Here is a 72,089-nt window from a genome sequence, read left to right on the forward strand (position 1 = left end):
CAAATTGCTCAAGAACACAAACCCTAGATTACTCAAAATTTGAAGTTTAAGGCTTCTAATCATGTTAAATAGCATCAATCTAGGTTATACAAGCATAATACATAAGCAATTTAAGCATAATTACACTAAAAGGCATCAAAATTGAATTGGGGAAAAAATTGCTCAAGAACACCAATTTTCGGATTAAATGGTGTTTAGGTGTAGAAATTTACCGTTTTTCTTGAGTAATTCCTTGATAACATCCTTCTCAACATGATTTTGTGAAAGATTTGATGATTAATGGTGAAAAAATTCGGATTTTAGAGGTGATTTTTGGGTGTTTTTCGCAGTATATTTTGTGGAGTGTGTGCAATCTGATCTGCTCTGGCATTTTTATTTTTTTCAGTATTTTGGACCCTCCGCGAGTCGCGGTGTTTGTTTTTTTTTTTAAATAAACCTTAACTTATAAAACAAATATAAAATAAATTTAAAATTTTGTTTTCCTTTGTTTTAGGACGAGGTCGTTTCGGATCGATGTCCTAGTCCGTCCTTCGACAAAAGTTTAAAATTTGTCTTTTTGTAGCGATTGTTTTAAAAGCTAAGATTTTTGGGTTTTTTAATGTTTTTGGCATATTTTAATTCAATAAGATTAAAAATAATGATAATAAAAGTTCTTGTCCCTCCCTCGGGTAAAGCAATTTCGGTTCAAAGACCTAGTCTTCAACTTACGACGAATTTTACAATTCATATTTTTAACTTAGCGAAATAAAGTAAATTTTTTTTTGTTTTTAAATTCACACCACTTAAATTTAAAATGCATAAAATTAAAAATTCACACCAAACTTATATTATATTTTTGTTTTTATACATACAAACTTATATTAAAAAGATTAATTTTACAAATATTTACAATTTTAAATATATTTATTTAAAAAGTTTACAATAATTTTTTTTTAATACTAATTTATTAATTTTAAAAACATGGTAAAAATAAAATTAAAAATCTTTTTGGTCTTTTATCCCACTTTAATCAATCAAATATTATCAAAAATATGCGCCCCTCTTTCCGGTAAAGTAATTTCGGTTCCATGACCTAATTTAACTCATGACGAATTTTTGAAATATTTTGGGTTGATTGATTAAAGATATTTATACCTTAAGAATAAACGTTAAATTTCGCAGTGATGTAATAAATTTTTGAATGATATCAATAATTTCGGTCGCCAAACCTAATTTCATCAATACCAATTTAATACTTTATAGCGAACAAATTAGCGTTTATTATCAAAAGGTTAAAAATGAAAATAAAAAATAAAAACTGTACAGACTTACCTGTGAGATAGTATTCTTAGTGATATGATCTATCCCATTCATAAGATAGTCGGTTTAATTGATTTTCCATGGCTACATAGGCGTAACCTCGAGCATTCAGTGTTTTTTCTTCTAAACATATGAACGGTCCGTCTCTGCATAAAGTAACAAATTCGGTGTTTGAATAGGTTTGATTATTTGAACATTTACCTTCATGTGACCATTTTCCGCATTTGTGACATCTTTCTAGGTGTCGTGCTCTTCTTTTCGCTGCGGATTTTGATTTTCCTTTACCAAATTGTAACTTATTATCTTTGCATCTGGATTCTTTTCTTACTCCGTCCAATCTTTCTCTGATTACTGATACTATTTCACTCGGAAGTGTGTCATTATTACGTTTAGTGATCAAAGCGTGTAGCATTAGACCATGGTTTAGTTCACAGGAAGTCTTCATTTCGTAAAAACCTAAAAAAAAATAAAAATTCAGAATGGGGGGAGAATACTAGTTCTTTAGGGTCTGCTAGGGAAAGACCATTTGGGTTCCATTTTCGAGAACTACACGAAAACAGACAATCTAACTCGAACAGAAATACATATTATCCTTTAAAGACTTGATTCTCCCCACACTTAGTTAGCTGTGGTATCGAAATTGTGATTAACTTCGTTGTCGACTTCCATCGGACTATCTATGTAGTGTTTAACTCTGTGACCATTAACTTTAAATTCAATCCCATTTGAATTTATTAATTCTACTGTTCCGTATGGAAAAACTCTTTTGACTATGAATGGTCCAGACCATCTTGATTTCAATTTTTCAGGAAATAGCTTGAATCATGAATTGAAAAGAAGAACTCTGTCTCCTTCTTTAAATTCTTTTGAACTTCTGATTCTTTTATCATGCCATTTCTTCGTTCTTTCCTTATAGATTAACGAATTTTCGTATGCTTCATGTCTTAATTCTTCTAATTCGTTTAGTTGACTTAACCGTAGATGTCCAGCTTCATGTAAATCAAGATTACATGTCTTCAAAGCCCAAAATGCTTTGTGTTCAATTTCTACTGGAAGATGACATGCTTTTCCATAAACGAGTCTAAAAGGTGTGGTTCCAATTGGAGTTTTGTAGGCTGTTCTAAAAGCCTAGAGTGCATCCTCCAACTTAATGGACCGTTCCTTCGGATTTGATCCTACGGTTTTCTCTAGAATACGTTTTAAAGCTCGGTTGGTATTTTCAACTTGTCCACTTGTTTGTGGATGATATGCAGTGGAGATTTTATGAGTTACTCCATATCTTTTAAGAACTTTCTCAAGTTGATTATTACAGAAATGAGTTCCCCGATCACTTATTAAAGCTTTCGGTGTTCAAAACCTTGCAAAAAGACGTTTTAAAAAGTTGACTACAACTCGTGCATCGTTAGTTGGGAGAGCTTGTGCTTTCGCCCATTTAGATACATAATCAATTGCTACGAGAATATATAGATTATTATGAGATTTTGGAAATGGACCCATAAAGTCAATACCCCAAATGTCAAATACTTCACATACTTGAATGATATTTTGTGGCATTTCATCACGTTGACTTATTTTTCCGGCCCTTTGACAAGCATCACAGGATTTGCAAAGAAGGTATGCGTCTTTGTAAATTGTAGGCCAATAGAATCCAGCATCATAAACTTTTCTTGCTGTTAGTTGAGGCCCATAGTGCCCTCCTGTTGGTCCTGTGTGACAATGGTTTAAAATTTTACTAGCTTCATCTCCGAATACACATCGGCGTATTATTCCATCGGGACAACTTTTAAACAGATGTGGATCTTCCCAAAAATAGTGTTTTATATCACTGAAGAATTTCTTTCGTTTTTGGTACGAGATATGAACGAAATTTGTCAAAAGCAAAGACAATAGCAAGGAGTTCTTTTTCAGTAGTTATGTAATTTGTTTGTGCTCCTTGTAACGTCTTACTAGCATAATATATAGATTGAAATCGTTTTTCAATCCTTTGTCCTAAAACGGCTCCCAATGCAAAATCACTTGCATCGCACATTAATTCAAACGGTAGATTCCAATTTGATGTTATCATGATCGGCGCATTAGTGAGTTTCTCTTTAAGAATATTAAAAGATTTGATACATTCATCTGAAAAGATGAATGGAGCATCCTTTTCTAGGAGTTTATTCATAGGAGTGGCAATTTTAGAAAAATCTTTTATTAAACGTCGGTAAAAACCGGCATGCCCTAGAAAACTCCTAACTCCTCTAACATTGGTGGGATGTGGAAGTTTAGCAATTACATCTACTTTAGCTCTATCCACTTCAATTCCTTCCTTTGAAATTTTATGACCAAGAACGATGCCTTCTTTAACCATGAAATGACATTTCTCCCAATTAAGTACTAGATTTGATTGTTCGCATCTAATAAGCATTCGTTCCAGATTAACTAGACATGATTCAAATGTATCACCGAAAACTGAAAAGTCATCCATGAAAACTTCCATGCATTCTTCTATCATGTCGTGAAAAATCGCCATCATGCACCTTTGAAAGGTTGCAGGGGCGTTGCAAAGTCCAAATGGCATGCGTTTGTAAGCAAAAGTACCATAAGGGCACGTGAATGTGGTTTTTTCTTGGTCTTCGGGTGCTATTGGAATTTGAAAATATCCGGAAAATCCATCAAGAAAACAATAATAACTATTTTCGGCTAATCTTTCCAACATTTGATCAATGAAAGGTAAGGGAAAGTGATCTTTTCTGGTGGCGTCATTTAATTTTCTATAATCAATACATACACGCCATCCTGTTACAGTCCTAGTAGGAATAAGCTCATTTTTTTCATTTGTGATGACAGTCATGCCACCCTTCTTAGGCACGCATTGAACTGGGCTTACCCATGGACTATCAGAAATTGGATAAATTAAACCTGCATCTAGCAGTTTAATAATGTCTTTTTTAACAACAACTTGCATATTAGGATTTAGTCTTCGTTGGCGTTGCACATACGTTTTATGACCTTCTTCCATAAGGATTTTATGTGTGCAATACGAAGGACTTAATCCTTTAATATCATGAATCTTCCATGCAATAGCTGGTTTATGAGCTTTCAACACAGAAATGAGTTGTGATTTTTCATTTTCAGTAAAAGAAGACGATATTATTACAGGTAATTCAGATTCACCATGTAAATAAGCGTATTCCAAATGGTTTGGAAGTGGCTTTAACTCTAATGTTGGAGGTTATTCTATCGATGATTTATATCGATATCTGTCTTCTTCTTTTAGCATTTGAATTTCTTCTGTTGTTGGTTCATATCCATTAGCTATTAGTGTAGCTGACATTTCAACTTCATCAATTGGTTCAGTTCCTTCTCCTAAAGAACATTCTCCTGTTCCTTGTAATTCTGGAAATTCTTCTAATAATTCTGCATGTGAATCTATAGTTTGAATATAATAACATGTATCATCTGCAGATTGCGGTTGTTGCATTGCTCTATCAACTGAAAAGGTAACACTCTCGTCCTCTATACTTAGGGTCAGTTTCTTACCAAACACGTCTATCATTGCTTTAGCCGTGTTTAAGAATGTTCTTCCTAATATGAGAGGAACTTGAGAATCTTCTTCCATGTCCAGAACAACAAAATCTACTGGAAATACTAAAGTACCAACTTTAACTAGCATGTTTTCCATTATCCCTCTAGGATATTTTATTGATCGATCGGCTAGTTGTATACTTATTCTTGTTGGTTTCAATTCTCCAAGGTCTAGTTTAGTGTATAGTGAATACGGCATTAGATTTATACTAGCACCTAAATCTGCTAATGCTTCTATTGAACTAAGACTACCCAGAAAATATGGAATTGTGAAACTTCCTGGATCAGATAGTTTTTCTGGTATCTTATTCAACAGCACTGTTGAACAATTAGCATTCATAGTAACAGCCAAGAGTTCTTCCATTTTCTTTCTATTCGTGATTAGATCTTTCAAGAATTTAGCATATCTAGGCATTCCTGAAATCACATCAATGAAAGGAAGATTTACATTTATCTGTTTAAACATATCCAAGAATTTGGATTGCTCGGCTTCAAGTTTTTCTTTTTTCATTTTACTCGGGTAAGGAAGTGGTGGTTGGTATGGTTTAACATAAGGTTTAGCCTTAACTGTGTTATCTTCATTAACCTTTTCAACTACCGGTTCTTTTTCCTTATCTTGATTAGGTTGTGGTTCTTGTGGAGTAGGAATAGCTTCATCAGAAGTTACAGGTATTTCAGGTGGTTTAAGTGTTGTACCACTTCTTGTGGTAATGGCTTTAGCTGTTTCATTCCGGGGGTTAGTATTTGTATCACTAGGTAAACTTCTCGGTTTTCTTTCACCTATTAACCTTGCTAGGTTACTTACTTCTTGTTCCAAATTTTGAATAGAAGCTTGTTGATTTCTAAGTGCTTGAGCATTTTGTTCATTGGTTTGTTTTTGAGATGTGAAAAACTGCGTTTGAGTTTCAACTAGCTTTGTCATCATATCTTCTAAATTCGGCTTTTTATCATCGGGTTGTGGTGGTTTGTTTTGAAAATTAGGTCTTTGCTAATTGTAAGTATTATTGGAAACTTGTTGATTGCTAGGACCTTGTTGGTTGTTGTATGGAATATTTCGGTTATAATTCTGGTTTTGATTGTAAATCGGTCTTGGCGGTTGATAATTACTCTGATAATTATTTCCAGGCCTTTGGTTTAGATATGAAACATTCTCTCTTTGTTCCATTGTTAATTCAATACTGAGACAATCTTTTGTCAAATGTGGTCCTCCACACTGCTCACAACTAATTCGTATTGAGTGGATATCTTTAGTCATCTTTTCCATTCGTCTCTCGACAGCATCTATCTTTGCAGAAATGGAATCTAAGTCATGGCTAGAATCGGCTCTAGCTGTTTTAGATGATCTAACGATATCTTTTTCTTGGTGCCACTCATGTGAGTGGGAAGCAGTATTATCAATAATTTTGTAAGCATCAGTTTCGGTTTTCTTCATAATGGAACCACCAGCTGCTATATCGATGTCTTTCCTTGTAGTGATGTCGCATCCTTGGTAGAATATTTGTACTATTTGACATGTGTCTAAACCATGTTGCGGACATCCTCTCAATAACTTTCCAAATCTTGTCCACGCCTCATATAGAGTTTCATTTGGCTTCTGTGTGAACGTAACAATTTCTCCTTGAAGTCTTAAGGCTTTAGATGCCGGAAAGAATTGTTTAAGAAATTTTTCAACTAAAACATCCCATGTATCAATCGCCCCTTAAGGTAACGATTCCAACCAATCTTTGGCTTCTCCCTTTAAAGTCCAGGGAAGTAACATGAGATATATCTGTTCATCCTCCACTTCTCTTATTTTAAATAGTGTGCAGATCCTATTAAAGGTACGAAGATGTTCATTTGGATCTTCCTTCGGCGCACCACTAAATTGGCATTGATTAGTCACCATATGTAGAATTTGTCCTTTGATTTCATAATCTGGCGCATTAATGTCTGGATGAGTAATTGCGTGACCTTGGCCAGTGCGTTTAGCTCTCATTCGGTCTTCCATACTTAAAGGTTCTGTTACTTCCATAATTGAATTTGTTGAATCTGAATCACTAGAGGATTCTGATTTAATGGTTCGTTCCTCAACAATCTCTGTTTGAATGATTGGTGGTTCCAGAGGAAAATTTAATGGTTCAGGATCTATGAATTGTCCCTGAATATTCTCCGGATTCTCAATTGTGAGGTCGGGTTCAAAAAATGGATTATCGGAAATTTGACTTGGAGTACTTGGTCGACTGGATGACGATTCTAAAGGAAAATCAACGGCGGTAATATTTGCTAGATGTCTTGATCTAGTTACAGGTGGTGAACGTACAAAAGGTGGTGAACGTCTTGCTTGGTGCATTCACTGAATATCCTATTAGTTTTTAAAAGGAAAGAAAAATTATATAAGTTATCCAATTAATAGACTTTTCTGATTTTGCCCACGTTTCGAATAGCCAAAAGATGCAGCAGAGGGGCAGAATTCGTTTGGTCTCAATATAATTGAGGACTGTTTGGCTCCAATAACCCGGTCCACGTACAAATCCAACTATTACTACGAACCAGAAAATTTTGATGTCTATCAATTTAACCACTTAAAATAAATTTTCGTAATTTTAAGAAATTTAGATAAGAAGTAGAATAAAAATCTATGTCCTAAAACTAGAATTGCGAGAAATAAGAAAGAAAAAGAGCGCGTCGAAAAAGAAAAGGGTCGAAAAATAAAAGGCGTCGAAAAATAAGAAATAATAAAAAAAATGACTTATAGAACTTAAAAACACTCGACTAACCCAACCTTATTACTATCACTAACTTAAAATTATAATCGCAAATTGAGATTACTAATTGGAATGATAATTGATACATAGGTAAAAGGCGTCTAAATATATTAAAGCTTACAAGTAAAACTATATCCCAAATGGCAATATCTTAAAAAGGTACTAAAACTTAAAAAGATGTCACAAAATTCTAAAGCACCTAAATCTTAGTCTAAAGAAAAAGCACTTAAGGAATTTTACGGCAAAGTCTAAAAATCTAGAAGTAAAAATAACTATGGCAAAAACTATGTCTTAAAACTAAATATGAACGGAAAATACAAAAGTTACGCTAAAAACAAATAAAAAGGGACAAAATATAAAAATATACTAAAAGTTGTAAAAAGTATAATTTTTTATAAAAATATTATTTTTATATTATTTATTTTATAAAACTATTAATTTTATATTTTATTTAAACTAATTTAACTAAATAATACAAATAATAAAATAACTAAACTAATTAATATAATATAAATAACCTAATTAGGTTTAAAGTTAATAATAATAATAATAATTACCCCGTATTAATTGCGATTAGGGTTTCTGGTCACGTGTGTCAGGGCGGCTCCGCGAGTTGCGGTGCCCGAAGCTGAAAAACTCCGCGAGTCGCGGGGTTCGAAAATTCAGATTAGGTAGCTTCGTTTGACAGGTTTCGGTTTTTTTATTTATTTATATATATATTTTTTATTTTTCTATTTTTAATTTAATTAAAATATTTATATAATTTAAATAAAACTTATATTTTAAAAACTATAATAGAAATAAAAATATGTTACAATTTTATAAATAAAAATCTTAAAACTAGATTTATATATAAATTTTTTTTCGTTTTTTGATTTTATGTTTTAAATAAAAACAAAATATTTAAATAAAACTTATATTTTTATAAAATAAAAATAAAGAAACTTTATAAAACTTAAATATTTCACAAACTCTTAAAAATATTTATATTTTTGTTTTCTTTTTATGTTTTCGAACATTTAAAACGTATTTTTACAAAAACGTATTTTTTTTTATTATGTGTGGCGTTTCGCTTAAGCGATCCCCGGCAGCGGCGCCAAAAATGCTTGCTGTTATGCGAGATGTATATAAAATAGCTTATATTTTACAAGGAAATACTATTAAATACGATAAAATTTTACACAAGATATTTATTTATTTATAGAATGGATATACTTAAACCTTGCTACAACACTTATAGGCAGTGTACCTAATCGTACAGTAGTGTAGTTTTTAGTAAGTTCGGTTCGTTCCACAGGGAATCTTTTAACAAAGCTTAACGCTATATTAGTTTTATTTTATAAAAATACAAATATATATATAAGTAATATTATTATTATAAAGGGGGGTTTTTACCGTTTAATGACCGGTTTGTCGATTTTAAAACTTTAGTTGCAGTTAAAACAAAATGTAAAAATATTAAATAAATAAAAGACTTAATTTAAAGCGTGAAGTAAATAACGATAATGAAATTGCGATAAATAAAAGTGCGATAAAATAAACTTGCGATAATTAAAAAGTACGATAATTAAAAGTGCAATTAAATACAATAACAATAAAAGTGCGATAATTAGAAGTGCAATTAAATATAAAATAAAGGAAATTAAATATGAGATAAAAGAATTATGCTTATTTAAACTTCCGTAATCATGATGTTTGACGTGTTGATTTTAGTTATATGCCTATGGGTTAATTGTCCTTTGTCCTGGATTATTTAATATGTCCATCTGGTTTTTGTCCATAACAGTCCATCAGTCATAAATATAAACTGCGAGTGTCCTCGTCAAATTATCCTTATACCCGAAGTTAAATATTCCAACTAATTGGGGACTTAAACTGTAACAAGATTTTAATACTTTGTTTAATAATTACACCAGATTATCGACTGCGTGTAACCCAAGGTTTTAATACTTTGTTAACAATTATGCCAAGTGTCCTTGTACATAATTTCACCCCTGTTTTAATAATTCTAGTGACTATTAATCCATTCCCGTGTCCGGTTAAATGAACGATTATTCGTACATATAAATACCCCACCCATCGTATCCGATCGAGTGTATATGGTTATTTATAGGGACGTTCAATTGTAAATCTTTATATTAAAATTAACAAACTATCATTTAGTTAAACAACTATAAAGCCCATTAATAGCCCATAGTCTAATTTTCACAAGTGTCGTTCTTTTGTCCAAACCCCAATTATGGTACAAACCCCAATTACCCAATTTTAGTAATTAGCCCAACATCATGATTACTTCGGATTAAATAAGCATAATAATAACTTAGCTACGAAACATTAAATTAAAAAGGTTGAACATAACTTACAATGATTAAAAATAGCGTAGGGTTACACGGACAGAATTTCGACTTACACCCTTACAACATTCGCTAACATACCCTTATTATTAGAATTAGAATTAAAATTAAAATTAAAATTAAAATATAAATAAATATTACGTATAGATATATTGAGAGATAGAAAAAGATTATATGATATATTTTTCATCGAACTACGCTGGATTTTATAGAGAATTGAGTCCAGGGTGTCTCCGCAACTCGCGACATTTTTTGCCTTCAAACTCCGCGAGTCGCGGAGTTTGAAATTCCAGCTCACCCAGCTTTGGCTCTTTGTTTGTCGACGGATTATATAAATAAATATAATATATAAATAATTTTAGTAATTATTTAAATATTATATTATATTTATGTGCATAGTTGACTTGTAATTTTTAGTCCGTTGCGTCGAGCGTTGAGAGTTGACTCTGGTCCCGGTCCCGAATTTTCGAACGTCCTTGCGTACAATTTAATATCTTGTACTTTGCGTTTTGAATCTTGTACTCTTGTAATTTTGAGACGTTTCTCATCAATAATTGGAACCTCTTTGATTGTATTTTGTTCTTTTGAGCTTTTTGATCGTTTGCGTCTTCAATTCGTCGAATCTGTCTTTTGTCTTCACCTTTTATTATTTAAACGAATATCACTTGTAAATAGAACAATTGCAACTAAAAGCTTGTCTTTCTTGAGGAATAATGCTTTGAAATATATGTTCGTTTTTAGCATTATCACTATCCTTCTAGATAAACTTACTATTGATGACAAACTCCTCTTCATAGGAAAACTAGTTAAAACTGTGGATCGTAAAACCAAGCCTTAATACAACGTGAAACCCCGACTATCCAAATTCGTGGAAATGCCCAAGGACATATCTTCACTATCCATAGCATTGACAACATAAGGTCTCGAGTAAGAAACAACGACTATTGCTTCCAACTAAATTTCGGGACGAAATTTCTTTTAAGGTGTGGGTAATGTAACATCCCGCATTTTTCCGTTAAATTATTTTAACGCCCATATTTTTATTTTAATAATATCCTCAGTATCTCGATTCGTATCCTCCATTAGCTAACATTCTTAAAATATTTTCGTTATTGGATTATAACATCTCTCGTACTCTCGTGTAATTCAAAATAATTCGTTTGGTTAATTCACGCACCCGCACCCGAACTAGAGGGACTAAACTTGCAAAGAGGCCAAAGATTTGACTAGGTCAACTAGTCAAACCTTCAACCTCCTCCTCTCATTTTCTCTCTTTCTCTCTTTTCATACTTCCATTTTCCTCTCAAGAACTCAAACAAGATTCATCATCTAATTTCGGATATGGAGGCTAACATCAAAACAAATTACATATTTGTTTGGAATCCTCTCTTCATCCTCTTCGACTTGATACCAATTTCATCTCATTTGGGTAACTTTCAAAAATCACTAGATTTTGTGTTCTTGATGTTTTTGAATTATAAAAGTGTTAATTAGTGTCTATGGCTCGTGTATAACATGAATATATGTTTTGTTTGTTCGATTTGTTGTTTTGAGTAACTAGTTTGAACACTTGAAAATGGGTTTGCTTAATCTTTGATTTTGGAAGATTAAATGTTGTTAAATTGTTAAAGTTCATGTTTTAATTGCGTCACTAGTATCACTAGCTTCATTTTGATGTGTAGGTTGATTTGTAAAACTTCAAAAACATGATTAATGATTTTGTGATTCTTGATTAGGGTTTGATAGTTCTTGAGATGAACTTTTGATGCTTGAATGCCATGAGATGTTAATTGTAAGTGTATAATTGTAATGTATGTTTCATTACCTTCAAAACGGCATATCATATGTGTGAATTGGATTCCCGAGACTTAAAATGCATTTTGTGAGCTTGAAACTTTGAAAATGGACTTTAAATGATCACTTGACGAGAAATCGGTTATTGGAAATGATGTTTTTGTTTGATGAAACGTGTTTAGTTGTGTTCTTTGTCAAAAGAGCTTTCCAACGATATAAGATACGCCTTCTAAATGTTTACGGTTTGCATTTTGTGCTAAAACGAATTTTGGAGCAAGACTTGAACATTTGAAATTGACCAGGTACCAGCTCCCGTGTATTGTCGCGGCGCGACAATTGTGGGCCGCGGCGCAGCATAAGCCGTATCCAGGCTCTGACCTCTTTAGTCAAAATAAGAAAAATGTTTGGCACGCTATGGACCTCCGATTCACATGAGACTTGTTCTAACATGCTTATATATGAATAAAAACCTCAGAAAAATAGTTCGGGACCCGACCCAAACGTGTTGACTTTTTCATTGACTTTGACCCGACCCAAGTTTGACTTTTTGTCAAACTTGACCAAATGATTATGCAATCTTTCTAACATGATTCTTTACTTGTATCTTGCATGAAACTTGACAATTTGATTCACATGCTTCATAATCGAGTCGTAACGAGCCATAGGACTAATTGAACATCTTTGACCTATCGTGTTTACCGTTATTGATACAACCTATATGTTTAGGTCAAGACTAGCTTTGTCTTTGCACGCGTTTACTTGTTGAAATACTTTATTACTCTTGCACTCAAGGTGAGATCATAGTCCCACTTTTACTCTTTTGAACTTATATTTGGGATGAGAAAACATAAACGTTTCTTTTTAACTAAGTGAACACAAGTACAGGAAAACAAACATTCTACATACGAGTTTAGAACGAAATCCTCAATTCGATTATCATTAGTTACACTTGCAGGGTGTAAGTGTAGGCGTGAACTTATGTTGTATGGCCATATGGGTTTGACAAACCCTCATCTCGGACGGTTCACTATCGTCTATGGATGAAATATATTTTCGAGAAACAGTGTTGTTCTAGCACTATTAATGGGGTTCAACGGACGGAATGTTAAGCCTTGATAATTGGGTGCTCGTGAATATTAACTTTTAGAATGTATTACTATTTTATCAATGTTGCAAATCTTGTGGTTCGACTTACTTTTACTCACTTACTTACTTAAACCTATGATTTCACCAACGTTTTCGTTGACAGATTTCTATGTTTTTCTCAGGTCTTTGAACGCTATGTGAAACATGCTTCCGCTCATTATTTGATACTTGCATTGGATGTCGAGTATACATGCATTTCATGGAGCGTCTTTTGACTTTCTTTAAAACTGTGTCGCATAGGTTTCACATGTAACTATAACTTTGTAACGAAACTTTTGGATGAACAATTCTTGTAAACTTTGAAACAATCTTTATTTTTGAAAGGAATGCGACATATCTTTGGTCAAACGTCACGTTAAAGACCTATGACCACGCAACGGGACCTAAGTAGTCGACGCCGTCAATTGACGATTTGTCGGGGTCGCTACATTATCACCGATAGCATTTCTATCGAAAGTATTGCTATCAAAAGCATTGTATACGATAACGTTAGTATTGCAGACACTTTATATAATGTATGATAACATGAGTATCAGGTATTGAAAACATTAGTATCGTAAATGTTAGTATTGAATACAATTACAATACAACAATCAGTTGTTCTCATTCAATGTCGCGAAATTTCTTGAACATAGAGTGATACGTTTATGAGTCTGTCCGTTAAAATACGTATCGTAAATGTCAAAAAGGTGATATACTTTTAGTTTATTTGAATATCATATTTTGTATGTAGTATAGATATTTGATTGTTTATTTAAATTAAGTTATATACCTAATTTTATTTAAAGTTTATTCATTTATTTTCTGTACATTTCACACATACATTTGTGTTATGGAGTATAATTAATGCTCAAATATAATCTTATGTATTAGGGTGCAGATCTTGTTTACTACTACGTACTTTTTATGTGTATACCTGCTAATAGCTGATAATAATATTTTATTTAGAATATGAATAGTTTAAAGCAAAAGATTAAATATGAATAGTTTAGAATACGAATAATATTGTATTTAGAATAATAGATGATAATAGAATATGAATATTTTATATTTTATTTATTCAATTTAATATCCAATTAATTGTATTTTATTTAGAATATGAATATTTGAGAAAAATCAATTAATAGATGGAAAAGTGATAGAATGACACGTGTCAAGAATAAAGGGGAGTTGACACGTCAGCATAATGACATATGCTTTATATAATATATAGATAGATATAGATATAGATATAGATATAGATAGATATAGATATAGATATAGATATAGATATAGATAGATAGAAGGTTATACGCCGTATAAGATTGTGGATCTATCAATTTCAACTTTGAAAATATCATCTCCTTTTAAAAATGTTATGTTAGCCATGCTTTACCATCGTTACAAACCTTATAATATGCTTTAGGAACAACTTGGAGAGATTTCATTTTTTTTTTTTTTTTTTTGAAAGCAAAACAGTTACTATTATATAACGAAATTATGGTACAGTGTACGACTTACGTATCTGTATGAATGCTAATCTAGTAGAATCAAGACTCAATTTACATTGATTATTTACAATATTATAGATAGACTCGAGAGCAGAAGCAAAAACAATTTGAGATATTTCATAATCTGTTATATTAAGATAATATACTCGTATACTCTGTACTTCACAGGACATACATAAAACATATCTCATCAAGACTCCGAAAAGCGTAGTATCAAGACTCCGAAAACAATAACTAAAGAAAAGGAAAAACAACAAAGATTTAAAAATCAAACCAAATAAATGAAATCTTGTAATTTCATGCGCCTAAAAATATGGAATGGCCACGTGAAAAATATAAATAAAATTAACCCTATTTTTTTATTAATATTAATATATTGATAATACAGAGATGTTAATAAGTTTTAAGTTATACAGTAAGTTTTATGCTTTCTCATTTGGGTTTGATAAGTCTTGGTTCTTTTTGGGTAAAAGTTGTTTAATTTGTGAATTAGTAGTACTTGATCATCTTCGTGTGCAGTAGTTGTTATAAGATACGTATCATGGATGTTTATGCTAGAGAACTATATGGGGGCCTTTTTTGAAGTAGCTGTTTATCGTGAAATCATCAAGAGAATTAGAGCAAAGGAATGATAACTCATAGAACTTTAAAAGAGGTTTATTTGAAGATGCTATCGTGTTTTGCTAGATTCTAATGAGTTTTTTTTTTTTTTTTTTTTTTTTTTTTTTTTTTTTTTGAAGGCAATAATAATTATATTAATAAAAAACTAGCAAGATGCTAGGAGATACAAAAGTGGGTTACATATCACACGACTATCTGCCGTACCATCTAATACAACGACTTCAAACTCGAATCCACAAACATGAATCTAAACACACGAGTAGAACATATGAAACTTAACACGAGTAGGTTAACTGAAACCTACAATAACAACGATTTTAAATTCTCACATTCGAACACAAATCCCAAGGAGAAACACACAGCGATCCAACCATCAAAGGAAACCAGCTTGATAACCAAAACACATCACATGACCACTTCAGGGCAATCACCCGAATGAAAGCATGAAAACAGACACGACCCGAAAACCACAAATGGAACCCACGAGAGTCTAAACCAACAATCCAATCACGCAACCAAATCGAGTGGTGGGAATGTAATATGTCAAGATGATTAACAAAGAAACTAACCCATGATTATATGGACCGCCACATGCTGGAGCAGATACACACAACTTGAACCAAACAACGCCATGATTACAGAACCCACGACTTGAACCAACACACACGACTTGAACCAAACCACTGCCGCAAGACCTCTACCGTCTGCACCCACTTTGAAACCACGAGAGCTTTACCTGATCATATACATAGCATTGTATATGTATATTTTATTTGCTAAAAGCCAAAGGCAGAACTACGCGAATTATAAGGCAAAGTTGTGCAATATTCGCTGAAAATGAGTACCGCGGTTATGTTTTAGCATTAATACAAGACCGCGGTTTAATCCGCTGAGTTTCCGCGGATAGTTATGTAACTCGCAGACCGCGGATATTTCGAATCCTATAAATAGAGAGCTTGGCCTCTCATTTATGGGTTGTTGATTCTCTGCCATTTTGCCTAAGCCTTTGTAATTTCCACTTGTGATCTTGCCCAAGGGATTTTTACATTGCGAAAAGGTGAATTAAGCTAATTAACAATCATGACCGGGTTGGGGTGGTTGATCACTTGATAGTTAAAGTGAAAGACGATCATCGGGGCCCAAAATAATCATCAAACATTCCATCCTCCATTACAATCTTATTGCACTCAATCCGTAATTAAGTAACATCATTAATTAAGGATTGATCAATTGGCGCCATCCGTGGGACACGTTTTACAAATTAAACTGAAAATTTTTTGTTTTACGCCGTTAAACAATTAATTCGACGTTTTAATTTCAATCGTGTTTTTGTTGTGATGATTTGCAGGTGCTTTTGGAATAAGCAATTAGTCAATCTGTTAGTCAATCACGATGACAAATGCAAAGCAAACTGGCATTTCTGTGAATGCTGATGCACTGCCTGGTGATTCGCAGAATGTTATAATATTTCCGTTGCAAACAAATGCTAATATAACCGCGGGAAAATCGGTTCAAGAGCCGATCGTTAAAACATCTGCTGAAAACAATGTTAATGACTCGCAGCCAGAAGTTGTTGCTGAGAAAATGACTGCGCGAAGAAATTTGCTGCAAAATCGCAGTGAAATAACCGCTGATGGGAAGCGACCAAAAGCTTTGGCTGGAAAATCTAGTTTGCGAACTGACAAAATTGTCAGCACTGCAAATGAGCAAGCTAAGCGAGATGCTAAGCGTAATTGCGAATCTCGCATACCGCGCACTTACTTATGGCCATTAAATGATTCAGGATCACAAGTTGATCGTCTAGTTATCGAGCATAATGATAGCGATAGCGATAACGAAGAAGATCGCATTCATTTGAACTCTGCGTATAAATCAAAAATGGCAAAAGCGCCAAGAGAAGAGTGCGAATTTTCTGATGATTCGGAAGGTGTAGAAGAGTTTGTTAAAAATCCACAAATTAAGCGAAAGCGACCACCAACACCTTTCCCTCGCTATGGGGAAGAGGGCGACATATCTGACGCTGCTCGCAGAGAAAATGCCCAGAACTTTTTGGCGGATGCTTTCAGAAGCATTGCGCCTAAGTCAATGCAACATAAGTTTGATCAGCCAAAACTTTTTGCAAGACATGCTTACCAAGTTTTGTGCGGAGAATGCAGATACTCGCACAAAAAAGGCAACAGAAATCACTACTGCTGCAGACAAGTTTGTCCAGTATATTTCTGACTATCCAATTGTTTCTCCGCCAATCGTGCCGGCAACTCTAGGAGTCTATTCGGGTCTAACTAATCCTTTGGATTTTCTGCAACGCTTTGAAGGTGTATTAAGCACTTATAACTGGGTTGAACCAGTTGCCTGTAGAGTATTCCCCATGGCCTTGCAAGGGTCAGCAAGGGAATGGTTTCATAGTTTGCAATCTCGCAGTATCGTTGGCTTTGTAGACTTGCGCGAAAAAATTTTGCTACAGTTTCAAAATCTGTTACCGCAGAAAAAGACGCACATAGAATGTCACGATATTAAGCAAGGCAACAAAGAGACTTTGAACGCATTACTTACGCGGTACATCTATGAATGTCAAAATATTCCAAGCCTGCATGAGGATCAAAAAATCTCAGGATTTTTGCATGCTATTAATCCGCAGAGACATCCAACTCTGGTGCGAAGACTACGAAGAGATGTCCCGCACACTTTTGCTAATGTTCAACAGGAAACATATGATTATCTCCGTGGTGGAGAGGATAGCACCATAACCCCTGCGTGTGGGTGGGGTAGAGGCAAAAGTTGGCGAGATGATAATGATTCTTTTCGCGATGGTAACTGTGATAGTTATCGCGGATCAGGTTTTCCGCGAAGAAATGGCGGCGGTGGATACCCGCGCAATGACAGGTTTCAAGGTCAAAATGATAACCAAGGATATGGCCGCCGTGATCGCTATTCTACGCGAAAATGGAGCAATGAATCATTTAACATCATTCACATGTTAACAAAAACGCCCAAGGAAATTTTGTTGCAAGAAAGAGTTGCTAAGTCTTTTCCTGATCCGCAGCCTTTGGGAGAGAATAGCAGGCGCGATAGATCAAAATTTTGTGTTTTCCATGATGATTACGGTCATGACACCAATCGTTGCAGAGATTTGGCGGAATTTATTGCAGAAGCATACGAGCAAGGCAAGCTGGACCATTTAATCGCACAACACACCACGAATGCAGTTATAATGCCTACAGAAGCCAATACCTCGAACGCGTCAGGCGCGGTTGAGCGAAAGGCTCCCGCAGTAAAAAATCTGGGAGTAAAAATGGTGAGCAAAAAAGAAAATCAGCGCGGAATTCAGGTGATCAACGTGGTAGAAGTGCAGGGTGAAACGTCAGTAATGCAAATTTCAGAACAGATTGTCACTTGGAAATGTCCTTCTATCGCGTTTCCTCCTGCTAGTTTGACCGCTGATGTTGATAAACCTGTAGTGGTTTCATGTCGCGTTGCAAATACTGGAATAATAATAATGAAGGTTCATGTGGACACTGGTAGCAGTGTTGACGTCATGTATGAACAATGCTTTAGCAAGTTGCCTGCGAGCATTCAAGCTTTGATGAAACCTACTACGGTTTCACTTGCCGGGTTCTCAGGAGAGTCATCCTGGCATGTTGGACTGTTGGAGTTACAAATGGAGTTAGTTGATGACAGCGACGAGTCGCTAAGGCGCCAAGCTTTATTGAATATGTACATAATGCGAAATCAATCGCGATTCAATATGATACTTGGGCGCACAGCTTTGCGCATGTTTGGCGCTATACCATCTACCATACATGGTATGCTAAAATTTTCTGCCAACAAGGGCATTGGCACGCTGATTTCTGCGGAAGATTAGCCATTCCGCGCTACGATTATGGCAAATACAAATTTGAGTATTGAAGGACGTTCAGTTAATCCTGTGTAGTGCGATAATTTAAAAAGTTGTAATAAGATGCTAAGGCAAAATTCATAAATGCATGATATTGATATGCGAATTTGATAGTTGTGTTTATGTTTCGAATGCGAAATAGTAATGAATAAAGCAGAGCTAATTTCAGTGTTAAGTAATTGTTTCTTTAAAAAGCGAAAACACTGCGTGTGGCCACGCGTAGTGCTTATTTCGCAGAATGCAATTGTTTGTCTTTTACAACACTAAGTTAATGTTTGTTCTGCGGATATTCTAAGTAAGGTGCCATAATTTTCGCAAAAGCTTAAGCCTGCTTAGGTATTATAAAAATGCAAAAAATCATTGCGAAATATTTTGCTAAAAACCAAGTGTTGAAATTGCCCACTTGTGTTAATTTGAAAATAATTGCGAAAGGATAACACTTCCTAAGTATTTGATCTTGCCAATACTTAGATGCTTCGCAATGCTAAATTTTCCTAAGGATCGTTACGGCGGACTTAGAAGATTCATAACGTATAAGTATATACGCATACAGATTATTTCGCAAAAGTACACATTTATTATGTGCACAATAATAAAAGTTGGAAATTGCAAAGGACAAGTCCGTGTTATGAATATTGATAATAAAGCGCTATAAAAATAAAAGAAGTTGCAACTACGAACTGTGAAAAAGTGATTAATATTAAGCGCGTACGCAACGCGGATTCTTACAACAAACGCAAGTTGTAATTGCGAAAATACATTCAAAAACAATTAAGTCAAAGCTAAAGTTCTAATGCTTTGATATCCGCAAATGTAACGCCTTCCCGCTGACTGAGTTCTTCAAGAACAGGTATGTTAATTTTCTCAACCTCCTTCTTCGCCCTCTCAAGTATTTCACGAGCATCATCGGTGGCGATAATTTCTTTCGCCATGTCAGAGGGAAGAGGTTGCGAAAGATCGCCAAGTTGGCATAATAAATCATGCCACTCGCAGTGAGTGGCGAGCCTTGATGCTTGAGCATATGTTTGAAATTTTTCAGTGACTGGCTCGGAGTCCATCACTTTATCTGCGAATGTTGGAAGATACTTAACTAGCTGGGCGAACTCATGTTCTGCGACTTCTGCCCTTCTTTTAAGTCTGGCGTTTTCTTCCATCACCTTTTCAAGGCGCGTCTCAGCCTTTCGCACCCTCCTCTCTTGAGCATTGGCAGCTTTCACTGCTTTCTCATACTCGTCTGACATCTCAGTAAAACGCTCCATGCTGTCGACTGTCAGATAAATTGCATTGTAGCAATTATGCATTCGTTGCCTGGCCGCCTCGGGATAAGACAGTTTGCGGTATTGCTCCCTTGTTTCTTCAGGAACAAATTTATAAAGCCTTTGGTACAGCTTAAACGCCTGATCCGCTGCGGCAGTTTCTTCCGCATTGGCTTCTCCTTCCTCTTCCTGGTTGGAAGCTTCTGCGTCAGATGGAAGTGATAGATCTTCATTCCCGGGTTTATTAAGAACATCTGTAGGGATTCTCCCTCTAATGTTGTAAAGCGGTGTAGCTTCAGCGGATGACCCTGGAAGAATAGCTATAAACAGATAAGTAAATATAGCAAGTTTATGCTCAAATAAACAATGCGTAATCAAATAAATACTGCGAAATAGCATTTGCTTACTTGCTTCTTGTTCAGAGTGAGAGCGCAGACGTTTCTTGCGCGGAGTAGGGGTAGTTTTCGCAACCTTACGCTTACCGCGGTCCTCGCCTCCAGCGATGTAGCATGTATTGATGATCGGTTCATCAATAAGAATAATGTCGCCGTCGCCATTCTTTAGGCGACGGGCAGGGCTAATCCTGCTTATATCAGCGGACCTCATGACAAGGTCAAGTGCAACCGCTGAAAAAATAAAAGCGCACAAGTGTTATGCAAAGCAAAAATATTGCGAAAAATGTAAGTACATTAATATACTGTGATAAATTTAAGCGGCATACCATTTTTTGATTGATCAACCAAAAGCGCATCATGGTCGCTTCACTGCCATTGAATCGACACTCTGCCAATGTACAGTGGTACATTCGAGTAAGGTCGCAGAAATATGCCCGCGTTCTTTAGTGTCTTGAGAGTGTCATTCTCAAGATCATCGAGTACAGGCCTCTCATTGAGGTCGGGATTAAGCTCTGTACACCGCATTTTTGGTATGTTGCTGTTCACATACGCGGTATCGTTAATATAAAAGAAGGAACTGCGCCAATTCCCAATTGAATCTTTTGGTGAAGTCATTATGCCAAGTTTACTGCAGAAAGAAAACCACCCCACATCATATAGCACCAGGCTATTGCACATACGAAAAACGTTCAGCAGCAGTGGTTGGTTGGTGGCATTGCAATACATCTCGAATAGCACAATCTTGTTAATCGCGTTAGGATGCAACTGTGCCATAGCGATATTATAGTATTCGCAAACGCTGCGAAAAAAGGGGTAAGTGGAAATAGAAGGTTGCCTTGGGAAATGGCAGCCTCGTAAACAGAAATCATCCCTTTAGGGGGAGTATCGGCTCGCTGTTCTACCGCAGGCGTGGTAGGAACAAATTGGGCAAGTGGCGGATACCATTCTTGCAGGGTTTGAAGTTTTGCTTGCGTCATATAAGAAACATAGCCTCCGGGAGTATGCATCGAAGAAGATGACGCCATTTGCAATGAGGAAAATAAATTGGGTGATAAAATTGAAGAAATTAAAGGTTGGAATTGTTAATTGCACGGTACGATTGTGATTCGACGAATTTGATTGCAGAAGAAATTGAAAGAGAAAGAGTAAAGTTTTTATGCGGATTATTGTGTTATTTATAATTGGAAGTAGGGCGAGTAAGATGGAAAGGTAATGATTACATTTAAACGGCTAAAATTACTGCGACGTGTAAACGGTAATTTTGTAGCCGTCACAGCGTATTGATTTGACAGATTGGCAAAAAATTACCGTTGTAATTACGCGTTGGTCTTAATAAAAGCAACGGTAATAAATGGACGATAAAAATTATAAAATATTGTTTGCGAAATATTTTAAGACACACTTCTTTATTTTTAGAGTTTATCATGATGCATTGGCTTCGCGAAAATGTATCATAATAAACTGGGGGGACTTGATCATATACATAGCATTGTATATGTATATTTTATTTGCTAAAAGCCAAAGGCAGAACTACGCGAATTATAAGGCAAAGCTGTGCAATATTCGCTGAAAATGAGTACCGCGGTTATGTTTTCGCATTAATACAAGACCGCGGTTTAATCCGCTGAGTTTCCGCGGATAGTTATGTAACTCGCAGACCGCGGATATTTCGAATCCTATAAATAGAGAGCTTGGCCTCTCATTTATGGGTTGTTGATTCTCTGCCATTTTGCCTAAGCCTTTGTAATTTCCACTTGTGATCTTGCCCAAGGGATTTTTACATTGCGAAAAGGTGAATTAATCTAATTAACAATCAAGACCGGGTCGGGGTGGTTGATCACTTGATAGTTAAAGTGAAAGACGATCATCGGGGCCCAAAATAATCATCAAACATTCCATCCTCCATTACAATCTTATTGCACTCAATCTGTAATTAAGTAACATCATTAATTAAGGATTGATCATTACCCACTTGAGACCACGAAAACTTCACCACGATTACGCACACAACCACCACGAATCGGAAACCATAACCCGAAACCACGAACCTGCAAACACGAAACCCAACACCACGAACCTGAAACATGAACCAAACCTCGAAATTACTTGAAGTCAAAGGCAGAGAGACGATGAAGGAAGAAAACTCGAACAGCCGGCGGCCGGAGAAAGGAATCGGTGCCGGAAAAAATGTGAGGAAGGCAATAGCTGTAGTGACCCGAACTTTTCCATGTTTATATATATTAATTGAGATTGATATTTACATGATTAAATGTTTCCAACATGTTAAGCAATCAAACTTGTTAAGACTTGATTAATTGAAATATGTTTCATATAGACAATTGACCACCCAAGTTGACTGGTGATTCACGAACGTTAAAACTTGTAAAAACTATATGATGACATATATATGGATATATATATAGTTAACATGATACTATGATAAGTAAATATATCATTAAGTATATTAACAATGAACTACATATGTAAAAACAAGACTACTAACTTAATGATTTTTAAACGAGACATATATGTAACGATTATCGTTGTAAAGACATTTAATGTATATATATCATATTAAGAGATATTCATACATGATAATATCATGATAATATAATAATTTAAAATCTCATTTGATATTATAAACATTGGGTTAACAACATTTAACAAGATCGTTAACCTAAAGGTTTCAAAACAACACTTACATGTAACGACTAACGATGACTTAACGACTCAGTTAAAATGTATATACATGTAGTGTTTTAATATGTATTTATACACTTTTGAAAGACTTCAAGACACTTATCAAAATACTTCTACTTAACAAAAATGCTTACAGTTACATCCTCGTTCAGTTTCATCAACAATTCTACTCGTATGCACCCGTATTCGTACTCGTACAATACACAGCTTTTAGATGTATGTACTATTGGTATATACACTCCAATGATCAGCTATTAGCAGCCCATGTGAGTCACCTAACACATGTGGGAACCATCATTTGGCAACTAGCATGAAATATCTCATAAAATTACAAAAATATGAGTAATCATTCATGACTTATTTACATGAAAACAAAATTACATATCCTTTATATCTAATCCATACACTAACGACCAAAAACACCTACAAACACTTTCATTCTTCAATTTTCTTCATCTAATTGATCTCTCTCAAGTTCTATCTTCAAGTTCTAAGTGTTCTTCATATATTTTACAAGTTCTAGTTACATAAAATCAAGAATACTTCCAAGTTTGCTAGCTCACTTCCAATCTTGTAAGGTGATCATCCAACCTCAAGAAATCTTTGTTTCTTACAGTAGGTTATCATTCTAATACAAGGTAATAATCATATTCAAACTTTGGTTCAATTTCTATAACTATAACAATCTTATTTCAAGTGATGATCTTACTTGAACTTGTTTTCGTGTCATGATTCTGCTTCAAGAACTTCGAGCCATCCAAGGATCCGTTGAAGCTAGATCCATTTTTCTATTTTCCAGTAGGTTTATCCAAGGAATTTAAGGTAGTAATGATGTTCATAACATCATTCGATTCATACATATAAAGCTATCTTATTCGAAGGTTTAAACTTGTAATCACTAGAACATAGTTTAGTTAATTCTAAACTTGTTCGCAAACAAAAGTTAATCCTTCTAACTTGACTTTTAAAATCAACTAAACACATGTTCTATATCTATATGATATGCTAACTTAATGATTTAAAACCTGGAAACACGAAAAACACCGTAAAACCGGATTTACGCCGTCGTAGTAACACCGCGGGCTGTTTTGGGTTAGTTAATTAAAAACTATGATAAACTTTGATTTAAAAGTTGTTATTCTGAGAAAATAATTTTTATTATGAACATGAAACTATATCCAAAAATTATGGTTAAACTCAAAGTGGAAGTATGTTTTCTAAAATGGTCATCTAGACGTCGTTCTTTCGACTGAAATGACTACCTTTACAAAAACGACTTGTAACTTATTTTTCTGACTATAAACCTATACTTTTTCTGTTTAGATTCATAAAATAGAGTTAAATATGAAACCATAGCAATTTGATTCACTCAAAACGGATTTAAAATGAAGAAGTTATGGGTAAAACAAGATTGGATAATTTTTCTCATTTTAGCTACGTGAAAATTGGTAACAAATCTATTCCAACCATAACTTAATCAACTTGTATTGTATATTATGTAATCTTGAGATACCATAGACACGTATACAATGTTTCGACCTATCATGTCGACACATCTATATATATTTCGGAACAACCATAGACACTCTATATGTGAATGTTGGAGTTAGCTATACAGGGTTGAGGTTGATTCCAAAATATATATAGTTTGAGTTGTGATCAATACTGAGATACGTATACACTGGGTCGTGGATTGATTCAAGATAATATTTATCGATTTATTTCTGTACATCTAACTGTGGACAACTAGTTGTAGGTTACTAACGAGGACAGCTGACTTAATAAACTTAAAACATCAAAATATATTAAAAGTGTTGTAAATATATTTTGAACATACTTTGATATATATGTATATATTGTTATAGGTTCGTGAATCAACCAGTGGCCAAGTCTTACTTCCCGACGAAGTAAAAATCTGTGAAAGTGAGTTATAGTCCCACTTTTAAAATCTAATATTTTTGGGATGAGAATACATGTAGGTTTTATAAATGATTTACAAAATAGACACAAGTACGTGAAACTACATTCTATGGTTGAATTATCGAAATCGAATATGCCCCTTTTTATTAAGTCTGGTAATCTAAGAATTAGGGAACAGACACCCTAATTGACGCGAATCCTAAAGATAGATCTATTGGGCCTAACAAACCCCATCCAAAGTACCGGATGCTTTAGTACTTCGAAATTTATATCATATCCGAAGGGTGTCCCGGAATGATGGGGATATTCTTATATATGCATCTTGTTAATGTCGGTTATCAGGTGTTCACCATATGAATGATTTTTATCTCTATGTATGGGATGTGTATTGAAATATGAAATCTTGTGGTCTATTGTTACGATTTGATATATATAGGTTAAACCTATAACTCACCAACATTTTTGTTGACGTTTAAAGCATGTTTATTCTCAGGTGAATATTAAGAGCTTCCGCTGTTGCATACTAAAATAAGGACAAGATTTGGAGTCCATGTTAGTATGATATTGTGTAAAAACTGCATTCAAGAAACTGATTTCGATGTAACATATTTGTATTGTAAACCATTATGTAATGGTCGTGTGTAAACAGGATATTTTAGATTATCATTATTTGATAATCTACGTAAAGCTTTTTAAACCTTTATTTATGAAATAAAGGTTATGGTTTGTTTTAAAAATGAATGCAGTCTTTGAAAAACGTCTCATATAGAGGTCAAAACCTCGCAACGAAATCAATTAATATTGAACGTTTTTAATCAATAAGAACGGGACATTTCAATAGCCGGCCGAAACGCTTGAATAACCCACCAAAGCATAGATCTATAACCACGACCTGAGAACACTTGATTTGAGTACCTAAAACGATACACTCGATTTGAATAACCCACAACACGATACACACGATAATCATGAACCAAAAACGATTGTTACAAGAGAAAAACAAAAGACAAAAGAAAAAGAAAGTAATAGAGGGAAAACAAGGAAAAGGAGTGAAGGAGATATGTCCTCCGGACCGCCGGAGAATACCGACGGCCGGAGGATAGAAAATAGAGATGGCAGCTACAAGTTTAAGGTAGGGTTTTTTTTTTTAGAGACTAGAGAGAGAGACGCAGTGATTCCTTTGTTTTGCTAGATTCTAATGAGTTTAAAGAATTTTTTTCCTTGGTACTTATCTTTCATAGAATATGGTGTTGTTCGATTAAACAAACTCGCGTTTTCACGGGTCATATAACTAGTTATCTATATATTACTAATTATTATGACATCTTTATGGATAACCAATTCATATTCAAGTATAGTTGGGAGACTTTACCGAATGTCTGAGTCCCTCTTCCTTATTCAATACTTGATAAATTGCATTCATCGTCGTAGTCTAACCCACACGATCCCCCCTTGAAGGACATGAAGATAGTCTGACCTGCAACCAAATCAAGCATTATACTCAGCCTTGCCCAGATCTTTCAATTCGACTCCAGTCACTACGTTGAAGCATGATAGTAAGACCTTCGTTACCAGTTGAGGTGAGAGCATCGATGACATGAAATGTGACATAAGTCATCATATCTTCGATCATTAACCTTAATCGGATGGTGCCTAGGGCTTGTTGACCGATTGGACACCTTTCACCTAGGCTAGAATAGCTAATAGGCGCTTGCATCTCTGCTTAGTCTCTCCTCCTTGCCGCACTCATCTGGTACAAGACTCATCTTTGTTTATCGAATCGATTGACTTATGGTAGCGTGCTCGAGGATAACTATAGAATATCTGGTAGGTTAAGTCTCTTTTATTATGGTATTCAAAACATGGGCCGATCAACAAGCTACAGACACACATTACTTCTCGAGATCTCGCTTAGTCTTTGAATAGAGCCGTAAACTAGATGTTGTTGTGCTGGAATGATCTTGTCGTACCGCTACTAATTATGATGACTTTTAATTATGATGACTTATGACTACTATTTATAGTGGCAATGTTGTAATTACCCCCAACTTTAGGGGTAATTAGGTAACTTTTAAAAAAAATGTATTCCCATTATTTTTTTTAATTACTTTTTTCACATCCTTTTTTACATCCTTTTTTCATTTCTTTATTTTTAAGCATGCAACTAATCAACAGTTAACTATTTTTTTTAAGCCAACCATTTTTCTAAACATTTAATTAGCTAACAATCAACCGTTTTTTTAAACCGTTAAATTAATGAAACCCTCCAAATTTTGTTCATTTCCTTTTATCACCTTTCTTTTTTAATCATTTATTTTTAAGTGTTAAATTTACCAAACGTTGATCGTTTATTTTCAACGTTCAACTAATCGACTGTTAACCAATCAAAACTACCTCGTAGCGAAGTGCGGGTTCTTTTAACCTCATTTACACTAATGCTCTAAACTTAGTGAAAAAAAAAGTCCTGACAAGGATCTATACTAAAATCATTTTGTACCAGACATGTGACCATTTTTAGCAGAAATATATAATGGACGTTAATTTCAAGGTCAACCGTGAAACGCATTAATAAATGGAGGTCAATAAAGTAAAAATAAATAAATAAATTGTTATAATTCAGTAGGCTTATAACTAATTTTGACCTAAGCCTATACAATCCTTAAATATGAGAGAGTAGTAATGGAAGAGAGAGAGAGTATATTTCTTATATGTAAGAAAATGGTGTGTATATGTGTGTTCATTATCCACATATATATAGTACAAATTTTACTATCCATATTTGACTAATTACCATCCATATTTTACTACTAAATTTACAACACTCCCCCTTGGATGGTAATTTTTTTTAAAGAGCAATTAATACTGCCTCGTTAAAAACCTTGCTAAAGAAAACCAAGTGGGATAAAACTTTAGCTAAGGGAAAAAGAGTGCAGCATAGAGTTGACTCCCCCTCAAGTAGACAACGCTGAGTCGTCACATCTTTTGAACTTGCCTCATGCCAATATTGTGAATGTATGTTTTGAAAAACAGCGATTGACAGTGCTTTGGTATAAAGATCAACAGAGTTGTTGATTGAACGTTTCTCATTTTAATCTGGTTGTCTTTTACGAGATCTTGAGTATATGAGAAGAATCTGAGGTTTTCATATGAAACTGTATCATCTAAATCTTTTATGTAAAAGTTTGGCCCACGTGATTTGTCTACAGTCTCCTTCATGGTTTGTTCAAACTGTTGTTTCAATTCCTATTCCCTTTCAGTCTTTTTCTGAGCCTTACTAATATACCATTCTTTTCCATCAAACTTATGACCGTTGAGACTGTTTATAACTTTAGCGCCTCGTCAGCATTTATGTTTTGTTCTGTCATTTTTTGATACTCTTCTTTCATTTGTACTATGTAAGCTGTATTATCTTCATAGATAGTTGTTAGGCTTTTATAGCGTTCTAGTCCACAAGAATCAATAATGATTTGTATCATTGATCTTAACTAAAATCATTCCCGAGTAGCTTCATGTAATGCAATCACTTCGGCATGATTTGATGATGTTGCAACAAGTGTTTGTTTTGAGAACGTCATGATATTGCGATGCCTCCATTTAGGAATACATATCCAGTTTGAGATTTAGCTTTATGTAGATCGGATAAATAATCTGCATCTGTATAACCAAACAAATCTTGTTTCGAGTTGTTAGAATAAAATAATTATAAATCAGTAGTTCCCCGAAGGTATCAAACTATTTGTTTGATCCCATTCCAATGTCTTTTGGTAGGGGCTGAGCTGAACCATGTCAACAAATTAACTGCAAAAAAAAATGTCAGATCTTGTATAATCTATAAGATACATAAGAACCTCAATTGCACTAAAATATAGAACTTCCGATCTGTTAAAATTTTCATGATCTTCGCAGGGATGAAATAGATCAGTGTCAATATTGAGTGATCTAACAACAATGAGTTTGTCTTTAAAAAAAATGTTTTAAAATCTTTTCGGTATAAGTTGTTTGATGTACAAGTAAACCATTAGGCATATGCTCAATTTGCAATCCAAGGTAATACTTGGTTTTTTCAAGATCTTTCATTTCAAAATAATTCTTTAGAAGTTGAATGATTTCATAGATCTCTTTATTTGTTCATATGATGTTAAGAACATTGACATAAACAACTACGATCTCATATTCGAACATTGTTTTTATAAAACATACGTGCAAAATAAGTTTATATTTATACCCCTTTTTTTATCAAGTAGTCATTTAATCGGTTATACCACATACGTCCCGTTTGTATAAACCCACTTAGAAATCTTTGTGATTTAATGGAATATATTCCCTTGGGTTTTACATTAGATGCTTATGATACCTTAACCCTTTAGGTATATTCATATATATCACTATTAAGTGATCCATACAGATAAGTAGTAACAACATTCATGAGATGCATTTAAATAACTACCAGGTTGATTAAGTATCTAATAAGTAATTGTATCCATTACAGGAGGATAATTTTTCCTCCTAATTCATTTCTGGTCTTTGTGGGAAATATTGAGTTACAAGTCTAGTTTTGCCTTGTAACTTCATTTGCACATTTATTTTCGGATAAATATTCATTTGTATCCCATACGTTTCACATCTTTAAAAGTGATAACGATTGATCCGAAAACTTTTCTTTTATCGAGCGATTCTAATTCAGCTCTTATTGCTCCTTTCCATTGAGCTCAATCATGTCCATTTTGTATATTCAATGACAGATTTTAGTTCCAGATCATCATCTTTATTCATGATGTCATTGTAACATTATATGAAAATATCTCATAGAGATTTTAGTTTCATTTCGGTTCCATAATATTGCATAATTTATCGCAATTTTAGTATTTACATTTATCAATATCCTCTGCAGAAGGAATATTGATTTGTGGTTCTTCTTGAACACTTTCTCTTACCTCATTATCAGCTGATTTTCTTTTTCGAGGATTTTTATCTTCGGAACCAATTGATCTTCCACGTTTGATGCGTGGCAAAGACTCAACAGTGACATTATTGCCAGCTTTTGGAATTTCAGTTCGAGCTGGAGCATTTATCGCTGGTATATATGATTTAGTCACTTTTTTATATATGTAAATGCATAAAGTAATTAATTTGCAAGTTCTTGCATATGCATTATTTTTGAACTTTCGTTTCACATTCTTTTGTGCGAGTTCAATATACCTTAATTGATGTTCGCATCATGAAGCATCATTTTATTTTTTATTTTTATTTCTCCCCCTAATCTAGGGAACAATGTTTTATTAAAATGACAATCAGCAAAACGTGCTGTAAAAACATCACCCATCATGGGTTCAATATATCTTATGATTGAAGATGTTTTATATCCAAAATATATTATCATCTTTCTTTGAAGAACCATTTTATTGTGTTGTAGTGATACAATTGGAACATACACTGCACAACCAATGTTTTAAGGTAGAAAATATTTGGCTCTTGGCCAAAATCAAGTATTAAGTGAAAATATTTACGACTTCCACATGGTATAATGCGAATTAATGTCGCAGCATGTAAATTTACATGTCCACATATAAATATTGAGAGATTTGTACTCATTATCAATTGTCTAGTTATTAGCTGTAAGCGTTTATCTATTGATTCAGCTAAACCAATTTTGTGTATGCACATGAGCAACTGGATGTTCAACAACAATCCCTGTAGATATATAATGATCATTAAATGCTTGAGATGTTAACTCACCAGCATTATCAAGTGTCATCCTTTTAATGGTGTAATCAGAATAATGTGTTCTCAATTTAATAATTTGTGCAAGAAACTTTGCAAATGCCATATTACGGCTTGATAACATACAAATATGAGACCATCCGCTAGATGCGTCTATTAGAACCATGAAATATCAAAATGGTTCACATGATGGATGAATTGGTTCATATATCTTACCTTGAATTCTTTCAGGAAACATTTGTGATTCTTTTTCACAATATACTTTTCATTAATCACCATATGTGCTTTCCATTAATCACCATATGTGTTTTTTTTTTTTTATAAATCACCATATGTGTTTTTTTTTTATCATATATCCTTTTCACCATATACGCTTTTAATCATATGCGCTGTGTTTTTCACCATATGCGCTTTTAATCATATGCGATTTTCATCATATGCGTTGTGCTTTTCATCATATTCGCTTTTTATCATATGCGCTTATCATATGCGATGCGCTTTTTATCATATGCGCTTTTTTATGTGAATAGTAAATTAATTAATTTCGTTTTACTATTCATATGAATTAATTTAGATTTACTATTTTGTTAATTGAGTAATATATATATACATCATATACTTGTGACTCCGAAGGCTCAAATGAATTTGACCATATAGTTATACGTTGTACCTTGCACATTAATTTTCAGTAGAAGCTTTAGATGCATATTATTTTCAGTAGAAGCTTTAGATGCACTTTTTTTTTAATCACCAAATACCACAAACACTTTGTTTGCGTTTGTTCATAGTCATCAATGAAAATCATTTTCTTTAATTTTATTTTATACAATAAAATTAACGCATCATTATTCTTTTCAAAAACAATAATCTATTGTTATTGTTCACTTGTGCCATGTTTAACAACAAAAGTCAACAACCTCTGTCTTGTTTGTTGTGGCAACCAAAAACAACCTTTGCTTTTGTTACCGAGAATCCAAGACCAAAAAAAAATTAATTTTTAATTAATCTTTTATCAAAACCATAAATGATTTTATTGATCTACGTTGATATGGCCATAAAGAATTGACGGCTGACCTACTTTTGTAAGTGTATTTCGGCTATCATCCCGAAAACGCACAACGACCCTTTTTTTTTTTATGAACTATTTGTTTCATATCTAGCTTAGGCAATTATTGTGAACATTTGGTCCCTATAAGAGCATTTATTTTTTAGACTTTTAGTTGATTTGTACTTGTCACAATTAGGGATAGCACCCGCGGGTCGTGGATGCGGATCCATTGGATCCATCACCCGTACCCGCGGATTTTTTTTTTAAGAGACATCCAATTGAACCCTTGTTCGTTGAAACAATTTGACTATATTTTTACTCCCCATTATTAAACGGGCCATTTTGATGCACACTCTTAAAAAAAATAATTTGTTTTTTAAGTTTTATTATTCAACCTCCTTTTTTCAACGGTCACGTTTTTAACAAAACATTTGACAAGTTTGGAAAAAAGTTTTTTATTGATTATCATCAAAAGTTTTCTATTGTCACTCTACTGGATGGAATTATGGCATACAACCAAAATTGCAACCCAACACTACATAAGAACAAAAAGGTTGTTTTTAATTAACATATGTATATGTGTTAAACTCGGAATAATAATAACTTATTTTAGAAAATTAACATAAGACATGTTGAAACATTTTTGTCACATTTAGCTCATCAAGTCTAATACTTATCATTGATAGATTTTATCACGTCTAGGAGATGTTTACTTTTTTCTTGTATTAAGTCCTACTTTCATTTACCTTTGTTTGGAAAAAAGTTTTTTTTTTACTTTGCTTTTCCCCTTTCTGTAAAACTCATTTAAACACTTTCTTTGTTTTTTTTTTTAAAAAAAACTTCCTTTTTTTTACGTTACCCGTAAATTATAAATATATAAAAAAAACTTTTTGTTTAAATTTTTTTCTAGTTTTTAAAAGGCCACTTGACCAATTTTTTAATTCTTTCACAACACCTGATATCGTGATCGTGACCTTTCACCAAAGCAAGAGATATTCTTGATAAACTAAACACGGACTCGTGTTTGAAATTGTCGGCCACAAAAAAATTCATTTGATAAAAGTATATATTTTTTTTTTAGTTATAGAAGGAGACCACTTCATTTTCAATACTTCATTTTTGACAAAAAAACTATTCCATTTTACCATTCCCTTTTTTTTTCTTACTTTAACTTTTAAGATATACTTTTAATAAAAATACAAACTACTTTTTCTTATTTTAACTTTTAAGATTTACTTTTAATAAAAATACAAACTACTTTTTGTATTTTAACTTTTAAGATTTACTTTTAATAAAAGTACAAGAAAATTTCTAATGACAGCCCTAAGGGCTGTCTTTAAGCCATTCAGACATGCATTAAATAATTATACACTCAATATAACTACCCACTTCCTACAGAAAACTACCTCCATGTACTACTTATTTATGCATATAATTATTTCTTAATGACAACCCTTAGGGTTGTCATTAGAAAAGTTCAAAGTACAAACTACTTTTTTATTTTAACTTTTAAAATTATAAATTTAAGAATAAACATTAGTATGCATGAAATAAATAATGATTAATTGCATAAGTAATCATAAATGTTAGATAACATATAAAGACCCCGTCGTATTCGTATTGATCGGAATTAATCTCGACCCATGGTACCGTGTTGTCAAATGATGTGTTGCGTACATAAAGTACCGTGTTGTCAAATGACATGTTGCGTACAATCATGAGGTCTTATTAACATAAATATAAATGTTAGTGAAGTTAATAAGAGTTAGATTACAGAAAATATAATTCAGGCGGTATAACCGGCCATATATAACTTAAATACATAAATATAAATGTTAGTGAAGTTAATAAGAGTTAGATTACAAAAAATATAATTCAGGCGGTATAACCGGCCATATATAACTTAAATAACATAAATATAAATGTTAGTGAAGTTAATAAAAGTTAGTAAACATAAATGATAGTTAGGCGACAGTGTCGACCATATATAATTTAGGTGGCAGAGCCAACCATATAATAAGAACAATACAAATGCACTAAGAACTTAATAAAAATTAGTAGTTCAAAATGTTAGTAGTCCAAAATTTGATATGTCTGAGTCTGAAAAACCTTAATAATTTCATACCTTGATTAGTGACTCGTGATCGTTTGAGATATCCTTTGATTACACTAAGCTCTTCGTGCTGATAACGTGTTATAATTCAGTAGGCTTATAACTAATTTTGACCTAAGCCTATACAATCCTTAAATATGAGAGAGTAGTAATGGAAGAGAGAGAGAGTATATTTCTTATATGTAAGAAAATGGTGTGTATATGTGTGTTCATTATCCACATATATATAGTACAAATTTTACTATCCATATTTGACTAATTACCATCCATATTTTACTACTAAATTTACAACATAAATCACCTTGTTATTTGATACGTATAAAAGTTTAAAGACCAACTGTTTATGTTATAATAAAATAAATAAAAATAAATAAATTTAAACAAATGAAAATAGAAAAAGTGAGATCAATTTTTTGGGCGGTAGTGAGGGCATACAGCGGTTTAAAATAATACAGTAATACTCTTAAAACATCGTTAATCAGAACAACTTGAATCTCAATTTCTTCAATTCGTCTTCACATCGCACACTCTTTCTATAATTAGTAACCTTCTTCACCATTTCGTTGCGTCTCTGATTCCATGTCTCGCCACCCAAAACCTCTAAATCATCTCCGATTTTAACTATTGTGTTCATACTAATTAATACAGTTTCAACTGTAAGTTCAATTTATATACTTATGTAAATGTGTTTGATTATTGCTTACAGTTAATGTGTTTAATTATTGCTTATAGTTAATGTGTTTGATTATGATCGATTTCATGTTCTTCTATTCATCAGATTTGTTTTTAGGTTTCTGGTTACAGTATAAATTTTATTGAATTTTTCTCCTTTTAGTGAAGTTTATCAACATGCATTTTATGCACGATTGCAATTTGGATTGGAGTTGTAATTTCATTGGAATTAATCAAACAGTATTTTCATTTTTTCGAGTTGATTTTATGAAATTTGGATTAAAGTTATGAACTTGATTAGACCCTGATTCAAGTTATGCAATTGTAATTGTATATCATTTTCGTAAACAAAAAAATAATAATAATAAATAAAATCAGATCTTTTTATGGGTGTTTAACACTCTGATTTTTTTTTTCTCAGATGCTTAGTATTTCTCTTTAACATTTTTTTTTTTTTTTGGTTTACAGTTGGATATATGTGTTAAGATTTGGGCAAAAATGTTCAAATCGGGATCGAAGTCTCGTTTTATGAGGTAATCTATTTGATGCAATAAATATACGCATTCATAATTCGACAATGTCTCATTCTGCAGTAGTAGTTTTTATGTGATTAAACTCAGTGTGTATACTAGTCATTTTATACAACTGCAACATTTGTAAATCAATGTTCTTGTTAAAGTTTAATTCATTTACAGGTTGGATGAGTTAGATTCTAGATCATCGTCACCCTCGGTCGCCACAAACAAACGTGGATTCGACGGATTTATGTATCCCAATCATGCAACTTCACTCATATCTAAATCTTTCAAAAAAGGAATTCAAAAAGGATCGGAACGACTTTTATCAATCGGTCAATCTTTAGGGTTTGGAGTATCTCGTGCTGTATTCGCCGAAGATCTTAAAGTATCCGAGAAAAAAATCTTCGACCCGCAAGATAAATTCCTACTCACATGGAATAAATTATTCGTTGTCTCGTGTATTTTGGCTGTTTCTGTGGACCCACTGTTTTTCTATCTTCCGGTTATCGATCAGTCTAAAACTTGTATTGGTATTGACCGAAACTTAGCTGTTGTAACTACAACGTTGAGGACAGTTATTGATTCGTTCTATCTTATTCACATGGCTTTGCAATTTCGAACTGCGTACATCGCACCATCATCGCGCGTTTTTGGACGGGGCGAACTCGTGATAAATCCTGCACAAATTGCTAAAAGATATTTGCAGTGGTATTTTATTATTGATTTATTTTCTGTGCTACCCCTGCCTCAGGTTAGTGGTATTTTATTATTAATCTGTTACTTTTTTGAGCTGTTCGAGATTGGACATGATCTGATTCGACATGTACGTTATTTTAAAACTTTGCAGATTGTTATTTGGAGATATTTGCGAAGGTCTACAGGTTGGGATGTGTTATCAACGAAAAATTCGTTATTTTTTATGGTGTTAGTTCAGTATGTACCAAGATTTGCGCGAATTGTACCTTTGACTTCCGAACTAAAAAGGACTGCTGGTGCAATTGCCGAAACTGCATGGGCTGGTGCTGCTTATTATTTGTTGTTGTACATGCTTGCCAGTCATGTAAGATGCTTTTTAGCCTGTAATATATGTTTCTGTTAGGTTGACAATTTAAATCTGTGTAAAAGCGGGCAAAATGGGCAGGTCAGATAAGGGGTCAAAATGGGCAAATTTTTTAGTGGTTTGCAGGGGTTCAGATCAGGTTGAACTGCAAGATATGTAACTTGTTTATACCTATACTGTGTCAAATACGATTAAGGAAGCATATTATGTAAATAATTATCTAACATTTTGAGTAAACTTATTTAAGAGATGTAAGCATAAATATACACTATAGGTGACCTTTGGCCAGTTTTACCCGTGCGACTCATAAATCCTAATCCGAACTGACGCAAATGGGTCGGAATTGTCACCTTTTATGGGTGTAGAAAAATCTATGCATCTCTATATTTTCTATATTTGTATCTTCAAATTATCATATCTCTTATGCTCTATTTAGAATTTAACCACCATATAGGTTACTCTATTTTTCACTGGAATACAATAAATCAACTTTGCAAAACGATAATTTCGCAAAATTGGACATAACCCGATACTAAAGTTTGAATCTTTATTCAAGTTAACATGATTGCTTTTTGCAGATAGTTGGGGCTTTTTGGTACACATTATCTGTAGAGCGCAATGATACGTGCTGGCAAAGAGCTTGTAAAAAAAGTGGTCACGATACAAATTTATTATATTGTGGAAATGAAAAAATGAAGGGTTATAATAGCTGGAGCAAAATCAGTTGGTTGATTTTAACCGCCGACTGCACCCCGAATGGTGACAATCCACCGTTTGATTTTGGAATTTTCCATCAGGCTTTGTCATCAGGCATCGTTTCATCAAAGACATTTGTATCGAAATACTGCTACTGCCTTTGGTGGGGCCTACAGAATTTGAGGTTCGTTCAGAATCTGAGAACTGTGTTTTTTTTTAATTTTTAATATAGCAATGTAGTTTTTTTGGGTAAGCGAGGAAACCCTCCTATGAACGAGCACATTGGCTCCCTCATAGAAGGTAAAACCTCGGGTAATCAAGCCCCCTGAGCGCGAGACCTGGTACCAGGTGAATTGCGCATTATGCGCACCCTCTAGTCATACTCCCTTTTTGAACAATTTGGCATAGCCATGAATTGAACCCGGGTGGTGTGCTTCATTGGGCAACTCGGTGGCCACTCAGGCAAGCCTACGTCGTTTATAGCAATGTAGTTCTAACAGTATTTTTATTTCGTTACAGTACTCTTGGACAGGGGCTGCAAACTAGCACTTATCCTGGAGAGTCTTTATTCTCTATTACACTCGCGATATCTGGGCTCATTTTATTCGCTCTGTTGATTGGCAACATGCAGGTTTGTATATACTGGTAGAATATGGTTGTGATAAAATAAATTATTGCTCTGTTGATCAGCAATATGCAACGATGCAGCTGTAATCATTTTTGGTGGATAGTTCATTCTTTATGTGTTTATGTTATCTAATTTTTTCTGATCTGGCCCCGTTTATATGGTCTGTTAAAAATGAAGTGTAACCCATATTAAAATATTGCTCATTTTAATCCACCCATTTTGCCACGTATACTAAGGTTCAACACTTTTATTTCTGATGATGCAACAGACATACCTCCAATCGCTTAGTATCCGTCTTGAAGAAATGAGAGTTAAGAGACATGATTCGGAGCAGTGGATGCATCACCGGTTACTTCCACAGGATCTGCGTGAACGTGTTAGACGCTACGATCAATACAAGTGGTTAGAAACTCGTGGTGTAGACGAAGAGAATTTGGTTCAAAGTTTACCCAAGGATCTCAGACGGGACATCAAACGTCATCTTTGTCTCTCTTTAGTCAAAAGGGTAATTCATTTACGCTTATATATCTTTTTTTTTTTTTTTTTTTACCTTTTGTAATAACAAGACATAATTACGCGGACAGTTTCTGTGGTTTGCTCATATTTCACGCTCCGTCCCTAAACCTTTTTTTGCTAGGGGAGTCCTTGTGGTTTGCATTATTTGTGTGTGTAGTCCTTGAGACTGACGAACGTTGAAGAACTCCGTTATTTGTGTATTTTTTTTACAGAAATATATTTTAAAATCCCTAAATTGCACATGACGCATTTTAACTGAGTTTTATAATGTCCGTCAGTCTCAGGGACTGCACAAACAAGACGTGCAAACCACGAGGACTCCCCAAGCAAAAACAAGTTAAGGGACTGAGCGTGAAATCTGATCAAATCACAGGGGCTTTCGTGTAATTATGTCTCATAACAATAACAATGATTATTTGTGGCAGGTTCCACTGTTTGAGAATATGGACGAGAGGTTGCTTGATGCAATATGCGAACGGTTGAAACCATGTTTATACACGGATCACACCTACATTGTTCGAGAAGGAGACCCCGTTGACGAAATGCTCTTCATAATCCGTGGACGTCTCGAAAGTGTAACCACCGATGGTGGCCGAACCGGTTTCTATAACCGCGGGCTCCTAAAAGAAGGGGACTTTTGTGGAGAAGAGCTTTTAACGTGGGCCCTCGATCCCAAATCCGGTTCGAACCTTCCATCTTCAACTAGAACCGTACGGGCCTTACGAGAAGTGGAAGCTTTTGCATTACCAGCAGACGAGTTAAAATTTGTTGCGGGTCAGTTTAGGCGGCTGCATAGTAGACAGGTGCAACATACTTTTAGATTTTATTCACAACAATGGCGGACTTGGGCGGCGTGTTTTATTCAGGCGGCGTGGCGGAGACATCATAAACGGAAAGTTCTTGAACGAAAGCGGAAGGAGGAGGAAGAAGAAGAGGCTGAGCTGGTGGCTCGTGGTGGTGCGTCGAGTAGTTATGGAGGTTTTCGCGGTCTTGGTACTACACTTTTGGTTTCGAAATTCGCAACTAATGCGCTTCGTGGGGTCCAGCGGACCCGGGATCGGGTTCGAGACATGGACCAGAAGGGTGGTAGGGAATTAGTGAATTTACCAAAACCGCCCGAGCCTGATTTTACTGCTGATGCTGATTAGTTTTAATGATTATATTATGAATATGAATATGTATATGAATATGAATATGAATATTACATGTGCATGGGAAGTTGTAGGCTTGGTGTAACCAAGGGTGGTAAATACAGCATTGATGGTGTTGTACCTAGTGTACTTAATGTTGCAGCTTATTACATTTGTGATATATGTAGGGATAATAAAATAATATATTGCCTAAAGTTTTGTCAAAGGAATTCAGATATTTATAATCCGGTTCAACCGAAAAAACCCGTTTAGTTAATACTCTTATTTGGGTTGGGCTTTCAATAGCAACGTTGAAGTCTACTTCACCCACTAGCGAGCTTGAACAATGGTTTTGGAGGTATATTGAGATACTAAATGACTTTAGTAAATAATATTAATATTAATATTAATTAAGTATGTTAGTGATATCCTAGATAGAAAAGGGCCTTTTTAGAACCAGTAACTCTTAATTTCAGGTAACAATCAAAGTGAAATTTGTAGCTGTTTGAGTTACGAACGTTTGAGCTTTTAAATCAACTGAATCCGAATCCATTTGAAGGAAACGGTGGTAACTCGCAAGTTTGCGAGTCTTCACTATTTTGGTCATGTCTCCTTGTTAGGAACTCCTTTTTAGGTGATTCAAAAGCTCAAATGTTCCTAACTCAGAGGGCTACAAGTCCCTACTAGCTACTCAAACTTTTGGATGGGCGAGGACTCCTGCCCTAAGAAAGCACCGTCCTTGACTTCACCTATACTCTTTCTGATAATAGGGGTCAACTAATTTACATATGTAAGAATGTGTAACTAACAAAGATTACTAGTTGTCGTTGATGTTGTATTGTTGATTTAATCGATTTGGAGTCAAAACTTCTCAAAATTGTTACTTATCTTTGTAATGGGGACGAGGATAATGGGAGACAATCGCTCTCCGCAATTAAACGATAAAATATGTTATACACGTTCACAAGGGAAACATAATGCAAATGCTTTTATTAAATTGATGATAGTACCCGTCCTTGTAGTCTAGTGGTACACTCAACACCTTGTGTCTTAGATGAGGTCGGAAGTTTCAAGTTCGAGTCCTCACCCTTAAAAAATTTCAGGGTATTTACCCGATTTATGGAGTGATCCCGGAGTGGTTTTACCGACCCATATTTCAGAGTTGTCTTTGACTGGTTTATGAGCCGATTTCCTTCTCTTTATCAACTAGTATTGGGTTCAAAAATTCATGTTCGCATGTAAAGAGACTAAAAAGCATGAACAAAAACAGTCTCTTGAAAGAGGGGGAGCATTTGTCCACTTTGGGGTACATGAGCTCCTCCTCTAACTTATAGTCTTCCGATTTCATATCAGTTGCAAGCTTGTCATTTCAATCACTTTCTACATTTAAAGGAAAGCAGATCGTCCATTGAATCGATTAATCTAAGTCCCCTTCCTATAAAGTGAGCTTCGCAAGTAGGTAGGTTAGGGAGATGCTCAAACTGGGGTTGGATAGAATTCGTGTGGGATGGTTTAAGAATGAGAAATGATACTTCCACCATTCAATTATTTGATGCTATTTAACAAAAAAGTGATCCTTGGTAAAAATTCTATGAGGATCGGGAACAAATCAACGGCTTTAACTCTCCGGAATACGTGGTTAACCTTATTTGAAATAGAGATGTTGAGATGATGCTTAAAGACTGATCGTCGGTGAAAGAGACGCGATCAATCGACGACAAGATGTGATAATCGTATACATGATTGTGAGGATGGAGAGAAGTCATAGGGGTCGTTTGAGAGAGTTCGTATCGCATCCCCTTGTTTAGTGTTTACCCCTCCTCTATTTATAAGGGGATTAAAGTTTTTTTAGAACTTATGGATCAAACTCAAGTAAAAGTCTAATGATATATGTGTATGGTCTCTAAGATTTAGTCTTTACCTATAATTTTAGTCGGTTAATGTATATGTTTAAAAAAAAATTAAACTATAATTTATTTGATATTGCTAACAAGAAAAACTATAATCGGCTCTATTTTTGAGTCAACAGCAGCAAGCGTCGATTTATTGGCGTCTTAACTGCCGTTTAGAGCCTAAATTGAATTCCAGACAGGATTTAAAACGCATGAGAATTTGATTCTAACATTTTAAGACGTCTCAATTTTATTTTACTATTTTTTAAAACAAAAATTACCTACTTATTAGCCGGAGGTCCACTCAAAAGTGATCTCTTTATCCGTCGAATAGAGAGAGGGATAATTTTCTCTACTTCCGATAGTGTTTCACTTTGGGTGAAAAAATGACTTGTTTTTATTCTCGGATAGGAGGATTGTCCACATCTCACCTCTCTCATACACCACTCATGTGATATTAGATTTTGTTGTTGTTGTTGTTGTTGTTGTTGTTGTATTGCTAACAAAGTTCATTATGAGTCCCAAAATTCTTTTGATATTTCAAACCCAAAATCCTAAGTATGGTTAAAGAAAGTGAAAATGATAGGTAAATAAAAGATAGAACAAATGCGACATAAAGCGCCAGAGCTTCGAAAGCTTCATATTGAGCTTGAAATTGAGGTCCTTGAATTGAGCCTCTCGTGCAGAAAAAAATTCTAGGTGTGTCTTCTGTCTACGTAACAAATGCTCTATTTATTGATGGGCGAATGACAGGGATTGAACCCGCGCGTGGTGGATTCACAATCCACTGTCTTGCTAGCTTTCTAGAAGGTCGAGGCCCTTGGGAGTAGTGACCCCAAGGCCCTCTGGCAATCAACCGACGTGGCTCCATACCCTGAAAAAGGAAACTATCATTATTATTAAAATGATTTAATGATTAAGTGTCTATTGTCCTTTTATTTCCGATAACGAGTTGACATGAGACATGGATCTAGTCATTCTCATTTGCCAACCAAACTGTTTCCCGATCTAGAAAAATTTGAATGCGATCACCGAGATAAAATTGAACAACAATCAATATAACTTGGACAAGGCCATGTAAATATCCATTCACTTTCATCGAGGGGCCAGTGGTATAATATTCTCACATAGAGGAATAAATTCCATTTTGACTATATGCGTTTGTCATGTACTTCACATCATACCCAATAATGGCCTTTATAACTACATTGTTCAGGATAGCATTTAACCATATCAAAGTATAATATGTCATACAATCGAAAACCAACATGTACATGTCAGGTCTAAGGACATAAAGACGTAACCAGTATGAGATTCACTGTTGACGACGATCCATGTAGTGACGTCTCATGATTGGGTCATTCCAATATTCATCATCAATGAATACATATGAATTTTGGCCTCAACATGTGACGACCCGAAAATTTTCGACCAAATTTAAACTTTAATCTTAAATGGTTTCGACACGATAAGCAAAGTCTGTAATATTGAAGTCTCAAAAACTTTGAACTATGTTCATGTATACATTTGACCTTGACAAATCTCGACGATTCACGAACGATTGTTGATAATAATATATGTGTATATATATATATATATATATATATATATATATATATATATATATATATATATATATATATATATATATATATATATAATTTGAAATTATAAAAATATAATTTAAACATTAGAATTAAAGGTGAAAAATAAGGTACAAAATAATTAAGTGTAATTTAAAATGAATCTATATATATATATATATATATGATTTCTACGTATAATTATTATTATGTGTATGTGATGACCCGGGAATTTTCGACCAAATTTAAACTTAATCTTTATATGATTTCGATACGATAAGCAAAGTATGTAATGTTGAGTCTAGAAAATTTTGAAACGATGTTCATATATCCAATTGTCCTTCGACTGCTCTCGACGATTCACGAACAATTATTTGTAAATAAATATGTATATATAAATGTAAGTACATGTATATTAACTTGATATTATAAAATATAATTTAACCATTAGAAATAAATATATAAGATAAGATACATGATATTATATTAATATTTATTATATATATATATATATATATAAATTACTATCCAATATAAGTTATTACATAATATAAATTATAAGCGATAACATGTAATATTAATATATTAAAAATTTATACAACAATAATATTACTCTCATTACTATAAGAAGTATTAGTGGTAATATATATATATATATATATATATATATATATATATATATATATATATAGTATGATAAATTAAAATTATTATAATATTATATTATTATTAATAATATTATTGTTATAAAACTTATAGATATTATTATTATCAATAATATAATTATTATTACCATTACATTATTATAAAGTGTTATTATTATTATAATATTAAGAAGTATTACTATTATAATTATATTTAATAACTAATGAGACTAAATATAATACACATATGTATACAGGTATATATATAAACAGGTATATTTAAATACAATGTATATATATATATAAATATATATACAAATATATATATAATTACAAGTTATAATATAATTTTCATGTTATTATTATTACATTCATTATTATTAATATGTATATTAATATTAGCATTAAAATTAGTATTATTATTATTATTTCTGATATTGTTAATATCTATATCTTTATTTAAGTCTATTATTAATAAATGCATTATTATTATTATTTATTATTATTAGAATTATTATTATTATTATTATTATTATTATTTATAATAAATTTTATGAAAACAGAAGGAATCAGAATCTGTTACCCGTGTTTATCAATCCTATTTCAGTTTTGTTTTGGTCTCTAAATTATTACATATCATAATCAAATCGTACCAGTTTGTTTTCAATCACGTACTATTTTTTTTTAATATTTATTTGCCCTGATCGAAATTTTTTTTTCCTCGACACTTGACTATAAATCATAATACGTGTTTAATTATATGGATTACGTCCCTCAGTTTTTTTTTTCTTTTTCATATTCAATATGAGTTAAAGCCTTTACATTCGATTAATTGTGTGAATTTAAAACAAAAAGTGTCGACTACTCTGTATATTAAATTTTCAGCCAAAATTCAAATTTGAGTTTTAATTCAAATTCTGTTAATGCAATTATATTAAAAAGCTTTCATTTAAACTATCTGGAAAATCTCACGTATCAATTTTATCTATCGAGTAAGAATTTTGAGGTCAAAGTTATGTTTTCAAAAGTCAAATAATGTGTTCATCACAAAATTGGAAATCGTTTTTATGTTTTAAGTCTAATTGAAGTTACAGAAAGATTCTAGGAGTAGTTTCACATCTTTTTCATGTTATAATCGAGAGCTAAAACATCCTAAAAATCTGAATTTGGTTTTGGGATATTACGAGTTCTTCACAGCGTATTTATATATATATTTTGACTTTATTTTAATTAATTTAATTAACCACTAATTATTTTTGCAACGATTTCAAGTTCTAAAAAATAATTATGAAATTTATTGATAATTTTCGTTTGGAGTTCCCTGGTCGATCAGTTATTTGGAGGAAGAAGGAAGAAAAGGATAACCTGAACGAGTTAATTAAAAACGAGTGGGTGTATTATCAGAAATACAGAAACAGTGGGGTGGTGAAGGGTGTTAGCGGGTTTCGAGAGGTCGGGGGTTCGAGTCCTTGGGAGGACTGTATTCTTTTTAGGCCGATTTTATTAAGGTAGTCTCATCTTTTTATTATTATTATTATTATTATTATTATTATTATTATTATTATTATTATTATTATTATTATTATTATTATTAATTATTATTATTATTATTATTTACTATCATTATGTTAGTTGTTATTATTATTAATTATAGGATCATTGTTATTATTAATGTAAAGTATGATATTATTATTATTACTAGTATTATCAATTAAAATTTTATTATTATCATGACTAACATTATTATTATTAGTAGTAGTATTATTATCGTAGTTATCATCATTAATATGATTATGAACGTGTCAACAACATTCATATAACGAACCTAATAATAAAAGTGATATGATAAATTATGGAAAATAGTTATAATTATAGAATACGAGTGCAGTTATGAATACGATTATGAACACGAAGCTTTTGATAAATCTAATTATTATTATTAACATTGTTATTTCTATCATTATATTATTATAGTAAATTATTTTTTTTTACTAAAACTACCATTTATACTAAAATAAACATTGTTACTACTATTATTACTACTATTATCACCATCATTATTATCATATGTAAGACCCTAATCAGTTTGTACAGCAGTGTAAATATGTTACATAGAGTGTGGGTGATGTTGTGCTGTTAAACAGAAGTCACTGAGTGAGCTGAGCCTAGTGCGCGCCGCACACACTAAAGGGAGCGCGCCGCGCACCCCTTACTGTAGCCGGGTTCCAGCTTTTTAAATCAGATATTTTGATGGGCATTTTGGTAAATTCACTTATGGACGGGTTAGAGACAGATAGGTCAGTTTGTGGAGCACCATTACTCCATAATCAACAACCTTATCACTTTAACTTTGATTCTAGAGAGAGATTGTGATTTTTGAGAGAGAAAGCTTAAATCCAAGAGGAAGGAGCTTGTTTTGGGTTAAAGTTCAAGCATTAAAGTCGTTCATCTTATCTCTAGCTTCGTTGTGGTGGTTGTGGTATGTTCTAATTTTATTTTCCTTACTTTGATTTAGTGTAAGGGTTAGGGTTTGAGTAAATGATGAACACAAAACCCATTATTGGTGATTTTGGGTGTTCTTGGGTAAAATTGAGTCTTGAATACTAATTGGTGACTAGTCTAGGGTTTCAAAGTATTAAATGATGTTTATGAACCCTAATTGGTGAGTTAATTGCTAACACACCTAGTTATTTAGTAAATGGGTGTTGGTTAGTTAGTGGATGACCCGAAATGGGTGTGTTGTCTTAAAATGGTTATTTGGGTAATAAATTGACCTAGTTTGGAAAGATGGGTATGAATTACCTTAATTATGTATTAGTTGGTGTTGTTGGACCTTAATCACTAGCTTTAAAGTGATTAGTGGTGGTCTTGACTTTAATTGGGCGGTTTTGGTATAAATGGGCGATTTAATACATTAAGTCATTAAATGCTCATGTGCAAGTGTTAGTATTGAGTCCACTTAGCTTGTGTGTTGATCAAGTACTTATTATATTAGGTACTTTGCTTTGAAGCTTGTGGAGGTTGAAATCGTCATCTAATTGTTAAGGTGAATGGAATAATTATATGCGTATGTATATAATGTATCTATTTGTTGTAGCGTGAAAGGTGTAGTGTCGAGGTGTTAAGACACCACGTTTCACGTGAAGAGTGTAGCATCGAGGTGTTAAGATGCCACTCGGGTGTAGCATCGAGGTGTTAAGATGCCACCTAGGAGTGTAGTGTCGAGGTGTTAAGACACCACTCCATAAAATAATGAGTGTTGCATCGAGGTGTTAAGATGCCACTCGGGGTGATGTGCCGAGGTGTTAAGGTGCCACCCTAGGGGTTAGTGGTGCGAGGTGTTAAGTGCCCTAACGGATGTTGTGAACACCGATGGCGTTTTCGCGAGCGCCGTTCCCTTGTACTATTGGTTAACCATGGTTACTTGTGTTGTAAGCATATTATATCATTTCGAGTTATATTATTATGCGGTTGTTGCTAGCTTGTGGCATTGGAGATTATAGCTTGTTAATGTGACGATAAGCTAATTGTGTTGCTAGCATGTTTGCGGTTTGTGTAAGTGTATGCAAGTAGGTATAATTATATATGTATTCGTATAATTATTGCATTCACTAAGCTTTGCTTACCCTCTCGTTGTTTACCATTTTATAGGTTCGGTTTTGGACAAGGGTAAGGGCATCGTATTGGACTAGAGATCCCGCTTGATGCTAGGGGACGCTTTTGGCTTTAGTAGCTCTTGGAGTTTGACCGGTAGTTGGGTAGTTTAATCCCAAACGCCATGCTCATTGTGTAGTTTGGAACTTAAACTTTTTGGTGGTCGAAACTCTAAACTTGTATTAAACTTGTATTTTGGGTCGGGTGGGCCCTGCCTGTAAAACATCATTTTTATGTTTGATTCGTGTTAGTTTTACATATATGAGTTTGTTGTGAAAAGCGTTCGGTCTAAAAGTGTCGGGAAGTCGAAGATCTTTTCGCGAAAAATGGACATTTTGATCAGAACTGTCTCAGGCCTTGTGCGCACCGCGCATAGGCAGTGGTGCGCGCCGCGCACCCTCCAGATCAGTTTTAAAATTTTTTTTTATTTCGCGTTTTTGGTTGGTTAACGGGTTGGGTTGTTACAAGTGGTATCAGAGCATGGTCTAAGGGATTTAGGCGACTTGAGATAGGTGCCTAGACTTAGACTTTATTGTGTGAGTGCCTTATGCGGGACTTGTAGGACTTTGGGTCTAATCGGGAATTGTTAGTGCTTTGGTTTATGAGAATTAACCTTGTGCTAATTGTTTTGTGTTGTGTTTAGCAATCATCAAGCAAGACGGATGTTGTACTAGCAAGTGAATGCGACGTGCTCGCGTAACAACGAGTAGCTACCGTTGTTACGGGTGCAAATCGTGTTAAACAAGCAATGTACGATGATTGTTGAGCGAGATGGAGTAGTGTGGCATATATGTATATACATATGTAATTTGTCCTTTCGTTTTTGTGGTTTAACCTATTTCGTTTTATAGAATGAAGACGAGAAACGGTCCCGATCATGATAACGGAAGTACAAGCGAGGACGCCGAGTTTTCTGCCAAGGTTGAGGCCGTCTTTAAAAGGTTAAAAGCCGATTTTCTTACGGACGTCCGAAAGGTCTTTCAAGATTCGGTCGATGGGCAGGTGACCGATCTGATAAATGAACGAATGAAGGCCACTATCGAAGAGGCCCTTGACGCTAGGAATATCTATCCTCGCGGTGAAGGAGGCGAAGGAAGGCGGGACTTCCACTACAAGAACTTCAAGGATGCTCAACCCCCGATGTTTAATGGGGTGTGGGATCCTTTAAAAAGTACATGTTGGATCTCCGATATTGAGGGAGCTTTCCGTACCGCGGAATGTCCTCCCGAAAAGAAGACGAGGTATGGTTCTAGCATGTTACGCGAAGAAGCTAAGTTGTGGTGGGACGATAAAATCAACTTGTATGGTGAAGAACAATGTATGGGCTTGACTTGGGAAGAGTTCAAGAAAGAATTTTTCAAAGAATACCGAACTTCTTCCGACCTCGATAGAATCCGGGACGAGTTGCACCATTTGCAACAAGGTTCCATGGATTTGGTTACCCTCAAGTCTACATTCTTGGCAAAGACTCATTTTTGCCCGGAATATGTTGGTGATGATCATAAGCTCATGAAGGATTTCTACCGTACTTTGAATGATGAGTACAAGGGGAAGATTAGTCGGGGTATGGCTAAGACTTTTGATGAATTGTTTGAGTTGGCTCGGGGTTTTGAGCCGGAGGTTCCAAGAAAGAGTGATTTCATGTTTTCCAAAAGAAAGTTTGAAGGTTTTAGTTACACTAACGCCTCAAGCAAGAAGAGCAAGAGCAAGAGGGGGGCCGAAAGTGTCAATAGTGCAAAGAAGGGCACTACCGGTGGGTTTTCTTATACGTGCTACAATTGTGGGCAACCGGGTCATATGGCTCGTGAGTGTCCGAAACCATCTTCCGGAAACAAAGTCACTTGTTTTAATTGCGGCAAAGAAGGGCATAAGAAGCCGGAGTGTCCCGACTTGCGAAACGACAATGTGAAGCGGTTAGAGAAGGCGGCGGGTACGGCTAGGGGTCGCAACTATTTGATGACCAATGATGAAGCCAAACAATCGCACGAAGTTGTCTCAGGTACTTACATGGTTAATTCTAATCCGGCAAGGATTCTTTTTGATAGCGGTGCAAATTTGTCGTTTGTGTCTCCTAAATTTGTGCCTAAACTTAATAGACCGTTAGCTAAGTTAAGTCGTCCGATAGAAGTCGAAATAGCGGACGGCAAGACGGTGCTAGTGGTTGATGTATGTGAAAATTGTGATGTTGTTTTCGGTGCCAAAACCTTTAAAATTGATCTCATTCCAATGACCTTGGGCGATTTTGATATTGTCGTTGGTATGGATTGGCTCGATCGTTATAGAGCCGATATTACATGCCATGATAAGTTTATTCGTGTGAAGACCCTAAGTGGGGGAGAGTTAATTATTCATGGTGATAAGCGAAGGAGACCGGTGCCGATATGCACTTTTGCACGGGCACGTCGTTTTGTTGTTACCGGTGGCATGGCTTTCCTTGCTCATGTTGTTGATACTCGCAATGAGCCACCACCTATTCGTAAAATTCCGGTTGTTAGTGAATTCGAAGACGTTTTTCCGGACGAATTACCGGGTGTTCCGGCGGAAAGACAAGTTGAGTTTCGTATTGAGTTGGTTCCGGGAGCTACTCCCATTGCTAAAACTCCTTATCGTTTAGCACCAACGAAAATGCAAGAGTTGTTAAATCAAACCCAAGAGTTGCTCGAGAAGGGTTTTATTCGACCGAGTGCTTCGCCATGGGGCGCTCCGGTGTTATTTGTGAAGAAGAAAGATGGTAGTATGCGTATGTGCATTGATTATCGTGAGTTGAATAAAGTGACGATCAAGAATCGTTATCCGTTACCTAGAATTGATGATTTGTTTGATCAACTTCAAGGTGCAACGTATTTCTCTAAAATCGACCTACGGTCCGGCTATCACCAAATGCGGGTCCGTGAGGAAGACATCGAGAAAACAGCTTTTTGAACGCGTTATGGGCATTTTGAATTTGTGGTAATGCCTTTTGGTCTTACGAATGCACCGGCGGCATTCATGGATCTTATGAACCGAGTGTGCCAACCTATGTTGGACAAGTCGGTAATAGTGTTCATTGACGACATACTAGTCTACTCGAAAAGTATGAACGAACATGAACATCATTTGCGTGAAGTATTGAAGACGCTACGAAAGGAGAAGTTTTATGCAAAGTTCTCCAAATGTGAATTTTGGCTAAGGGAAGTTCAATTCCTTGGTCATATTGTGAACGAAAACGGTATTCAAGTAGATCCGGGGAAGATCGAAACGGTGAAGAGTTGGGGACGACCGACTACGCCTACGGAAATCCGAAGTTTTCTCGGATTGGCCGGTTATTATCGTCGGTTTATCCAAGATTTTTCTAAGATCGCTTCTTCGTTGACGAAATTGACAAGGAAGAATGCGAGGTTTGTTTGGGAGAACGAGCAAGAAATTGCTTTTCAATTGTTAAAAGAGAAGTTGTGTCAAGCTCCGGTGTTAGTGTTACCGGAAGGTGTTGAAGACATGGTGGTTTATTGTGATGCTTCCTTAAATGGTCTCGGGTGTGTTCTAATGCAAAGAGGTAAAGTCATCGCTTATGCCTCTCGACAATTAAAGGAACATGAAACGAGGTATCCGACTCATGATCTTGAGTTGGCGGCGGTTGTGCATGCGTTGAAAATTTGGCGCCATTACTTGTATGGTGTCAAGTGTACGATTTATTCGGATCATAAGAGTTTGAAACATCTCTTTAATCAACGAGATTTGAATTATCGCCAACGTAGGTGGATGGATGTGGTGAAAGACTACGATTGTGAAATACTTTATCATCCGGGTAAGGCGAATGTGGTCGCGGATGCGTTGATTCGAAAGAGTCAACATCCGGCGATACGAGTTGGATCGTTACGTTTGATTATTACCAACGATTTTCTTGAAAAGCTTGGTGAGATTCAAATAGAGGCTTATGTTCACAACAAGCATACGGAGCGAATCGTGGGCCAATCGGAGTTTATTACTATAGGTCCGCGTGGTTTGTTGTCTTTTCAAGGAAGGGTATGGGTGCCTAAGATGGGTGATTACCGACGAGTGCTACTTGATGAAGCACATAAGTCAAAATATTCCATTCATCCGGGCGCGACGAAAATGTATCTTGACTTGAAGAAAGATTATTGGTGGCCGGGCATGAAGCGTGATGTTGTGAAGTATGTTGAGCAATGCGTCACGTGTTTGCAAGTAAAAGCCGAACACCAAAAGCCGTATGGTAAATTGCAACCGTTAGAAATCCCGAAATGGAAATGGGAGCACATTACCATGGATTTCATTACAAAGTTACCTAAAACGGACGTGGTCTCGCGACATGGGGTTCCTATATCTATTATTTCGGATCGAGATACCCGTTTTACATCTCGGTTTTGGGAAAAGTTTCATGAAGATATGGGTACGCAATTGAAGTTGAGCACGGCGTATCATCCTCAAACGGACGGTCAAACCGAACGTACGAATCAAACTTTGGAAGATATGTTACGGGCGTGCATCATTAACTTTGGTGGTAGTTGGGATGAGCATTTGCCTTTGGTGGAATTCTCGTACAATAATAGTTATCATACTAGTATCGGGATGCCACCTTACGAAATGCTTTATGGGCGTAGGTGTCGAACTCCCGTTTGTTGGGGAGAAGTGGGTCAAAGAGAGATCGGGAGTACCGATTTGGTTTTAGAGACCAATAGCAAGATCGATTTGATTCGGGAACATTTGAAGAAGGCTCAAGATAGGCAAAAGTCGTATGCCGATAGACGTAGGCGATTGATTGAGTTCCAAGAAGGCGATATGGTGATGCTTAAGGTTTCGCCATGGAAGGGTATTATTCGATTTCGAAAACGGGGAAAGTTAGCTCCTCGGTTTATTGGTCCCTTTAAAGTTTTAGCTCGTGTTGGTGAAGTCGCGTATCGTTTGGAATTACCCGAAGAGCTTGCGGGGATTCATAATACATTTCATGTTTCCCATCTCCGTAAGTGTCTTGCAGATGATTAATCATGGGTGCCGTTAGACGAAATTGAGCTAAACAATAAGTTAGAGTATATTGAGGAGCCGATTGCCATACTCGATGAGAAGGTCAAAAGGTTGAGGCATAAAGAGGTTAGGACTTTTAAAGTTCAATGGCGTCGTAGTAAGGGTTCCGAGTTTACTTGGGAGCCCGAAGAATTCGTGTTGGTTTATCTTCCCTCTTGTCATGCGGCTTGGATTGCGAGGACGCAATCCGAATAAGTGGGGGAGAGTTGTAAGACCCTAATCAGTTTGTACAGTAGTGTAAATATGTTACATAGAGTGTGGGTGATGTTGTGCTGTTAAACAGAAGTCACTGAGTGAGCTGAGCCTAGTACGCGCCGCGCACACTAAAGGGAGCGCGCCGCGCACCCCTTACTGTAGCCGGGTTCCAGCTTTTTAAATCAGATATTTTGATGGGCATTTTGGTAAATTCACTTATGGACGGGTTAGAGACAGATAGGTCAGTTTGTGGAGCACCATTACTCCATAATCAACAACCTTATCACTTTAACTTTGATTCTAGAGAGAGATTGTGATTTTTGAGAGAGAAAGCTTAAATCCAAGAGGAAGGAGCTTGTTTTGGGTTAAAGTTCAAGCATTAAAGTCGTTCATCTTATCTCTAGCTTCGTTGTGGTGGTTGTGGTATGTTCTAATTTTATTTTCCTTACTTTGATTTAGTGTAAGGGTTAGGGTTTGAGTAAATGATGAACACAAAACCCATTATTGGTGATTTTGGGTGTTCTTGGGTAAAATTGAGTCTTGAATACTAATTGGTGACTAGTCTAGGGTTTCAAAGTATTAAATGATGTTTATGAACCCTAATTGGTGAGTTAATTGCTAACACACCTAGTTATTTAGTAAATGGGTGTTGGTTAGTTAGTGGATGACCCGAAATGGGTGTGTTGTCTTAAAATGGTTATTTGGGTAATAAATTGACCTAGTTTGGAAAGATGGGTATGAATTACCTTAATTATGTATTAGTTGGTGTTTTTGGACCTTAATCACTAGCTTTAAAGTGATTAGTGGTGGTCTTGACTTTAATTGGGCGGTTTTGGTATAAATGGGCGATTTAATACATTAAGTCATTAAATGCTCATGTGCAAGTGTTAGTATTGAGTCCACTTAGCTTGTGTGTTGATCAAGTACTTATTATATTAGGTACTTTGCTTTGAAGCTTGTGGAGGTTGAAATCGTCATCTAATTGTTAAGGTGAGTGGAATAATTATATGCGTATGTATATAATGTATCTATTTGTTGTAGCGTGAAAGGTGTAGTGTCGAGGTGTTAAGACACCACGTTTCACGTGAAGAGTGTAGCATCGAGGTGTTAAGATGCCACTCGGGTGTAGCATCGAGGTGTTAAGATGTCACCTAGGAGTGTAGTGTCGAGGTATTAAGACACCACTCCGTAAAATAATGAGTGTTGCATCGAGGTGTTAAGATGCCACTCGGGGTGATGTGCCGAGGTGTTAAGGTGCCACCCTAGGGGTTAGTGGTGCGAGGTGTTAAGTGCCCTAACGGATGTTGTGAACACCGATGGCGTTTTCGCGAGCGCCGTTCCCTTGTACTATTGGTTAACCATGGTTACTTGTGTTGTAAGCATATTATATCATTTCGAGTTATATTATTATGCGGTTGTTGCTAGCTTGTGGCATTGGAGATTATAGCTTGTTAATGTGACGATAAGCTAATTGTGTTGCTAGCATGTTTGCGGTTTGTGTAAGTGTATGCAAGTAGGTATAATTATATATGTATTCGTATAATTATTGCATTCACTAAGCTTTGCTTACCCTCTCGTTGTTTACCATTTTATAGGTTCGGTTTTGGACAAGGGTAAGGGCATCGTATTGGACTAGAGATCCCGCTTGATGCTAGGGGACGCTTTTGGCTTTAGTAGCTCTTGGAGTTTGACCGGTAGTTGGGTAGTTTAATCCCGTATGGCTAAGTTGTTTATCAAGGAAGTGGTCTCGCGACATGGGGTTCCTATATCTATTATTTCGGATCGAGATACCCGTTTTACATCTCGGTTTTGGGAAAAGTTTCATGAAGATATGGGTACGCAATTGAAGTTGAGCACGGCGTATCATCCTCAAACGGACGGTCAAACCGAACGTACGAATCAAACTTTGGAAGATATGTTACGGGCGTGCATCATTAACTTTGGTGGTAGTTGGGATGAGCATTTGCCTTTGGTGGAATTCTCGTACAATAATAGTTATCATACTAGTATCGGGATGCCACCTTACGAAATGCTTTATGGGCGTAGGTGTCGAACTCCCGTTTGTTGGGGAGAAGTGGGTCAAAGAGAGATCGGGAGTACCGATTTGGTTTTAGAGACCAATAGCAAGATCGATTTGATTCGGGAACATTTGAAGAAGGCTCAAGATAGGCAAAAGTCGTATGCCGATAGACGTAGGCGATTGATTGAGTTCCAAGAAGGCGATATGGTGATGCTTAAGGTTTCGCCATGGAAGGGTATTATTCGATTTCGAAAACGGGGAAAGTTAGCTCCTCGGTTTATTGGTCCCTTTAAAGTTTTAGCTCGTGTTGGTGAAGTCGCGTATCGTTTGGAATTACCCGAAGAGCTTGCGGGGATTCATAATACATTTCATGTTTCCTATCTCCGTAAGTGTCTTGCAGATGATTAATCATGGGTGCCGTTAGACGAAATTGAGCTAAACAATAAGTTAGAGTATATTGAGGAGCCGATTGCCATACTCGATGAGAAGGTCAAAAGGTTGAGGCATAAAGAGGTTAGGACTTTTAAAGTTCAATGGCGTCGTAGTAAGGGTTCCGAGTTTACTTGGGAGCCCGAAGAATTCGTGTTGGTTTATCTTCCCTCTTGTCATGCGGCTTGGATTGCGAGGACGCAATCCGAATAAGTGGGGGAGAGTTGTAAGACCCTAATCAGTTTGTACAGTAGTGTAAATATGTTACATAGAGTGTGGGTGATGTTGTGCTGTTAAACAGAAGTCACTGAGTGAGCTGAGCCTAGTACGCGCCGCGCACACTAAAGGGAGCGCGCCGCGCACCCCTTACTGTAGCCGGGTTCCAGCTTTTTAAATCAGATATTTTGATGGGCATTTTGGTAAATTCACTTATGGACGGGTTAGAGACAGATAGGTCAGTTTGTGGAGCACCATTACTCCATAATCAACAACCTTATCACTTTAACTTTGATTCTAGAGAGAGATTGTGATTTTTGAGAGAGAAAGCTTAAATCCAAGAGGAAGGAGCTTGTTTTGGGTTAAAGTTCAAGCATTAAAGTCGTTCATCTTATCTCTAGCTTCGTTGTGGTGGTTGTGGTATGTTCTAATTTTATTTTCCTTACTTTGATTTAGTGTAAGGGTTAGGGTTTGAGTAAATGATGAACACAAAACCCATTATTGGTGATTTTGGGTGTTCTTGGGTAAAATTGAGTCTTGAATACTAATTGGTGACTAGTCTAGGGTTTCAAAGTATTAAATGATGTTTATGAACCCTAATTGGTGAGTTAATTGCTAACACACCTAGTTATTTAGTAAATGGGTGTTGGTTAGTTAGTGGATGACCCGAAATGGGTGTGTTGTCTTAAAATGGTTATTTGGGTAATAAATTGACCTAGTTTGGAAAGATGGGTATGAATTACCTTAATTATGTATTAGTTGGTGTTGTTGGACCTTAATCACTAGCTTTAAAGTGATTAGTGGTGGTCTTGACTTTAATTGGGCGGTTTTGGTATAAATGGGCGATTTAATACATTAAGTCATTAAATGCTCATGTGCAAGTGTTAGTATTGAGTCCACTTAGCTTGTGTGTTGATCAAGTACTTATTATATTAGGTACTTTGCTTTGAAGCTTGTGGAGGTTGAAATCGTCATCTAATTGTTAAGGTGAGTGGAATAATTATATGCGTATGTATATAATGTATCTATTTGTTGTAGCGTGAAAGGTGTAGTGTCGAGGTGTTAAGACACCACGTTTCACGTGAAGAGTGTAGCATCGAGGTGTTAAGATGCCACTCGGGTGTAGCATCGAGGTGTTAAGATGTCACCTAGGAGTGTAGTGTCGAGGTATTAAGACACCACTCCGTAAAATAATGAGTGTTGCATCGAGGTGTTAAGATGCCACTCGGGGTGATGTGCCGAGGTGTTAAGGTGCCACCCTAGGGGTTAGTGGTGCGAGGTGTTAAGTGCCCTAACGGATGTTGTGAACACCGATGGCGTTTTCGCGAGCGCCGTTCCCTTGTACTATTGGTTAACCATGGTTACTTGTGTTGTAAGCATATTATATCATTTCGAGTTATATTATTATGCGGTTGTTGCTAGCTTGTGGCATTGGAGATTATAGCTTGTTAATGTGACGATAAGCTAATTGTGTTGCTAGCATGTTTGCGGTTTGTGTAAGTGTATGCAAGTAGGTATAATTATATATGTATTCGTATAATTATTGCATTCACTAAGCTTTGCTTACCCTCTCGTTGTTTACCATTTTATAGGTTCGGTTTTGGACAAGGGTAAGGGCATCGTATTGGACTAGAGATCCCGCTTGATGCTAGGGGACGCTTTTGGCTTTAGTAGCTCTTGGAGTTTGACCGGTAGTTGGGTAGTTTAATCCCAAATGCCATGCTCATTGTGTAGTTTGGAACTTAAACTTTTTGGTGGTCGAAACTCTAAACTTGTATTAAACTTGTATTTTGGGTCGGGTGGGCCCCGCCTGTAAAACATCATTTTTATGTTTGATTCGTGTTAGTTTTACATATATGAGTTTGTTGTGAAAAGCGTTCGGTCTAAAAGTGTCGGGAAGTCGAAGATCTTTTCGCGAAAAATGGACATTTTGATCAGAACTGTCTCAGGCCTTGTGCGCGCCGCGCATAGGCAGTGGTGCGCGCCGCGCACCCTCCAGATCAGTTTTAAATTTTTTTTTTATTTCGCGTTTTTGGTTGGTTAACGGGTTGGGTTGTTACATCATAAGTATCATTATTAGTATTATGACAAAATATATATATTTTTACATAAAAATACATTACAATAATATTAATAATACATATCACTATGTTTTTGTTAAATGATAGTAACTAAGCTATATATAAAATGTAACAGTTATTATATAAATATATGTTGTCATCATATATAAATCCTAATATAAATTTTTATTATTAACATCTGTATATAGATATTCATATATAACAAATTAAGTATTTTAATACAATATTAACCAAATATATATTAATATAACTATATTAATATTTTTATACAAAATGAATACATTTAATTAAATAATGAAGTATATATAAGTTACTAAAATAAAAATTACATCACTAATAATAATATATATATTTATTCGATTACGATTATATATATATATTAATGAATACACAAATGATATAGGTTCGTGAATCCGATGCCAACCCTGCATTATTCAATGTCGTAATATGTATTTTTACTACAAAATACATTAGGTGAGTTTCATTTGCTCCCTTTTTAAATGCTTTTGCAATATATATTTTTGGGACTGAGAATACATGCGCTGCTTTTACAACTGCTTTACGAAATAGAAACAAGTACTTAAAATTACATTCTATGGTTGGATTATTAAACCGAATATCGCCCTTCAAGTCTGGTAACCTAAGAATTTAAGGAAATAGCCCCTGATTGACGCGAATCCTAAAGATAGATATATGGACCTTGACAAGTCCCATTCGGGGTACGAATGCTTTAGTACTTCGAGATTATTATTATACAGACGAGAGGTTCTGTTTGGGGATATTCTATGCATTAAGTTAACGTCGGTTACCAGGTGTTCAATCCATATGAATGATATTTTTGTCTCTATGCATGAGACGCTTATTTATGAGAACTGGAAATGAAAACCTTGTGGTCTATTAAAATGATGGAAATGATTATTTATATTAAACTAATAAACTCACCAACCTTCAGGTATGAAAGAAATCTTCCGTTGTGCATTAGCTCATTTTAAGGATATTATTTGGAGTCATTCATGGAATATTTTAAAAGATGTTGCATTCGAGTCGTTGAGTTCATCAAGATTATTATTAAGTCAAATATAGTTGGATGTATTATGAAATGGTATGCATAATGTCAACTTTCGATGAAAAGAAATTTTGTCTTTTAAAAACGAATGCAATGTTTGTAAAATGTATCATATAGAGGTCAAGTACCTCGCAATGAAATCAACTATTGTGAATTGTTTATAATCGATATGGACTTCGTCCAGATGGATTAGGACGGGTCTTCACAGTTGGTATCAGAGCGGTGGTCTTAGTGAACCAAGTCTTGCATTAGTGTGTCTAACTGATAGTCGTTAGGATGCATTAGTAAGTCTGGACTTCGACCGTGTCTGAATGTCAAAAATTTTGCTTATCATTTTTGTCTGAAATCATCTGCTTATCATCCTTAGGAAATTACCTGCTTATCATTCCTAGTCTAGACACATCTTACTACTTTGATTGCATGAATAGTGTATAGACAAAATTCATATCTTAGCGAATCTGTTATTGTTACCTTTGACTGACAGCTTCCGTAGATTCCTCCGTAACTTATGGAATTTGAGTATTATATATGCATATGTAAATTATGTATTGCAGGGTACTAATCTACATCCTATAATCTATTTCTTATCGAAAATCCATCATCTGATCGTACGAGATGAATCCCTCAACCAGTTCGAATTCCTCGGATTCCGACAGCTATTCCGATATAGAGTTTCGCCTAAGCTCCGAAATCAGTGTCACCAGAATGAATCAGCCAATCAGCCATCCCCAATTCATCTGATGGGTTCGTAGCCTCCTCAATCATTGGAGACAAGAAGAAGGCGATCCTTTTCATCCACCACATTACCCTCTTGATGAAGAACCTGAAGCACTTACCGGCGGACCTGTCCGAAACACCATTTTCTCTCTCATTTCCAGGGTATCTCGTCACGATTATATACTATACCAAATTCTAGATCATATTTATCCGCTCGTCCGAACCGACAATCACCCCGGTGTAATAGAAGAAGTCAACGAGCTTCGCGCTCGGGTAGTGGCTTTGGAGAATATGGTGCAAAGGTTACAAACACCAGCAGCAGCACAAGCAGCAGCACAAGCAGCATAACCAGTATCACCACCACCAACAACAACCGCATCGCAAACCTCAACTTCATAACCTGTCACGCGAACATCAACGTCATATGCACCATAGATACCAAGGAGTACCAACAACAATGAACGATGAAGTATTAATTCATAACTTCATTCAAGAAATATTCTGCGAAGAATATGTGGTTTCTAAAAGTTTTAGAGATTACTTATTCTAGCTCAAACCGAAAAGCAAATGAGATTAATATCATGTTAACTCATTAAATCCATGATTACATCTGAAGAAAATATATATGTATATATATTTTTTCATAACGATTGTAATTAAAAATTCTTTTGTACAAACTGTTAATGATGAAAATATTTTAACGGGTAGGTAATACCCGAGGAATATTTAGATTTCACATTAATAAGTTAACTGTACATTCTTCGAATCAGATTCAATAGTCATTTACTATCCTACTTACATCCACCGATATACAAATCCGTTCACCACAGAATAATCATATTCATCCAATTTCATATTGGGATTTTTATTTATCAGAATCCAACAAGTGGCATAATGAAGAAAACATTTGACAAAATAAAATTTGTTAGAAACAAACAAATTAACTATGAGAAATTTTGTTAAGAATCCACGCTAACTGTTCCTAGCTAATTGTTCCTAGCTAACTGATTACATTTTATTTATCGCAATTTAATTATCGCAATTTACATTCTTGCAATTTTATTTATCGTCATTTAATTTCTGTTATTTACTTTACGCACTTTATTTATCGTTATTTAATTTCTGTTATTTATTTTACGCACTTTAAATATCGGGACATATACAAGGTTTTGACATATCATATCGACGTATTTATATATATTATTTGGAATAACCATAGACACTCTATATGCAGTAATGAACGAGTTCTCTATACAGGGTTGAGGTTGATTCTACAATAATATATATAATTTGAGTTGTGATCGAGTCTGAGACATGTACACGGGTCACGATACGTATTAATTAATTCGAATATTATATATTAAACTATATATGAATTATTGGACTGTTACTGTGGACTATCGACTGTGGACTAATAGCATTGGACAATTAAAATGAATTAAAATATTGATTATAACATATGAAATTAAACATTTCTTCAAGTTTGCCACTTGATTTCATCTTAAACCTCATTTGTATCTTGCCGATTACAATCTGCGTTCAAACCTGTCATAATTCCTGAAAACACCTCAATCGAGAGGATGAACCAACCGCACTTCATCTACGGAAGAAAAGATTTATGCATATAGTTATGCACCTGAAAAATACTCTGAATCTGATTAAACATTTAATACATATCTGTGCTAGCTCCTTTGGCATTGTTATTACCGAAGATAACCTTACAATCCCTTTCCAAAGTAGCCAATTTTGTCACAGCTTCAGCAAGTCAACTTCGACTTTTCGTTCGAAACAACCTTATCATCAACTTGATATATATGCCTACTCTTTTATTGTTACTGGGAAATCTTTCATATTCTACCATATTACCAGCAGACGTACCAGCAACCTCGTTGCTTCTTGGTTTAAATCTCTCCGATAAATCATTATATTTATTCATTGAAATCTTATCATATACTCATCCGCATCTTGTAACGAGAACTGCCCTACCAATTATCGGGAGTCAGCAATCAGTACTTTGAAAACGCACAGCATATCTACATCAACAGTTATATGTATAACATTTATCTTTTAGAATTATGGTCTTTTATTCTGAAATTCTGAACAACACTCAGTCTACAAATCAAAACTCTGAATGTTGAAAAAACTGAATGAAGCAGCAGAAATTGTAGACAACCGTAAACGACCTTAATCGTCGGAAGTTTAATGATAAAGAATAGTATGTTGGAAAAGCTCAGAAAAATTGGAACTGGAAAACGGATTGAGCTAACCACGAAGGAGAACAAGGACAAATACAAGGACCAAACTCTGTATTTAAAGAATCTGATGATTCTGTTTCTGATGAAATCTTTAGCGAATACCTTGCTTCCGAATCTCAACCCTTACGGATAAATCTTCTTCATCATCCATCGATATTAGAAATTCCAAGATATCATCGTATCTTTCATTATAAATATTCTCCATATTTCTGAAGATATTTTAATAACTGTTCTTATCTGAAATCATTAATCTCATCGTGCTATCAGTGTTACATCATATAGAAACTGTTAGTTTCTATATTCTGTAAACTTTCGAGCTTAAAATATGAATGTTATTGAAGTAATGTTGGGAACTGATGCATGAGTTAGTATAATATAATGACATTTGATCAACGTGATTATATTACAGTAAGTCATGCTGAGTTTCTAAATGGAACATGCTGATTCACAGATTATAACGTCATCATGTGTCATGTTACATAACTCTTTCATTCAAATTAACTTCTGAACATATCAAGAAAATATATTCTTGATAGTTCTATTCTCAGTGATTCTAGTAATTTGACAAATCAAATCATGCTATTACGTTCTTTCTTGTTTAGAACACTAAGCTCATTCGAAACTCCACACCTATAAATTCTGGACCGTTACTTGCGAAAAGAAAACAAAATCATGAAGCTCCGAAATGAAAAGGGGGTAAAAATCGCAGCAAATAAGAGAGAGTATTAACGGTGAATGACAATGATTATAGAAGACGGAAACAGGTACTCCAAAATATAAGAGAAAATATTAAGCCCAATAAAAACACGGAGGTTTCAAACCGTGGATATTAATACGAATAGCAATATAAAGACACGGTAGAATTAAGAATAGTATCCCCCAAGGTAATAGTAGAAGTAAACAGATTTTCTTGGTGGAAGATTGAAAAGAAGGATGACAGAAATGATAATTAGGAAAATATCAAGGATTAGAACGGGATTAAGCATTTTCACAATCTTTTGGATGTATGAACTAAGAAATAAAGTATAGGAATGGTGAGAATAATGGAACGGAAGAGCTTAACTTATAATGGAAATATCAGACAGAGTAATCAAGGCAGATCACCGTATTTAATTATAGAGATCTTAATTTCCTTATTCACCGAAGAATCAAATCTTATAGATTTCGAAGATTTTCTTCAAACCCCTTAAATTTCGGAAATTCAACCAAAACAACGTCAAAAGTTAAGACGCATCCTGTTTTCTAAATTCAATCATGGCTACATCAAAAGTTAAGATGCAACTTACTTTCAAAATTCAACCGTGACTAGTCAAAAGTTATGATGAAACTGGTCTTCCTCTTTTCACTATTTAGTGATAGCTTCATTCGTACGCTTCGAGTAGATGAATCGTTTTATTCAGTTTATTCAATGGTGAAAAAACTCTATTTATCAACTCACATTCGTTAGGAAAACATATTTAGTGTTAGCCATGACGACCTCACTCAAATTTCGGGACGAAATTTCTTTAACGGGTAGGTACTGTGATGACCCGGGAATTTCCGACCAAATTTAAACTTAATCTTTATATGATTTCGATACGATAAGCAAAGTATGTAATGTTGAGTCAAGAAAATTTTGAAACGATATTCATATATTCAATTGACCTTCGACTGCTCTCGACGATTCACGAACAATTGTTTGTAAATAAATATGTATATATAAATGTAAGTACATGTATATTAACTTGATATTATAAAATATAATTTAACCATTAGAAATAAATATATAAGATAAGATACATGATATAATATTAATATTTATTATATATATATAAATTACTATCCAATATAAGTTATTACATAATATAAATTATAAGCGATAACATGTAATATTAATATATTAAAATTTTATACAACAATAATATTACTCTCATTACTATAAGAAGTATTAGTGGTAATATATATATATATATATATATATATATATATATATATATATATATATATATATATATATATATATATATATATATATATATATATATATATATATATATGAAGTATGATAAATTAAAATTATTATAATATTATATTATTATTAATAATATTATTGTTATAAAACTTATAGATATTATTATTATCAATAATATAATTATTATTACCATTACATTATTACAAAGTGTTATTATTATTATAATATTAAGAAGTATTACTATTATAATTATATTTAATAACTAATGAGACTAAATATAATACACATATGTATACAAGTATATATATAAACATGTATATTTAAATACAATGTATATATATATATAAATATATATACAAATATATATATAGAATTACAAGTTATAATATAATTTACATGTTATTATTATTACATTCATTATTATTAATATGTATATTAATTTTAGCATTAAAATTAGTATTATTATTATTATTTCTGATATTGTTAATATCAGTATCTTTATTTAAGTCTATTATTAATAAATGCATTATTATTATTATTATTTATTATTAGAATTATTATTATTATTATTATTATTATTTATAATAAATTTTATGAAAACAGAAGGAATCAGAATCTGTTACCCGTGTTTATCAATCCTATTTCAGTTTTGTTTTGGTCTCTAAATTATTACATATCATAATCAAATCGTACCAGTTTGTTTTCAATCACGTACTATTTTTTTTATATTTATTTGTCCTGATCGAAATTTTTTTTCCTCGACACTTGACTATAATTCATAATACGTGTTCAACTATATGGATTACCTCCCTCAGTTTTTTTTTTCTTTTTCATATTTAATATCAGTTAAAGCCTTTACATTCGATTAATTGTGTGAATTTAAAACAAAAAGTGTCGACTACTCTGTATATTAAATTTTCAGCTAAAATTCGAATTTGAGTTTTAATTCAAATTCTATTAATGCAATTCTATTAAAAAGCTTTCATTTAAACTATCTGGAAAATCTCACGTATCAATTTTATCTATCGAGTAAGAATTTTGAGGTCAAAGTTATGTTTTCAAAAGTCAAATAATGTGTTCATCACAAAATTGGAAATCATTTTTATGTTTTAAGTCTAATTGAAGTTACAGAAAGATTCTAGGAGTAGCTTCACATCTTTTTCATGTTATAATCGAGAGCTAAAACATCCTAAAAATCTGAATTTGGTTTTGGGATATTACGAGTTCTTCACAGCATATTTATATATATATTTTATTTATTTTGACTTTGTTTTAATTAATTTAATTAACCACTAATTATTTCTGCAACGAATTCAAGTTCTAAAAAATAATTATGAAATTTATTGATAATTTTCGTTTGGAGTTCCCTGGTCGATCAGTTATTTGGAGGAAGAAGGAAAAAAAGGATAACTTGAACGGGTTAATTAAAAATGAGTGGGTGTATTATCAGAAATACATAAACAGTGGGTGAAAGGACCCGTCCTAATCTATCGGACAAAGTCCACATCGATTACAAATGGTTCACAATAGTTGGTTACATCGCGAGGTACTTGACCTCTATATGATACATTTTACAAACATTGCATTCGTTTTGAACAGACAAACTTCCTTACATCGAAAATTGACGATATGCATTCCATTTCATATTATATCTAATTATAATTATCTTAATAATAATCTTGATGAACTCGACGACTCGAATGCAACGTCTTTTGAAATGTCATGAATGACTCCAAGTAATATCTTTAAAGTGAGCAAATGCACAGCGGAAGATTTCTTTCATACCTGAGAATAAACATGCTTTAAAGTGTCAACCAAAAGGTTGGTGAGTTCATTAGTTCAACATAAATAATCATTTCCATCATTTTAATAGACCACAAGAATTTCATTTCCATTGCTCATAAATATACGTCCCATACATAGAGACAAAAATCATTCATATGGTGAACACCTGGTAACCGACCTTAACAAGATGCATATTTAAGAATATCCCCCATCATTCCGGGATCCTCCTTCGGACATGATATAAATTTCGAAGTACTAAAGCATCCGGTACTTTGGATGGGGCTTGTTGGGCCTGATAGATCTATCTTTAGAGTTCGCGTCAATTAGGGTGTCTGTTCCCTAATTCTTAGATTACCAGACTTAATAAAAAGGGGCATATTCGATTTAATAATCCAACCATAGAATGTAGTTTCGATTACTTGTGTCTATTTCGTAAAACATTTATAAAAGTTGTGCATGTATTCTCAGCCCAAAAATATAAAGGGTAAAAAGGCAAATGAAACTCACCTAATGTATTTTGTAGTAAAAATACATATGACAATACTGAACAATGCAGGGTTGGCCTTGGATTCACGAACCTATATCATTATATAAATTAAAATGTGTAATCGTAATCGAATGAGTTTATATATTATTTCTTAAATTATATAATATACTTATTTAGTTTATGTATATATTTTAAAAAAAAATGTTTAATATCTATCTACTTAGTTATATTAATATATATATATATATATATATATATATATATATATATATATATATATATATATATATGATTAGTATTATATAAAATATCATTAGTTTGTTATATATAAGTATTTATTTAAATATTGTTATTATGTTTAATATGTAGGTGTATAAACTATTAATATAAGTATGATATATGTATTAAGTATATTTTTAGGTACAAGATATTTATCTGTAACAAAAAAAAAATGGTAGTTTTGATAGTAATGATTTACTAATAATAATAACTTTCTTAATATCGATAATACTAATAACAATAACGATATTTATTAAAATCGATACATATGTTAATCATAATCCTAGTCTTCATGTTTAATTCCTAAACTAATAACTAAAGCTGTTATAGTCCCAATTCGTGATCCTGATCATAATAATACTTATAATAGTAATAATAATAATAATAGTAATACTTAAAATGGTAAAATTAATAATAGTATTTATATTAATGATACTTATAATATTACTCTAATGAAATTAATAATAAGGATATTATTAATCATGATAATACATAATGATAATACTAAAATTGATAATAATATTAGTAATAATCATATTAGTGATAATTATAATAATAACAATAATAATAACATTTATAATCATATAATAATAATAAAACTAATAATAATAATAATAATAATAATAATAATAATAATAATAATAATAATAATAATAATAATAATAATAATAATAATAATAGTAATAAATAAAAGAAATAGGCTACCTTATCAAAGGAGCTATGTTAAAAAGAATTGCACCAAGTTAGAATCGAACCCGAGACCTCCATCCTACACCCCTCGTCCCATAACCATTAAGATGTGACTGTTTTTCTGGAATAAACCCACCTCTAATTATATATAACCCGTTATCATCTCTGTCCCTAATCATCTTCTTCTTCTTTAAATAAACTCGATCCTTAAACAAATTAATCATAATACAAAGGTTTATATTCTTCAAAATAATCGGAAATATCATTATTAAGTATTTGTATCATTTGAAAAACAAAAAAAAATAAAATTAAAAACTGAAAATACCTGCTACTGGCTCGTCGCTGTTAAAAAAAAAATGATTTTGCTTTTGCTCGCGTTTTAGATTATTGTTATAACACAAACTTGGTTTCAATTGCTTTGTAAAAGTTTTATAAAACCTTAATTGGAACAGAAACATCACAAATATTCCGAATTTGATTTGAAAAACAAAGTTTGACTTTTTATTTTGTAAACATTGACTTCGAAATTCGACTACAATTTGAGGAATTAAGAGTTGAGATTTTTGCAGATAGATTCAATAAAGAATTCCTAACAACTCTGCAATTATAGATTTCAACAATTGATTCGATTTCGTGTTTTGAAAAAAAAAATGAAACCGTGGTACCGTGGGTTTTATTTGATTTTTTTTATTTGATTTAGCACATAGAAATTAACAGAGATTTAATAGAGTCTTTGAATGATTTATGCAGAAGTAATAATGGATCAATAATGTCTGTAGGAGTCAACATGTAAATCACAGATCAGAAAAGAACAGAAGAATAAAACAAATAACAGATTGAAAAGTATATACGCGTTTTCTTTTTTTCTTTTTTTTTTACATTTAATATATATAATAATAATAATAATAATAATAATAATAATAATAATAATAATAATAATAATAATAATAATAATAATAACACTAAGTAATATTAATAATAATAGTAACAATAAATAATAATAATAATATTGATAATGATAGTATAAATATGATATTATTTATGATAGTAATAATATAAGTAATATCAAGTTACACATTTCAATTATATATATATTAACAATACAATTAATAATATTAATGTTGGTCCCTTAATAACAACAGGAGTATTGTAGAGGGGCGGGGGGGGGGGGGGGGGGTGAATACAATTCGTTTCTTAATTAACTAGTCAGTTAAACACGTTTAGTATTCTGTAGTAAATAAGATAGAGTCACAGGTAATTTTCAACGGTTATTCTTTATTGATTAAATCAGAAAGAATCACAACTATCCTTGGCGGAAATGATAGTTGGTTGATACAGATTACCTAGATTATAGCTAAGAGATAAACTAAAGCTATTACACGGTTTGGACTCTAACAGATAAACCCACACCACTAGTTTTTACAATAGTGGATACAACAATATATATAGTAGTTCTATTAACCGTGTAATTGATCTATTGTCCACTGGTACATAGGATGTCTGTACTTGAGGGGACAATTGTGTAAGGAGGCGTGCTCCCTTTCTTTCCTCTTTAGTAGCTATTTGCAGGAACACCCCAATTCGGTTTGGCACCACTATTTGATTAAACAAATAGAATGTTGTGTTCCCTAGGTGTTGACAACGGATAACTTATGTCTGCACATAAGTTAAACTTCTGCATTCCCATGCGGTCTTGTAAGGTCACTTGTCATCCGCCGACGCGTGTCCTTCTCTGTTCAACTTTGTCTTCGACTTCTGTTGAATAGTACATTTAATGTAGACCACTCAGGGAAACTTATCATGCTTGTAATGGAGCATGGCTGTCTTGTGTTGTATGCTGATATCCAGACTTACTGGTCCTTCATATGCTGAGTCACTTGATATTCTTGATTTGCTGGGTGCACAACCTGTGCTGATTCGAAGAATACATTTCTACCTTGTGCTGATAGACTAGGCAGCATACTAAACACTCGACACAGCTATATTAGCTGACTATACATAAACAAACTTGTGCTGGCTGCACATAACACTTTAGTGCAAATAAATATTGTTTTGTCATAATTAAATCCTTAATTATTTTGGGGACTCAACAATCTCCCCCTATTTGATGATGACAAAACCTATGACTTGAAGAGAAAACACTAAAGCCAGCACTTAGGGACCTAGTGAGAGTAGACAGTAAATTCGTCCCTTTAAGTTTGTTTTGGGATCTTTTGCTGAGTTATCTATATCTTATAATTTGATATGATTTTGAAGATAAACTCACTTTACCTTCATTACATCAGATATATACAATAATTACAAGATAATTCGTAATGAAAAGTAAATTACAAAAGATACAAGTTAAGCACATAGGAGACTATCTATCCTTATCCCTTTCTCTTTCTCTTTCTTCATCAGATAGCTCCTCTTGTTTAATCTTCCAGGCTTCAGGGAACAGGAGAGGCAATTCAGCAGGGTCATAAACAGGGATGAAAGGAGGTAGAACAATTCGGCTTCTCCCAGTTGGTCCTTCACCAGTAGGTTGCTTCCCTTTAGGCTTTTGAGCAAGAAATTCATCAACATCAACTACTGGTGCATTCCCAAACTTAGTTGCCTTCTTGAACAGCTGTTGGAGTTCAGTCTTAAGAGCACTCTTGATAGCACTCTCACCTTTACCAATGAAATACTCCAAGATTTCTATCCATTCACTGAATCCAAGAGTTCTTAAGTCATCAAAACTAATCCTTTCTTGAACATTGTTATCCCTGACAACATTGAAAGCCCTTTTTGTCCCTCTGTTTACCTTGATAATTCTGCAGGGATTAGATCTTCTATTCATCACATTACCATACCTGCTCTTATAATAAGTATCAGGAAACTCAATATTGTGATCAGGTACTACAGGAGCAGTGGTAGGTACTTTCTCAGCAGCTTCTATCTTATCAAAAACCTTATCCTGTTCTTTGACAATGGCTCTGGCTAGTTTGAGGGACTCAGCCTATTGCTTTCTGTCAGCAGCCAATCTGTCTTCAATATCCTGAAGCCTTGATCGTTCAGCAAGTTCAGCATCAGCAGCTTCTCTGGATTCCCTTTCAGCAGCTAAACCCAACAGATAATCATCATAAGAAATGTTCAGGGATCTTACTGCTTCAACCATCTTTCTACCCTCTTCAGTACTAAGGGCAGCACAATACTCCCTTATATCCATACCCAGCTGGAGAGCATCTTCAAAATGAATTCTTTCATCAGTAGTGGAGAGCCTGAGACCCCTGTTTTTCAAGTACACCCTAATGTCAATGCCAAAGGTTAGTGCAGCAATATAGTGTGGCTGATCAAGAGGATGATGCAGCAGCCTGACTTGACGAATTCTTTCATTAAGCTCAATTTGTCTTTATTCAAGCAGCTCTGGAACAGTGATCTGAAGTCTGTAGGCTTCTCTTTCATCTGGGTTCATTTTTCTGATGTTCGGCTCACTATGGGTTACTGAGTCATCTTCCCAAGTGATATGTTTGTCATGAACCCTTGGGGAAGATGGAGGATACATAGATGATTCATAGCTGCCAGATGAACTAACTGGATGCTGATTGACCCGGTTATCCTGTGTTCTGTCAAAGTAAGCTTGAATCTGGGGAGGAAGAGGAGATAGAACAAATGTTTGGCCGTCTCTTCCCCAGACTGTGAAGTCAGCAGGATCAACCGTTTCATCATCTACTTGTTTAGCACCCAGCTCAACCGACTTTGCTGGGTCTTCAACACTTGTACTACCCAGCAGCACACTTCTGGCTGGGTCTTCTATCACAGCACTCCTTGCTGTGTCTTCAATGCCAGCTGACTGATTAGTATCAGCTGGCTCAACCACTTCAGTTCCTTCATCAGCTGCCTCGAATAGGGGTCCTTTCCTCAGGGGCTGATTGTCCCTAGGAGCAGATTTCACCCTGTGTTTGTCAATAGGCCTGGGTTCAGCTGATGGTTCTTGTGTCGATACTGGTTGAATAGGAGGCAGGTAAGGAACAATAGCAAGATGCTCCCCCTGACTAATAACATCATCATCATCAAGGATGATTGTTTCTGTTGGCTGTGTTTGTTGTGTAGCTGGCTGAGCAGCAGATGCTGGTTGAGGAGTAGAGCTGGCTTCTAACATAGCATCAACCCATTCTATGAAAATATCAGCTCTAACTCCACCAGTTGACTCAGTAGAATCAAGGTAATCCTTCATCTCAGCAGGAGTCATGTTCCTGATTCTTTCTGCTCTCTGTGCATACAGCTTTGCCCTCTGTTTGTCGTATTTGACCATGAACTTGGCATTTATTTTTCTTGCCTCTTTTCTGTGTTTATCAAAGGCAGTCAGGTCATCATCGATTGCCATTGCTTTTGGACTCAGCCATCTTCTGTGCATAATCTTACGACATTTAAGTTCAGCAAAGGCCTCAAACTTGGCATTGAAGGCATCATCTAGTTCCTGCTGTCGCTTTTGATGTCTCTCTAACTTCCTCTTCATTTTACGTTCAATAGATTGAGACAGCACAAAAGCTTCAGCTACAGCCATATCAGAAACATCACTGGGCTTACTGCCAGAACCAATATCATCCATTGGTGTGGCAGACACACTGGGTTGAGTACCACCAGTTGCCTGTGCACCACCAGCTTCAGTATGAGCGTTGCTGGGCTTAGGGCCAGTGTCTTGACCATCACCATCACCATCTCCATCTCTCCTGGGGTGTTTAGGAGCCTTTTCATGTTCATGCTCCCCCTCAGACTGTTTTCTCTTTTTAGATTTCTTTTTGGACTTTTTCTCCCCCTTTTTGTCATCAGCACGGGCAGTAGGGTGAATAGTAGGGGAGACAGTAGCATCAAGATCACTGTCTGACTGAGGAGCAGAGAAGGCAAAATTGTTCCACTCAGCAACCTCTGGAGTAAGATGGGCACCAGGATCCACACCAAATTGTCTTAGCAGAAGATTGGAGGATCTAACTTCATTCCTGGCTACACCCATAGCCATTTGTTCAACGATGGCTCGAACATCACCTTGCAAAGCAGCCATTCGTTGCATGTTTTCAACCATCTGAACATAGGTAGCAGCAGGAATCATGTTAGCCATTTGAGCTTCCTGCGATTCCAATCTCTCATGTAACACCCTGTTCTCCTCATTTAAGAAAGTATTTCTGCGGTTAGCAGCATCCAAATCAGCTTGGAGTCGGGTGATATTTTCACAGTACTCACTGTGAGAGATAATTCGCCTTTCAAGCTCCTCTTCATCTTCGTGGTGCTTTGTGATTGCTTCGACTGCCACATCAGCAAAAGCACACACCTGCTGGAGTTTAAGATCAATAGGAGTTGTAACAGCCTCTCCAGCAGATCTGACAGCAGTAGAGACACTATCAACAATAGCTCTGCGAATAGTTTCCTCCAAATTTGGTGTGATCCCTTGCAGTGTCTTATAGACAGCAAAGGTGGAAATATCAGCAACCTCATCTGCATTGAACTTTAAGTATGCATAGGTTGAAGGTTGGTCAGCACCAGCTAACAGAGGAGTATCACCGTGGGGTGGTGGAGGTGGAAGGTCAGGAGCTGACTCATCACCATGATCACCATCGTTTTTACCTTCGCTCGAAGGCTTAGAACCACTGATATCCTTGTCAGCATTATTATCAGCATTGTCATCAATAAGATCCACTGGTTTGTCTTTGGAACCAGTCACATTATCATGAATGACTGGTTTGCCTTTACCAGTACCTTCATCAGCATCCCCATCAGAAGAAGATGATGAGGAAGAAGCTGAGGAAGAAGAAGGTACTGGCGAATCAGGGACATTTTGCATAACACACTTACCAGTAGTAGGATCGATGACAAACTTGAGAGGC

General features: G+C 34.5%; 1 protein-coding gene across 1 annotated transcript; it reads left to right on the plus strand.

Annotated features, from left to right (window-relative positions):
- Positions 1 to 35,233: 35,233 nt before the first annotated feature.
- Positions 35,234 to 39,301, plus strand: LOC139873615 (probable cyclic nucleotide-gated ion channel 6). The gene is made up of 8 exons (XM_071861557.1): positions 35,234 to 35,268; positions 35,431 to 35,495; positions 35,571 to 36,004; positions 36,101 to 36,313; positions 36,892 to 37,193; positions 37,529 to 37,640; positions 37,906 to 38,142; positions 38,579 to 39,301. Exons 1-8 carry the CDS (start codon positions 35,234 to 35,236, stop codon positions 39,299 to 39,301), a joined length of 2,121 nt encoding a protein of 706 aa, XP_071717658.1.
- The last annotated feature ends 32,788 nt before the right edge of the window (positions 39,302 to 72,089 follow it).

This window comes from Rutidosis leptorrhynchoides, chromosome 10 (genome assembly GCF_046630445.1).
Source record: "Rutidosis leptorrhynchoides isolate AG116_Rl617_1_P2 chromosome 10, CSIRO_AGI_Rlap_v1, whole genome shotgun sequence".
Taxonomy (NCBI): Eukaryota; Viridiplantae; Streptophyta; class Magnoliopsida; order Asterales; family Asteraceae; genus Rutidosis; species Rutidosis leptorrhynchoides.

Excerpts from the sequence above, each read along its gene's own strand:
- LOC139873615 (XM_071861557.1), top strand. The coding sequence starts at position 35,234 with ATGTTCAAATCGGGATCGAAGTCTCGTTTTATGAG. Across the intron at positions 35,269-35,430 it reads TCGAAGTCTCGTTTTATGAG|GTTGGATGAGTTAGATTCTA; the intron begins GTAATCTATTTG and ends ATTCATTTACAG. Across the intron at positions 37,194-37,528 it reads TGGGGCCTACAGAATTTGAG|TACTCTTGGACAGGGGCTGC; the intron begins GTTCGTTCAGAA and ends ATTTCGTTACAG.